Raw genomic sequence first — 61,417 nt, 5'->3', positions numbered from 1 at the left:
AACTCTATTATGACTTTTGGTCTTATTTGATTGACTTTTAATGTTTTGACTTTAGTCTTAATTGATTGACTTTTAATATCTTGACTTCAGTCTTGCTTAATTGACTTTAATTTTGACTTTAGTCTCACTTGATTGACTTTAAAACTTTGACTACAATCTTGCTTGATTGACTTTAAATTTTGGAGAACCCCCTTCCATTATTTCTTTAATTCTTTGGACCCCCAAATGGAGGGGTCCTTAAAGAAATATCCCACGAACCCTCAACAATTTTACCCGAAAGTCCAATTGATCGATTTTTTAGGTTCAAATTTTTAAATTAATTTCATTAATGTTTCACTTTAATTATTTAATGTTTCATTTATTAATTTCGAATTTTTTAATTATGAAAATTGTGAAATTACCGTTTTGCCCCCAGAGAGGACTTTTCACGTTTTAAGTCAGTTTTTAATGTTCTAGGATGTTTTAGAATCGATTTTTCGTAAGGAATTCAATGGAAATATTATTTTGTGTCATTTATGAAGTTTTTTGTGTGAAATGGTTGTGAACTTTATGAGGGGCATTTTCGTAATTTTGTCGAATTCTTTTAAAATTGGTGAAATGATTTATTTGGTTTCGATTTGTTATTTTATGTATTCGAGAGAGTTTTCCTAAGCGTAATGTAGGCTCTAGGGTTGTTTTGAGGTTAGGGGTATTTTGGTAATTTGGTAATTTTTTAGTGATTTTTATCGTGAAGTTTCTTTTTGGTCTGCAAGATGATGATTTCTATGTTTCTGGGGTCGTATTTTCCTAGCGTAGCGTGGTTTCTAAGGTTTTGTCAATTCGAGATACCTTATCTGGATTTCTGAAACACATCTGGTAACAAAATAAAGCAATGGAATACACATCCATCATTGGGAATCATTGCAATTGGATTGACGAGTTGATTAATAGGGCGAGTGCAAAAATGGGGTGTCTACAGTGCCAGTTACGATTTTCACCAGACCCGATTTCCACATTGTTACGCATCGACGCCCTTTTTTGTAGTTTTCATCGTGCCGGTAGTTTTAATCTTGTCATAGACTAATTTTTTTACTCACAGCGCCCTTGCGGGTTTTCACTATGCCCTTTCAGTCTATGCTTACTCTATAGAATTCTTTGTTTTGAATGTCTTCTCGATTTCTTTATGCCCTTCGTGGCTTGGTGACTCAAGTTGAGCTGCGAGGTCGAATACTCTACTCTTCTAGTGGCACTCTTTCTTGAGTAATAGATCTGGACTCCCCTTTCGAGTTCCTCTAACGATTTTCATGGTGCAGTGATTCAAGTTGAGCTTCGAGATCAGTGACTCTACACTTCGAGTCACTCTTTTTTTTCAAATATTTGACCTGACCTCCCCTCTCGAGTCTTCCAACGACTTTAGCGGCTTGAAATCCGAGTTAAGTAGCAAAATCAACTATACCCTGACGATGTTTTCCATAACATGCTTCCACCATGATCAAGTTACCTTAAGCCATTCCTTGATTTGAGAGGACTTTAAATAGGACGAAACGTAGGCTTAGGTTAGGGTTGTGAAAGGATGTAAGGAAGGCTGAGTCTGGATTTATGAGGGGTAGATTGGACACGGGGTTTGCCTGTTTTTGTTTCGAAAATATGATTTATGTCTCCTCCCATCATCACACGAACTTGTTAGGTAGGAGATTTGGGTCGAGCTTGAAATCAAACATTCGAGATTTTTGACTTTTTGAGTTTTTTGTACTTTTAGTCGTTCATAGTTTATCCTCATGCGAGCCAGGAGTATACTTTGGTACTTTTGTTTTGACTTTTGATTGTTTTTATTTTTATTTTTTTTATTCGATTTCCTTAATAGCGATGACTTGCCCCAGTCCCGGGTTAAGAAATGAATGTGATGGCTCAAAAAGGGTTAACTAAGGGTAGATAGTTGTTCAAGTAGTAGAAAGATGGCCTCTCTTCATTTCAAATGATGACTTCAGGCGTAATATTTTTTAACGGTGTCAGCATTGATCGACTACGAAAAGACTTTCCCGTCCATCTCTATGAGAATCAACGCTCCTCTGGATAGTACCTTTTGGACGACGAATGGCCCCTCAAAATTTGGACGAAACTTTCCTCTCGCATCTTTTTGTATTGGTAGAATCTTTTTCAGAACTAAGTCTCCGGGTACAAACTCCCGAGGTTGAACCTTCTTTTTATAAGCAAATGCTATTCTTCGTTGATACGTTTGACCATGACAAATTGCTGAAAGACGTTTCTCTTCTATTAAGTTTAACTGATCAAATCGGGCTTGGACCCATTATGCCTCATCCAATTCAACTTCTTTTAAGATCCGAAGGGAGGGAATCTCTACCTCAATGGGCAAGACCGCTTCCATTCCGTAGACCAGTGAATAAGGCGTTGCCCCAGTTGAAGTTCGGATTGACGTTTGATAAGCATGTAGAGCAAATAGTAACATCTCGTGCCAATCCTTATAAGTAATAGCCATTTTCTCGATGATCTTTTTGATATTTTTGTTAGCAGGTTCGACTGCTCCATTCACCTTTGGTCTGTAAATGACTGAGTTGTGATGGGTGATCTGAAAATTCTTGCACATCTTAGACATGTCTTTGTTATTGAGATTTTTGGCGTTATCAGTTACTAGTCCGCTTGGGAGGCCGTATCGACATATGATGTTGTTCTTCACAAACTTCAAGACATTGCCCCTTGTAACATTGGCGTAAGATGCTGCTTCTACCCATTTTGTAAAGTAGTCGATCGCGACTAAGATGAAGCGATACCCATTGTAAGCTTGAGGATTGATCTGCCCGATGACATCCATGCCCCAGAGTGAAAAGGGCCAAGGAGAAGTCATATTGTGTAATTCTGAAGGTGGTACATTGATTTTGTTGGCATAGATTTGACACAAATGACACTTCAGTAGTAACCCATTCTCATATCTTCTTTGCGAGCATATGTCCATTCATGTGAGGTCCACAGACTCCTCCATGCACTGTCTCGATTAAGCGTTGAGCTTCTGTCTTGTTACATACCTGAGGAGGACCTCGTGATACGAGTTTTTGTACAAAACTCCGCTACTCAAGAAGAACTGTCCTACCAATCTCTGAATAGTCTTTCGGTCCATCATTGTGGCATCGGGTGGAAAAGTTCGATCCTCTAAGAATGCCTTGATGTTTGCATACCATGATTTTTCCTCAGGTTCTTCACCCCCACAGATAAGCAATACACAGGCTCGTCTTGAATACCAATCTCAAGAGGGTCGACTATGGTATTTTCGGAGATGCTGATCATGGAGGCTAGAGTAGCCAATGCGTCTGCAAACTGATTCTTAGCCCTCGACATATAAGTGAATGAGATTCGAGCAAATTTTGAGCTTAGATCTTCAAGATACTCATGAGACAGAACCAGTCTCTGCTCTCGGGTTTTCCATTCTCCCGTTGTCTGGTAGACTACCAGACTTGAGTCTCCAAATACATCTAATTCATCCACTTCGAGGTCGATCGCTGCTTTCAACCCCATAATGCATGCTTCATACTCGGTTTTATTGTTCGAATATTGGAACCTCAGTCTAACTGCAATAGGGATATGAGTCCCGTCTGGCTTAATCATAACTGCCCCAATTCCGTTTCCCTTTTGATTTACTACTCCATCGAAGTACATTTTCCAAGTAAATTCTTCATTGTCGCTCTCGATTTCAGCAAATCAGATGGCTTTATCAAGAAAATTTGTCTTTAGTGGCTCATAGTCGGGCAAAGGGTGTTTTGCTAAGTGGTCAGCAATGGCTTGTCATTTGATGGTTTTTTGAGTAACATAGGTGATGTCGAACTCAGATAATAATAGTTGTCATTTTACGGTGCGTCCCATTAGTGTCGGCTTCTCGAAGAGGTACTTCAAGGGGTCCATCCGAGCAATAAGTATAGTCGAGTAACTGAGCAAGTAGTGGCGTAACCGTTGTGAGGTCCAGACAATAGCACAACATGTCTTTTCAAGAGTCGAATAGTTCACCTCGTAATTTGTAAACTTCTTTCTAAGATAATAGATGCCTTGCTCTTTTCGACCAATTTCATTAGGTTGCCCCAGTACACAGCCCATGGAGTTTTCTTGCACGAAAAGAAACATCAGCAGAGGTCGACCTGGTGCAGGTGGAACTAAGACTGGTGGATTAAGCAAGTATCTCTTAATCTTGTCGAAAGCTTCTTGACAGTCTTCATTCCATTTTTTCAGCTCATTCTTCTTCAATAGTTTGAATACTGGCTCACAAATCGGAGTTAGTTGTGCGATGAATCGACTAATGTACTAAATTCTTCCTAGGAATCTCCTGATCTCTTTCTCTGACTTAGGTGGTTTCATATTTATGATGTACTTCATTTTAGCTAGATCGATTTCGATGCCTCTTCTACTGACAATGAACCCCAATAGTTTTCCTAACGTGGCCCCAAATACATACTTTACTAGATTAAGTCTCAAACTGTACTTCCTTAATCGATCAAACAGCTTCTTTAAGTTTACCAGATGATCCTCATCGAGATTGGATTTAGCTATCATGTCGTCCACGTATACTTCTATCTCTTTGTAGATCATGTCATGAAATAAGGCAGTCATGGCTCGTTGGTAAGTTGCCCCAGCATTCTTGAGACCAAATGGCATGATCTTGTAGTGAAAGGTACCCCAATGTGTAATAAATGCAGTCTTCTCTTGATCTTCTACTGTAATTTTTATCTGGTTGTAACCTGATAAGCCATCCATGAACGAGAACATACCGTGCCACACTATGTTATCGACCAAAGTGTCGATGTGTGATAATGGAAAGTCATCTTTAGGACTGGCTTTGTTCAAATCTCGGTAGTCTACACACATGCGTACCTTTCCGTCTTTCTTTGGTACTGGGACAACATTTGCGGGCCACTCAGGATAAGTGGATACTGCAAGAAACCCTGCTTGGAACTGTTTCATTACTTCGTCTTTGACTTTAAGTGTCCACTCTGGTTTCAACCTTCATAATTTCTGCTTAACCGGCTTGCTTCCTGATTTGATAGGTAAGTTGTGGACGACTAGATCTGTGTCAAATCCGGGCATGTCTTGATAAGACCATGCAAAGACATCTTGGTACTGTTGTAAGAACTTTGTCATCTCATTTTTCTACTCAATCGTTAATAGGGCTCTGATTTTAACGATCTGTGGGTTATCTTCGGTGCCTAGGTTCGCTGAGTTTGTATCCTCTATATTTGGCTGAACACCCTTCTCGTGACGTTCTATGAGTTCTCTGATTTCTTTTGGAGGATATTCAACCTCTTCCTCTAACTCTTCTTCAATCCCAATGAGATCAAAGCTGAGCTCGAGGTCAAAGTTGTATTCATCTCTTTCATACTCTGTTCTGTCACAAGATTCGTTCAACTGAGGAAATTCTTTGAAAACCTTAGGTATTTTGAAGATTTTTGATTTTTTTGAATTTTTGAAAATATTTGATTTTTTTGAATTTTGTAGAGTTTTTAATTTTTTTGAATTTTGAAAGATTTTTTATTTTTTTGAGTTTTGTGGATTATCTATGCTCCTGAAAGAAGATAACGAAAAACCATGCAAATTCGTTAGCAACGAAAATGAGCCCCCAAAATAGTCTTGCTCCGAGGACGAGGGCTCATTATGGTCCTCGGGCAGGCGAGATTTTGCTAATGGCATTTTTTTTGAGGCCGTAGGGATTCTGGACCCCATGCCGGTCTCGTAAGTGATTGAGTACTCCTCCCAATTTTTGAAGACTTGCCCTTCCTCTACAGGGTAGATAGGTTGGGAGAGTAGCTCCCTTGATGGTTCAGATATGACCATCACTTCCGGGTGACTGTCGTCAAGTCCGGGTACAAGCATTTCTAGGGTGGGTGAAATTACGACAGATCCCCAATCGATTTGAAAGGAGAACAATGATTTCTCTCCTTCGCATATTGTGGCTTCCGCTTTGGCGGGCTCTTTTTTTTCTTTTTGACTTCCTTCGGAATCTCCTCCGAACAAGATATCCATACCGTCCATGAAGGACTGTGGGGACTCGACGAATGAGTCTTCTTGCGATTGAACAGGCTCAATACTTACAACACTTAATTCTCCTGTGTAGTTTGTTGACAATGGCTCTGACAAATCATCTGGCCTCTTCAAGGATTGTGGGAAACTAACGTTGATGTGTGGTACTTTGCCCAAGTTCCACACATTAGACTCTTGATTTTGTCTTCGTTCAAGTCGAAGTTCACTCTTCTTATCATTCATGTCAGAGATGTCTTTCTTCGTAGGCTTGAACCCAAGACCAAAGTAGGGAGTGTGTTTTTGGGCATTGATTAGAGTGGTCATGCCTTTTCCTTTAGGCCCTAACCCTTGTTTCAGACGATATCCTGCATTCTTCATCACTCGTCCGATCATCAGATTTGTTTTTGACAACTATGGATTTGTCTTCTCCTTCCCTCTTGGGATATGATTGACGGATGTTAACTGAAAGGAATGGTACCCCTCATTTTCCCCAATCATTTCTATGTCAATATATGGCACATCTAGTACTAGATCGACTGGTATGAATTTTTTTGTGAGAACCGATATCACCCTCTGCCCCATGATAAATTTTACCCGTTGGTGCAAGGAAGAAGGGACTGCCCCTACGATGTGTATCCAAGGTCTTCCTAAAAGGAGATTGAATGCCGAAGGTATATCTAAGATCTCGAATGTTACTTCAAAGGTGTATGATCCGATGGTAATAGGGAGGTCTAATTCTCCTAACGACTCAGTTTTCCTACTATCAAAAGCCCTTACGGTCCTTCTAGTTGGCCTGAGGTGAGACAAATCTGTATTTAACTTGTGCAAAGTTTGTAGAGGACAGACATTAAAGGCCGAACCGTTGTCGATCAGTACCCTTGCTACCATCATAACTTTGCACATTACCATAATGTGCAATGGCTCAATGTGTCCACCCCCCCGCTGATAAATTCATCCTCTGTGAAGGTGATCGGATTGGGGGTTATGATCTATCCCACTATCTTTTCCAACTTTTCTAGCGAAGTGGTCTCAGGTACATGCGCGCTACTAAGGACTTTGAGCAATGTTTCCCGATGATGCTCTGAGTTTAATAGCAAGTCAAAGATATTGATTTGAGCTAGCATTTTGTTCAACTGCTCTACTATGTTGTACTCACTTTTTCGGATAAGTTTGAGAAGGTCTGCTGCCTCCTTGTCAGTTACTCTACTCTTCTTCTTCTCTGGTTCTTTTTGTGGTATTTGTTCCTCCTCTACAAACTTTCCTTTTCCTTTTTCATTTCTTCTATCTTCTTCCTCGTCCTGCTTTTTTTGTTCTCTTTCTAGTACTTTGTAGCACCTCCCTAATCTATTCATATGACCAATATCCGTGACCATAGCCTCTTTTGGCTTCTCAACTCATGCGGATGTCACAATCATTGTCTCGTAACTCCATGGAACAATTTGATTTAAACGGTATGGGAAAGATTTAGGGGATATGATGGTCATGGGTTGAGGATCTAATTTTAGATGAAGGATAAGAGGTGGTAGGTTAGGCTTGATGGTCGATGTAGTGATGTTAGGGATTTTTGGGTTAGCATAAGATAGGATGAGGGGTGGTCGGAAGGTGAAACTTGAAATTTGAGGGGTCGATGTAGTACAAGGTATGATAAGAGGTGGTCGAGAGGAAGAGCTTAAAATTGGTAATGTGTAGGGTATAATGAGAGGTGGTCGTGAAGGATTTGAGGTTTGAGAATTGGAGTGAATAGTGAGATTGGTCATTCTAATGGGGAGTTGAGATGGTGATTGATTGGTTACGTCTTGAGGTACAACATTGATGCTCGAGGATGTGGGTTCCTTTCTTAAGTTAACTCTAACCTTCGAGCCAACAGGTGCTATCAAGGTTGAAGGGTCGAAACTTGCTTTGTCTCTCTCCATAGCATTGATCGTAGGTCCATTGCCTCCCCGGTTGTGAGTTAATAATGGATTCCGGTTGATGTTTTGCTGAGGTGTTTGGGCCACCAGACCATCGAAGATGATCATTTTTCTATCGATCAGATTTTGAACGTGGTGCTTGAGTTGCCAACATTGGTCGGTGGCATGCACCAGTGCACCCATATGAAATTCACATAATTGATTGGGATTGTACCCTGGCCCCTTTATTGCTTCTGGTATTGGCTGTCTCTTAGTGAGATATTCTCCCTTGAGTAATGCTAGGAGCAGTTCTGATAGAGTCATAGGCAAGCGGGTGAAAATTCGAGGGGCCCTGTTGGGTCTACGTTGCTCAGTTTGATGATTTTGAGCGAATTGTGGGTTCTGACCAAATACTGGATTTTGCCCGAACTGGAATGCCTGCGGGACTGGTACAGCTTGAAGTAGGTTAACTTTGAAGGGGACCTGAGGTGTTGGCGACCTTAGGTTCAGTATTGAGATGAAGAAAGGACGAATAGGTTGCACATTGTTAACTTGGGCTTCATCTTTCTTCTTGTTTAAGACCGCTGATTTCCGTTGAGTAGATCCCCCTGTTGGTGCCCGTAGACTGGATAGGTCATAAATCAGTCCTGACCGAATACCATCTTCAATTCGGTCCGCTACTTGGACCAATGACGAGAAGCTTGCAGTTGTATGACCCACTAGATGCGTATAGAATGAGTGGCCCAAAGTTGAGATGAATATGGTGTTCATCTCTTGTTCAGTCATCGGTGGTTTTACTTTGGAGGCTGATTCCCGCCAACTTTGCGCATACTCTTTCACACTTTCTTTTAGCTTCCATGTCATTCCGGTCTAACCCCATATCTGTGTTGAACCTATATTCTTCTGAGAACATTGTAGCCAGATCATAACAGCTCTTAATCTGCAAATGATCTAACTGAGAGGATCGCCCCTGTAAAACTCCTTTGAAAAAGCTGAACCAACAACCTGTCATCGTCCCCAAACTGACATATAGATCCGCAATAAAGTTTTAAATGGGACAGAGGGCATCCAATGCCATTGTATTTCTCGAAGTCGGGACACTTAAACTTTGGCGGTAATGATGCATTAGGGTATAGGCACAGATCTCTAAACCTCATTCCATTTGCGGAGTCCTTGCCTTTCATCCTTCTGATCTCTTCATCGACTGCCTCAAGCTTGCTTGCAAGTTTTTCCTCTGTGGTACTCCTTACCTCAGCTATCTTGAATTCACATTTTTTCTCTTGAACAATCTCATGTCGTGGTGGATTTCAATAAATGTGAATTGGAGGTCCTTGGTTGGCAAGAACGGTGGGTGGTGAGGTATTCTGTGCTTGCGGAGGTTGTTGTTGTGGTTGCTCTGGCATGCCCTGATTTGAGCCAAAAACTTGATGTTAAACAGCCTGGATGATACTTTGGTTGGCCATCAGCAGATCAAGAATCTTATCGTGTTTTTCTAGTGCCTTCACTGCCAAATCAATCTTTGAGGCGAGATCTGTTACTATTTATGTCGCTGTCTACTGAGGTTGCTCTGAAGAGTTCATGGTTGGTTGCGAGCGTAGAAAATACGGAGGATTGTCGGGTGGTAAGTACTTCTTTCTGGGTCGTTTAGCCACCTGTGGATAAGAGGTTAGGCGTTAATATATCATTTACATAATAAATATGCATGATGATTTATTAAGTCAGATTGGATTAATTGGTAAAGTTGTATTAAGAAAATCCTGAATTTAGTTGAGGTTAGATTTTTTGTCAGCACAGAGTTGAGGTTCGTCGGCACGGAGCCAGATATTGATCAGCACGGAGCTGGGCTGGGGTTTGTCAGCACGGAGCTTAAGGTTTATTGACGCGGAGCCAGAGGTTTGTCAGCAAGGAGCTGGAGGTTCATTGGCATGGAACCGGAGGTTTATCAGCACGGAGTTGGAGGTTTGTCAGCACGAAAATGAAGGTTTGTCAGCACGAAGTCAAAGATTGGTCAACACGGAGCTGAAGGTTCATCGACACAGAGCTGAAGGTTTGTCAACATGGAGCTAGAGATTCGTCGGCACGGAGCCGAAGGTTTATCGGCACGGATCCGAAGGTTTGTCAGCATGGAGTTGGAGGTTTATCGGCACAGAACTGAAGGTTCATCAACATGGGAACTGGAGGTTTGTCAGCACAGAGCTAGAGGTTTATCTGCACGGAGTCGAAAGTTCATCAGCACGGAACTAGAGGTTTGTCAGCACGGAGCTAGAGGTTTATCGGCACGGAGCCGAAGGTTCATCAGCACAGAGCTGGAGATTTATCAGTACGGAGCCGAAGGTTTATCAACAAGGAGCCGAAGCTTTGTCAACATGGTGCTGGAGGTTTATCGGTACGGAGCAGAAGGTTCATCAGCACAGAGCCGGAGGTTTGTCAGTACGAAGCTGGAAGTTCATTACCACGGAGCCGGAGGTTTATCAGCACGGAGCTGGAGGTTTATCGACATGGAGCCGGAGGTTCATCAGCATGGAGCTGGAGTTTTGTCAGCACGAAGCTGGAGGTTTATCGGCATGGAGTCGAAGGTTCATCAGCACGGAGCCGGAGGTTTGTCAACATGGAGCTGGAGATTTATCGGTGCGGAGCCGGAGGTTTGTCAACATGGAGTTGGAGGTTTATTGGTGTAAAGTTAGAGGTTCATCAGCACGGAGCTGGAGGTTTATCAGCACGGAGTTGAAGATTTATTGACACGGAGCCGAAGGTTTGTCAGCACTGAACCAAATTTGTCAGCACGGAGCTGGATATTTATCGGCACGGAGTCGGAGGTTTATCAGTACGGAGCTGGAGGGTCATCAGCACGGAGCCGGAGGTTTGTCAGCACGGAGTTGGAGGTTCATCAGCACGAAGCTCAAGGTTTATCAGTTAGGAAAAATATTTTGTAAAAACGGATTATTGTAAAAAGATTGAGTCGAAAAACCATTTTGTTAGCCCCTCAATTCAATTTTCTGAAATCAAGATCGGTCAGTCAAATCTCCAAAGAAAAGGTGGCGCACAATGGCACTCTTAAATCACCTTATTTTCTTAAATGAACGTAGTTTATCCCCCTCGTATCAACAGGGTAAGATCGTTCTTAGGCACCGACTTTGATCAAGAATTGCAATTGGTGCTTAAATTTTTTTATTTTTTTATTTTTTTTTTCAAATCTAGTATGTTGGAAAATGATCGGATTTATTTGAATTGATCGACCAATTATTGATCTTGATGGTTCACACATAGATTATGGACATGATTGAGATTGAAGGATAGATCTGATTTGGGTTGGGTACGGGTTGTGGATCCGACTCAAAACGAATATGGGTCGTGAACCATTTTTAAGTGGGTATGGGTCGTGGACCCCGTTTGAAATGGATATAGGTTATGAGCCCATTTGGAAGTAAATATGGGTCGTGGACCTATTTGAAGTGGATATAGGTCATGGAACCATTTGTAAGTGGATATGGGTCGTGGACTCATTTGAAGCGGATATGAGTCGTGGACCCATTTGAAAGTGGATATGGGTCGTAGACCCAGTTTGAAGTGCGTACGGGTCGTGGAACCATTTGGAAGTAGATATGGGTCATGGACCCATTTGAAGTGGATATGGGTCATAAACCCATTTGGAAGTGAGTATGGTCGTGGACCCATTTGAAAGTGGATATGGGTCGTAGACCTAGTTTGAAGTGGGTATGGGTTGTGGACCCATTTGGAAATAGATATGGGTCGTGAACCCATTTGAAGCGGATATGGGTCGTGGACCCATTTGAAAGTGGATATGGGTCGTAGACCCAATTTGAAGAGGGTATGGGTTGTGGACCCATTTGAAAATGGATATGGGTCGCGGACCCATTTTGGTGTGGATACGGGTCACGGACTTGATTCGGAGTGGTTTGGGTTGTGGACCCGATTGAAGTTAATCCTCAATGATAGATGATAGTAAGGTTAATAGTACGCCACATTGGGTCAAGATCAATTTTGATAGGTAGATTGTAGGCGACCTCCGTTTGGATCAAACACAAAGTAGCGAGTGGTAGGCCCTAAGTTTAACGATAGAAATGATGTATTTAATAATTTTCAAACCTTAAAACTCAAAAGAAAAATAAAGTCCAAGAGAAAAGTTGTCAGGACTGATGTTAAGGACAAAATAAGTAAAATTTTTTTTTTTTTTTAGGGTCCGTTTTTAATGAACGGACCGAAGAGCTTTTGTACTAGTCCGCTTTTTAAAAATGGACAAGAACCTTAATTTTCGCAAAAAAAAAAAAAAAAAAAATTTGAGATTTTGAGGCACATAACCTCTGTTTTTTTGCTTAGGATACAAATTTTTTTTTTTTTTTTATGATGCAAAGCATAAAAAATAAAAAAAATAAAAAGATTTCCCCCTTTACCTAAGGGGACATGTAAAGAAACAAAGGAAAAAAAAATCCTAAAATCTATATAACTTTGCCTTCAAGGGCTAAAAAAAAAAAAAGATTACATGATATTCAAGGGTTGATACATCTTGACATTTGTATCCTATGTTTCTAATCGTATTTTGATGCATGCGACTATATGTGGTTTGAGGTTACTCAATCTTCAAACCACCATGCACATTAGAATGTACACTTCTTAGGTTGGTGATTGAGGTGGATGTTCTCCTCCACGTCTCCCCAAATGAACGATCTAGGGGACTTGAGAGTACCGACATCCAAGGTTAGATTTTAAAATAGGAAAAGGTGGTTTGTGCAATGAGTTATGAATCGAATGTGCACAAGTGCATTACAAATGTGTATCAACCCTTACAACTTTGAAGCACAACAAAATAAGAAAATAAATATTACATGCATTCTCACAAAGAAGAAAAAATCATAAACACAACAAAATGAATCAACCAAAAAAATATGTTAGTACCACACATAAAACTAAGAAAGAAAGTTGAATATTTTTTTTAAAAGAAAAAGAAAAGACAAACAAATGGCCAAGTAAAATCGGTTTGGACCCACTCTTCCCCAGTGGAGTCGCCAAGTGGTAGACATGAAATGTTCGCCATGAACCTCAATACTACATTGTTTGGAGTTGCCACCATTCTTTTTTGGAAATGGGTGTGAATAGGCACCCGAATCAATTTTTTGAAAAAAAAAATCATTTTTATGGTATTGTAGTGACTCTCATGTGTTGGAAAGGATAAGATCTACCTAAGATTTAGGTAAGGGGGTCTGGTTAGAGGATAGGGAAGGTGTTAGGCATCCCATCCTCTCCACCAAACGTGGTTACCTTGCTTGTCCATTTTATTTTGTAAAAATCTTAAGAAAATAAATACTAAAATGCATAAGAATGCATGATAAATGTGGTATGTGCATTGGAGTGAAATGTTCCCTTAACAAAGGGTTTTGATTTTCAACATGACATTAAGGGCATTCTATGGAAAAGAAAGACCCATTTAGTCACATTAAACTTATGAATATGAATATAGGTTTGAACTTTTAGAGAGACTCCATGATGGAGTTCCCTTGAGGCCACAACCTTGATGCATGTATGCATGGCTAAAAACTTAGTATTTCACCCCATCAAGAGGGTGACACATTTCTTCATCATTGCCATGCATAGGTGAGTGTGTGCATTGTGTACAATATGATGCATGATTTTAAGGTAAATATGGGCTTCAACTCCCATCCTTTCGATCGAACCTTAATCCAATTTACCGGGGATGGGAGAGGGTATACATTACATCTTAGGGATTTCTAAAAGTAAAAGAAAAAGAAAGAGTTAGAAGAAGAGAATGCAAACTTTGAAATAAATATACTACATGTTAAACCCCACCTTGTCCCTTGATGAACTTAAACATTTAAAAGTAGACTTGAGAGTTAAGTGAGATGGTTGAGGATTGAGTTCAAGTTTAGAAGATTAGAGAATGAGTATGAATTTTGATAGAGTTTTAGGTTGAGAGATGGGGGCTTGAGAGCATGAGTTGCTCATAGAAAATAAGGGTATTTATAGAGTTTTTGGAGAACTTTTAGGGATAAAGTGGTCCAACCCTAAAAATAAAGAAAATGGACATTGGGTTTAGGTTATTTATTTTTGAATTTTTAATTTGTATAAGGGTAAAGATGACATTTGTAAAGAAATCCTAAAAGTATTCTTTGATCTTTGATTTTTTGGTAAATAGAGGTGAGAGAACAAAAGTACTTTTTAGAGGGTGAATAAGGAAGTGATATATGTAAAGGTGGAGTGGTATGTAAAAAGTGGACTTTGGTTCATTTGTAAATAACTTATAAAGTAAGGGTGGAAGTATTTTTTTTAAATAGGCCAATGGGAGAACAAAGTGCTTTTTGGGAGGGTAAGTAGGAGAATGACATGTGTAAAGGTGAAGTGGTAGGTGAAAAGTAAATCTTGGTTCATTTGTAAATAACTCATAAAGGAAGGGTGGATGTATATTTTTGAAATGGACTAATGGGAGAACTCCATGTATGTACTTGAAGATTCCCACCTTTTGAGGGTATGATTGGAAATTTTCTCACCTTCATGGATTATTATCAAAGACCAAAGTTTCTTTTTGGTTTGACTAACCTTTTTGAGAATGGCATTCTTGAATTCTCACAAGGGGGAGTTGACTCTCCAATTAGATGATGCATTGGGTATTGAGGGCTTATGAGAGATCAACATGTATCACCTTTTGAGGGGATGTGAGAGAATGGGCTTGGTGTTGGGCTTAGAGTGAACTTGGGTTATGGACTTTGGGCTTTGAAAGCAGGCTAAAAGAATGGACCTGGATTTCGGTTAGAAGATGGACCTTGTCTTGGACTTAGATAGGGTTAGGAATTGGGCTTGGTTATGGTATGGGTAATGGAGCAATGAATAGGCGATGGACTCGGATTAGGGACAAGGTTGAGCATGCAAACTATGTGACAAGATACATGTATGCATGAAAATGATACCAAGTAGCAATGCGGGTCCGTGATAGGCCTGAGTTCTTTGTTGGAATCAATTCGAGAAAATTTAAATTTTCCTACGGGTTCGTGCAAATTGGGGTGTTTACAATGACCATTTATCCGGTTCAAGCGGGCCGTTTGACGTGATGGTAAGCAATGGGTCTATTTTCGATGTGTCAGAACGTTTGACTACTTCTAAATTATTAATGATCACTGACTAATCATCTTCGTATATGCATATCAAGCGTGCATGTGATTCCCAATTTATACAACTTCATTCATATATAACCACATTTACAATACAAGTTCACTAGTAAATATAGAAAGGAATGGACCCGGATTCCAATTGTGACTCCACTCTCATACGCGTCATATACCACGTATGAGTTTGGTGGTCCCTATCGTACATCCTAAGATAGTACATCACTCTGGATGATATGACGCACTATCCTTTTAGACATTCACATGTTATTTAACAACTCACAAAGTAGTTATATATATATATATATATATATATATATTGTTTTACTTTAAAAATAAAAGAGAAATTAACAATACAATGTTAAGATTGGACATCTAGTTTCCTACCATGCAATTATGGCCACGTGAGCTAAAATAAATAAGAGAAGTCAGTGCCTTGCACTAACAGAATTCAAATAAACATGCAACCAATCATTATCCCTAGATATCCCTTCACCAACCTTCACACAACACATCAACGTAAAATGCAGACATCACCCCTCGAGTGTAATTCTGGCATTTTACATTTTCATCCATTTTCTCATTTTTTAGTGTTTTCATTTCTCAACTTTTCAAACCAAAACTTTATTTCTCAAGCTTTTAAATTCACTTTGATCATTCAATCAAAAAACTATCAAATTTTTATTAAAATGGGATCACAATAGGTATGTAAAGTCAAACTACCAAAATTAAAAAAAACTAGTGAAAATTTGGTTAAGTTGATTTTTCAAAGTTCTTAAAATCAAAAATGGATTTCTAGAAATGAAACCTTAAATACGAGATTCGACACCATGTAATTTTTATAGCTTAATTCAAAGTAATGCGAAAGTTATTAACTTTTAAAAATTTGTTGAAAACGTCAAAATTTGTGTTTTGTTCTTGAAACCAAAATTCGGATTTTGATCCTTTGAGATTTGGATCTTGAAACCATTCACATTGTTCCGAAATGGGGGGTAAAACCTTAATTTCATTAAAGAACTTAAAGTAAATGGAAAGTAAAGGGTGGGGAATCATGTGCTTAAATATTTTTACTGAAATAAAGGGTGAAGAATCATGTACAAGCTATGGGAAGAGCAAGCCAAAAACCAAATTTCATTTTTGGCCAAAAAAAGTTATGATAGCGACGTCATTAGCTTCTGATGGCGACACCTTTAACAAGCTAACACTGCGTCAAAACAATAATATTTCGACGTCACTATAGCGGTAAATTCGGCAGCCCTAACCCGTCCTTTATATTTCGTCAGTTCAAAACCCACATTTAGGCCCATAAGATAATTCGACAAGCTTGGCCCACCGAATTTTTTCTATCATTTTTTCGACCCAGCTAACAGACTCTCTCTCTCTCTCTCTTTCTCTCCCTCTCCTGTTTTCATCAATTCTTTCTGTAAGTCTCACTCTTGAACTCTCTCACTTTCGATCTCTCGAACTCTCCTCTCATCTCTCCTCTCTCATCTCTCTTATCTCCTCTCTTCTCTCTCCTCTCTCCTCTCGATCTCTCGATTTCTCCTCTCTCTGTAAGTCTCTATCTCGATCTCTTGATCTATCCTCTTTCTGTCTCTCTCGATCTCTCTTTTCTCTGTATTTGATTTATTTTTCACCTATTCGATCGATCAATTTATAAAATTGTTGATCATCTTCTTCGACTTAAGCTCAAATCTTCTCAAATCCTAGTTTTTCTACTTCATTTAGGGACATCTTTTTGTAACCATCATTTGATGGGTAAGACAAGGTGCCTAACACCTTCTTTATCCCTCAACCAAACTTCCCTACCTAGTTTCTTAGGTAGACTATCTTTTTCCATTTATGTGAGCCACTATGAATCAAAAAAATTAGATTTTCTAAAATCACTTTTAGTGCCCATTCACACATTAAATCTTGAATGGGCCGACTCCTAAACCCCTTTGTGGATTGAGGTTTAACAACCTTAAATTCTCAAAAACCATATTTACACTTACTATATAACTTAAAAATAAATATAGTTTGGGATAATCTCGATTTTGGGTTGGTTCTGTGTCGGTTCTACATATACCTAGAATCAGAACCAAAGTAAAACATCAGTTTCAGTTCTTACCAATTTCAATTCCAAGTATAAGCTCATTGAAACCAGAAGCAACCCTTTAAATACTTGATACCCATAGCGTACCCATTAAAATAGATATAAAAAAAAAAAAAAAAATTGAATGAGAAAGAAAGATGAATGTCCGATAAAATGAACAATTATTTATAAATATAGCAATCTAACTTGTAATTCCTCGATTAAGAGTTGAGATCAACAATAATTTTTTCATGCAAATAAACTTCCGAGAATAAAATTTTAGAAAATTGTGATATGGGTCATTCATTTGTTGCTTAAATTGAATAATAATGTGGAAAATGATGGATGTTCATGTGGAGAAAAGGTAAAAATGAAAGACTCACATTCTCTTTTTATTTTAATTTTAGTCGGAGTACGTTTACTTCAAGAAATATCTTGGTTAGTATTTAATTAGATGACTAATTTTATTTATAATAAAATAAATTTATTAGTCGGCTGGCCATAACCTGAAGAAGACCTGATTCTTTTTGGGTCCTTAAGATGGCTACCAAGAACCAAAGTCTAACACGATCGGTCCATGACGGTAGACCCATAACCGATTAATTGGTTTCGGTTACATCGGATACTTGACACCCTTAGATACAACCCTTATGGCAAATCTTTGGGGACTCAAAAAATCAGTATGACTGATGATTTCTTAGAGAAGACATGAATCGAATACACGATCATGATTCCTTTAGCTAACCTAAATCTTAGAAATGACGAAAATAATGATTAAAAGGTAAAACCATGCCTTCAAATCCAAGGAGGAAGGATTAATTGGCTTAAGATATCATACAAATGACTAATCATATTCTTGAGTCTGATAATCACCATCCAATCTCATTTTCTCTGTTATATCTTTCAACATCAAATACATTTGTATTGTCTGAGGATGTGTTTTATCATGAGCAATGAACCTATGTAGGACCCCACCCACCTCTACAGAGCTAAACCCAGGAGACTTCTTAACCCCTCTCTTCTCCATGGCTTTTCTCATTGTCTTGGCTTCATCCCATCGTCTCGCAACTGCATATACGTTTGACAAACCAATGTATCTACCATCGTGATCGGGCTCCAACTCGATAAGTTTTTTGCCCACAATCTCTCCAAGATCTAATCTTCCATGGTTCCTACACCCACTAAGTAGAGCACCTAACATTGAAGCCGTTGGTTCCACCGGCATTTTGTTCAAGAACTCATAAGCTTCGTCCAAACAACCTGCACGACCTAAAACATCCACCATGCAAGCATAATGCTCAAGCATAGGTGTCATTCTGTGTGAACCAAGAGACTTGAAGAAGCGCCAAGCTTCTTCTACTAATCCTCCATGAGCACAAGCACTCAATAAGCACAAGTACGTGATCTCATCCGGCACAATCCTCGCACTCTGCATCTCTGTAAATAATGCAAGGGACTCTTTAACCAATCCATGTGTTGCGAGACCTCCAATCATCGCATTCCAAATCAACACATCCATCCGATCCACACTGACCCCACGGAACACATTTAGAGCCTCGTCTATCGACCCACATTTGGCATACATGTCCACTAGGGATGTTCGTAACACTAGAGTTAAGGGCAACCCATTGTCGTTCACGTACTCATGCATCTTCCTCCCTTGTTCGAGTGCACCAAGATGGGCACAAGCACACAACACGCTCACCATGGTAACCTCATTAGCTTTCGGCCCTTTGAGCCGCATCATATTGAAGATGGATAAGGCCTCTCTATGGTAACCGCCTTTGACATACCCATCAATCAAAGAGCTCCAAGAAACAACATCCCTTTCCTTCATTGATTCAAACAATTCACGAGATGAAACCATGTCACCGCACTTTGCATACCCATCAACCATCGAATTCCATGAAACCAAGTTTCTTCGAGGCATTTCATCGAACAACTTCCTGGAAGAAATTATTTCCCCACAAGTAGCATACATGTGTATCAAAGAATTCCGAACGAATAGATCAAATTCGAACCCAGCCTTAGCAATGCAGCTATGTAGCGCTAACCCAAGCCGGAGAGAAGACAAGCGAGCACAAGCCTTGGCTAGAAAAGGGAAGGTTAGATGATCCGGCGAAATGCCAATTCGCAACATTTGATTGAAAACGGAGATGGAACGGTTTGGATTGTTACTTCTTGAGTAGCCCCTTATGATTGTGTTCCAATTGAAGATGGTAGGATTCGAGAGATGACGAAAGACTTGATAAGAGTAATCGATATCACCATTATTGGAGATGGCAGAGAAAGATAGAATTCGCAATGCAATAGAGTAGTCATCGGAGAGGCCCAAAGAGATGATTGAAGCGTGAATTTGCTTTAATTCTACCATTGATTTGCAGTGATCAAGCACATAGATTAAGGAGTTATATACATGATTTGGGTTTCTACTAAGAGATGGAAATTTCTGCATTCAGAATTTCAGATCAATCGATCGATCGAGTATTACTACAATAACAATAGGTTTGTTCTTGACTCTTAACGATATTCCCTCAACGGTTTTTTTTTTTTTTTTTTATACAAACAAACTTTCATCCTGACATATGTAGGGATAGCAATGGGTCGGATAATACCCGCTTACCCAACTCAATCGATCTGAGGTATTCGGGCATGGTACAATTTTTATTTTTTCTCCGAGTTAAATTTAACCATATTTATTTTATCTAGCGTCAAATATGGATACACAACTTATCAAGTCCGAATATCAGTTCATCTTAGTTTAATACAAAAATTTCACAATAAGATATATGTATAACCCAATTAAAGTCATTCCATCATCTTCACAATGAGTATATATATATTTGATTTGGCGTAATGGGCAAGGCCTCCCTCCAAAAAGGGAGAGGTCTTGAGTTCAAACACCATTGCCCACAATAATTTATCCCAACTTGAAATTTTAGTACAAGTTGGATACAGATGTCTTTTAAAAAATTACATAAATAGTCCAATATGAACATCCTTAACAAAAGTAAGTAAAAAATCAGATAATTATAACAGGATATGGAGTTGGACAAAGATACAAATATACACTTCATTTGACCCACATCCGATCCATTGCAGCACCACCTATATGGATAAAAAAAATTATTAATTTCCTTGTTTATTAGACAAAAAATTATTGATAAATTATTGAATTAATTTACAATTATTGATAATAATATTTTTAATATTTTCATTTTTTTTAAAATAAGGTCTTGTGCAGTCGCTAAAGTGTAATAAATACAATTTGAAAATTGAATTTTCTACCAAAAATGATCTTAAAAAATTAGTTTTTATCGAAGTACCCTCTCATTCCAATTTCCAAAATGTATTTATTGCACTTTAACGTGTGCCCTTGGGGAACACTCTAACAAAATCCTTTAAGGGTTTTGTTAGGACACACGTTAAAATGCAATAAATACACTTTGGAAATTGAATTTTGTATTGAAAATGCCCTTCAAAATTCATTTTTATAGAAAATATCCTTTTATTACAATCTTCAAAGAATATTTATTACACCTTTACCCTTAGGGAGGGCTTTGACAAAATCCTTAAAAAAAAAAAAAAAAGCAAAGGGACAACTGTTGGACTGTCCTTTGGAAACTGTCATTTAAAATGCAATTCTTCAAGATTATTTACAGAAAGAATCGTGACAATCTGACTATCCCATGTAGCGAACTCAATCGATTACCTGACGTGACAAGTTGGCAACCATGGATCTGTGTTCCACGAGATACACGACTGCACTTCCACATAAAAATGTGTATCTTAAGGGAAATGTGTACCTCAAGAAGCATAGATCTATGATTCCCGAACTTGTCACGTCAAGCAATGGATTGAGTATATCACGTCGAGTAGTCAAATTATCACTACTCTTTCAAAAAATCTATTTTTTATGACAAAATTACCTTCACCCAAATCGACACATGTATTGTTGCCTAGGTACCACTTTTCATGCCAACATGCCCTCCCCCCTCATTTGGTCTTGATCTTCATCCCTAGTCTAAAACCGCCTCTTCAAGCGCCACTTCTAAAATGGAGCACACTTTTAATTTTATTTATTATTTATTTGTTTGTTTATATTATTAATATTATGTTAAAATATTAATAAAATACTATTATTTTATGTTAATGTCATATATCACATTAAAATTTTCTTAATAAAAAATTAGTAACATTATACAACAAGATTAATAACAGAATTAAAGTAATAATAATTTAATATTATTTAATTATCAATTAATGATATTATAATATTATAATAACTAATATATTATAACAATTTTTATTTTTATTATTAATATTAAAATATTGTTAATAAGAAATTAGTAACATAATAAAATAATTTTACAATATATTTTAATCATTAATTATAGAATTAAGGAAAATTTATTATAAAAAAAAATAATCACTAATAGATAGAATTAAAGTAATAATTATGTGATAATTAAATATCTATTAGTTATTAAAAATAAGAGTAATATTATAATATATCATAATATAAAATCCCGAGTGGTTGGCTTAATGGCAATTCGGACCGATAAACGGAATATGAGCATTAATTTGGAGAAGACCATAATCTATCAATTTGATGAAGCCCAGATTAGGGCCCGGTCTACTGCCTATAGGTATAATTATCAAATATATATATATCATAATACATGTTCTTTTAAGGCCCTTCCCTTGCACGATAGAAATCTATCTTACACAACTACATGATAAATCATCCACAATAATTTTCATAAGTTCCTGTAGTTGCCATGGTTTAAAATTTCGTCTCATTTCGTGTTTTGTACGAATTTTTACTTGTCGGGATGAAACATGCAAGAATCTAATATTGATCGGTCAGTATTTCGATTTGTATTGAAATGTTTCGTCTAAAATAAATAGATACAAACTTGAGAATACAAAAAAAAAAAAAAAAAATTGAGAGTGACGAATCGAATTACAGATCCAAAGTGAGAGAGAGAAACCTAGATCAGCGGAGTTGTACCGCCGGAGTTCAGTTAAGCTCCTTCCCGTCTTCTTTTTCCTCTTCTTCTTCTGGTTTGATATTTGGGAGTTAAGAGCAACAAACCCGAGTTCTCAAGGTGATAAGTTCCCTTGATCTCGGTCTTCTCGTCAAGACTGACTCATTTATACAACTTCCCTTCACAATTTTTTTAATATTTAAGATACCTGTGTTTTTAAACGAATGTCATGCCCCTTGATTTAGGTCTCTTCTTAAAGACTTCTATATTTTTTTAAATTTATGTATTGGAATGTTTCAGAATACTTTGCTAATGTTTCGGCATTGTTTTGATTTTTGGAAAAAATGAAATGGAACGAAATGAGATTTTAAACCTTTGTATGGGTCTCCTAATCAGATGCCACACTATCTTCAAATATTGATCGACCTAAGTTAATCTAACTAGGTCACGTGTATTTTATTAATATATATTTTTCAATTTTCTCCTCATGAGTAAATATATATTTGTTGTGAATTTGTGACAATTTTTAGCTCATTGGTGGGATCATTTTGGATGTTCTCCAGAATTGATAACGTACGTAATTCAGATTTTTAAGCCTTACATGTAGTACTACAGCTTGTGAACGGAACTAGAACAAGTTTTGTCAATAATAATCTTCTTTTTTTTTTTTTTAATTGTGTATTGAATTTTATTTTATTTGTGCAAAAGACAAGTATATTTGAGTTTATATTGTAAATTTATGTCCAAAGATCTTTCTTTTTTATTATAGGTGCGTACAAAAAGATCTGAATGGACGTTGTTGATCCAGACCAAATTTGGGTGATTCTGAACAAATTCACATTGTCTGTAAGCTTTGCTGGGAAAACCCGATATAAATGGCCCATGTATTTCATACTTCACACAATGAACTGGGCAATAACAGCACCAATTATCTATAGGTACATGAGAAAGGCTTTTGGAATTAGTAGATTTATCTACGATTTGATGAGTAAAAATTAAGTGTTCACAACAAATAGCCATTGCTCTTAATTTCGATCCACAGATCACCGAATGATACGGTGCCGTGCCACACATGCCTTTGCAAGTAGTAGCCCAAATCTTCATGATTGAGAGGAGGAATAACCTTCGACGAGGAAAAGAATGAACAGGCCCAGCTGTGCAGGATAGTTAGGCCATGGCTAATACATATCTTCAAAAGTTGAAAGAATCATGTTGGAGTTACACCCCATCCACAGAATCTCCATGAACCATCATACTGTCTTTTCAGAACATATCGTATTTTGTAAGTGCTGCAATAACAATCAAAATCAAAATCAAAATCAAATAAATGAATAAGAGTTTTATAATATGCCTGAAAGAAATTTTTATTTTCAGAGTTACCTATAGTAGTTTGGGTTCTTGGGCTGTGATTCATCAACAAGCTCTGCTGCTTCTTCCATAAGAGCCTCGATTTCTGCCGTCTCCCCACCAATACCATCCGACATAATGTCAGCCCGCACCACAGACAATTGTAGCAGAACGAATCTCCAAAAACACGACCTGGCTTTTGCTGATCCAGCCAAAGCTTGCCACTGTCCACCAAACACACACACACACAAAGAGAAAACTCTCCCATGAATTTAAACAGAACATAAAAAAGTACTATTAGATAATGAAAAACACTTTCCTTAGATTTTAAGTCTTACTAAGGGTCGTTTTACTCAAATGGATTGCCACATTGGCAATCCAACACTACAGCCCTCTAGATTTCATGGAAAAACTCAGATGAAAAAATTGGGGCTTGATCCAAGGTTTTGAAAATTGACAGATACTGAACTTCCACGGAACTCCCAAATTTAAAATTAAAATTCAACAGTGAAAAATAATTTTTTTATTCAAAGTACATAGAATTTTGTCCTCTGCAACCCCCTGTGGGATCGGATCATGTTTTTGGACACCACAAGGTGAGGTTAACAACCCTTAGTAAGAGTTTAAATCTTACAAAATTAGTAAGGCTAATCGGACTCCTAGAGAATGTAGCTCCAATTGGACCTCCCCCACTTCCATGTGGTCAGAAGTCAGAATCATGCAATTGATTCTGACTTTAGACATTTTAAACTCAATTGGATGATTAAGACCATCTGATAAATTGATCTTGTTTTCTTCAATATCATTTATTGAAGGAGTCCATATTTTATCAGATATTTGGGTCATTTGCTTGATTCATTACCTTGCCTGTGTGCAGTACTGGAAGGTGTGGATCAGAAATGATGAAATTTAATGAAGAATTGATTGATTTTTCAAGGCAGCCCATAAGGTAAAATTAAAAATCTAATATGTCCAACGAATCTGTACATTTACCTGAGCAAGCATTGATTCAGAAAGGACCTCAGAAAGACTCTGGACTTGATGATCGGGTCCAAGAGCTTCAGATTTGATGGCTTGCCATTGTTGTACAAGGGCTTCAGCTTCTTCGACAGGCATTTGTCTCTTGACTAACGCATTATTATAAGGCAAGAGATTGTCGACAGGTAATGAACTTTGTATACTTCCTTCATCTGGGAAATGCCTGAGCTTCTTCTCAAACAATACGAATAGCTTCCTGAGTGTTCCACCAATGTTATTCCCACCAATACAAGCCTGACCAGCTTTGTGATCCAAAGAAGCATCCATGGTCCAAGCAAGTGAGCTATCGTCTGTCTTAGGTTTAGCAAAACGCAATCGAGACAACCTCCTAGTCTGCCCAAATTGCATGTCAAACAGCTTAAATGTAATGAACACAAAGCATCCTACTACTGTAACTAAAGTGATCTTCCCCATCACATCACCCGGGATTGACCAGGTTTCCCAAACCTTCTTATGGTGTGCTCCAAGGTTTCTCTTTAGTTGAACAGATGGCACAGCAGCACTGCTACCACTACTCATCTTGGCTGCAGTCAACGGACTCGGCAAATTAGCTGGAGCTAACTGCTTTACGGCCACCCCAAGATGTCTGGTGGAGTTCAAATGTGGAAGTGGTTCCATAGAACCTACATTGTTGGGTGGAAGAACAAAGGACGATGGTCTGTGGTTCACACTTGGGACAGTCTTCGGAGTTACTTTACTCTGTTTGGTACCCCTATTAAGAGTTCTCTTCTCGCCCATGAAAAAATTGGCCTGCAGAAATTGTGTATGATCTCAACTATAGTTTCCCATCAAAAGGTCTTTTTGATAAGTTTCAAACAGCATAAAAATACTCACCAAAGTTGGAGAACAGTCACATGTATCTGGAAACAGACCAAGCACGCTATCCTTAAGCCACATTTCCTGGTCAATTTCAGCAGGTCTTCTGGCATAAGACAATATCAACCTTGAGGCTAGTAAAAAACGAAGTCCAAGGAATAGCAGTCAAGTTTTTCATCAGAGGAAGAATAGTGTGAGATGGCACCATGGATGGTAACACAAGCACCCAACATCAAAACCATCACCACTGCGCAACCCTGATTATCCGAGCACTTTTATTTTTTGGAAATTTGGAAGAAAGAACGGATATAATTAGTTTGGATGGTTAGGAACTTGGGAAGTTTTGATCAGTCCAATTTTCAGAGTTACCCATCAAAGGGAAAGGCTGTTGATTGGAAATGATCAATGAGCACATGCACCAACTGATGATGATGCTGTGGGGTCCCACCATCAAGGGGTGCCTCTCATTATTATCCTCCTTTTATTATAAAAGATTCATGTCACTTATGCCACTAAAGCACATAAATCACAAATAATTCTTAGTGAATGCTAACTATCTAATATGTATCAAGAGTCAACCGGTAATAAAGGCGACAAGAGAATAGAAACATGATTTAGAAGCAGAAGTGAGAATCAATATTCTGAACTGAAAATTAGTTTTCTTGATAAAAAGAGATCATTGTATCCCAGTAGTGTGGTTCACAGGTCAAAATAGGCTACAATATCCAAATATGAAATGAAGACATGAATATTATATTACATACCAATGATGGATTTACACCAGAATCTCTATTGACTTCTTTTCCAGAAAAAGTCGATACAAAATTCTGTGAATTAATTTCAAGCTCTCGAAGCTTTTCAGCAGCTGCCACTTCAGCACCCTGAGAACCCAATACTTATTTTCTAAAGATTCTTATATAGGTAAAGAAAGAAAAAAAAAACAGTAAAATGTACCTGCCCAAGAAGAAAAGAGCAAAGAGCTTCCTCAAATTTCAAATCAATACCTTCCGAAGCTACCAAACACTCACAAATGATCTTAGCTCTGTTAATCTGTACAACACATACCAATAGTGCAACAAGTTACGTGAAATCAAGAATCAGAATCTCAGGAATTTATCAGTCAAAATTCTCACATGTTCTTTATTTTTAGGAAACCAAAGTTATTTTTCTCTAGCACTAGATAGTGTGTTGGGCGTGCTTAAGAGTGCCACATGGCATACTCTTCATGCCCACTGACCCCATAAATGCACGCCCAACTCTTTATTAGCACAACAAAACCAGCCTGATTGATGATTCCTAGTTGTTAAATTAGAGTATTTTTTTGTCGTGAACTTGATCAAATCTTTTACACCCATAGCCTGTTTACAAAGCCTGATTTATGGTATGCTCATTTCACCAAGAGATGACCAAAGAAATGGGACGAAAGAGTGTGCCACACAGCATTATTTAGAGCCACAACAAGTGAGACTGGTAAACTCTTTATTAGCACAACAAAACCAGCCTGATTGATGATTTCTAGTTGTTAAATTTGAGTATTTTTTCATCGTGAACTTGATCAAATCTTTTACACCCATAGCCTGTTTACAAAGCCTGATTTATGGTATGCTGGTTTCACCAAGAGACGACAAAGAAATGGGACAAAAGAGTGTGCCACACAGCATTATTTAGAGCCACAACAAGTGAGACAGGTAACCTCTCCTCCCCCCCCCCCCCCCAAAAAAATTTTAATAGGTCAGGTCTTCAGCTTTTCTCCTTTATTTTTATGCTTTTGGGTTCCTCCTTTTTTGGAGAAAAATAAATGCAGTTCAGGGAGGGACTTACACTTAACTTCATAAAAGAAATTAGGGTATGTTTGGAAATGGTAGTTGGTGGGAGTTGGGAATTACAACTTCCACACTAAAATTCTAATTGGTTGTTTGGTTCACCAATTCCATGGAATTGCAACTCCAAGAAGCCCCTCGACTCCCATTTTTAAAGGAGTCAACTCCCACTTATGTTGGTGGGATTTACAAATCCAAGCACAAATCCTTAATCTCAAAAATCGAGTTGACTCACCTGAGTCATCTAGTATATAAATCATTTAACTCACTTTACATTATTTACAATCTAGATTCCTATTCAAATAATTATATTTTTCTAATAAAATAAGATGATTAGAATAAGACATAAAATGGGGATCAGATTTTACCCGAAAACCAAGTGATGATATGAATCCAAATTTAGTGGGTTTAGACCCTAGGAGTAAATCCAAAAAAAAATATGGGTTGATGTCCCTTAACCTGAGTAGGATCCGGGTCAAATACGGATCCATCTCCATATCCGCCTAGATTCAAATGATATATTGCTTCGAAAATTATTTTTTTATTTTTCAAAATATATTTTATCTACTACTTTAATAGAACAAGAATTCTTATAAAATTAATAAATTATAATAGTAAAATAGAATAATATAGCAAACAGAAAATAAATATACCAAAAAAAGTGTTGAACAGTCCAAAACCATCCGACCCAAATCAAGTAATTAGGTCGGATCGGAATCTGGATTTAGTGTAATCAATATAGTTTGGATATGATTTTAGCTAATAAGATCCGAGTCGGATACGAATTCGGATATAGATCCGAATTAAAACTCTAGATCTGGATCTGGATATGGATATGGATATGGATATACTGAGATCCAGCCCAAACCCAACCCATTTTAAACCCTAGATTAGAATGTGTTTTGTAATAACCTGAAAATCTTAAAATGTATCTCGAGGAAAAAAATTTAGATCCATGCATTGATTTAAAAGTATGGATTCTTAATTTTTAATATTTGAGGAAAATTAACTTCACCAATAGATTTAGAAGGATCGAGAAACATATTTTAGCCTATAAGCATGCCTAAATCTGAAGTCGATTGAACAAGTTATCAAATCATCTAGTTTCGCATTAGATATTTTCCCAACAGGTAAACGACACTTTAGAGACGTAATCTGAGGAAACTGATCATACCATTAGATTTGTGTCGAAAAATCACCCGAAATAGAGTATACGTTTGTCTAATTCGACATTCGGGAAAAACAATTCTCAAAATGACAAGTATGTCCCAACTTAAGTTATATAAATATCTGAATTCTATTAGAAAAATCAGATTTTTTTTATTCTCCTCTCCAAACAAATCTCAACCATTTTCTCTCGATATTTGAAACTTAGATCTACACCAAACGAGAACAATCCGAGCTTAGCCGCAGGAAGGAAAGTTATTCCTCTCGCCGAGGGTTACGCGTGAACACAAAGAAATCCGATTTTCGCGAGAAGAAAAATTAAGAGATTGGCCGGAAGCAATTTTAAACTCCGTTCAACCGTTGAATATAGCTTGAAGTAGGTTACCTTCCCTTCTACCTTCTAGTTGTGCGATAATTTCATAGAAAATCCATGCGATTGTCGATAAATTGATCGTTTCATTAAGTTTATACATATTTGAACAATTTGAATCATGTTTGCATGCTTATTTATGATTAGTTTTAGTTCATTTGATGTAATATAAGCATTTTATAGTTGGTATAATATTTGGATCGATTTTGGTCGAGTTTCGACGAAAAATCAACAATTCGGAAAGTATATGAATGTTGAGTTTGGTTCTATTTTTTTTTTTTTTGTTACTTCCATATATAGTATGTATACCCATTTCCTACCTTTATTTCATTAAAAACAGTTAAGTATTACTTTAAGTTCTTTAATAAATAAATAAATAAATAACCCGTTTTAAATTTCGACTTTGAAAAATCATTTTTTCAACACTTAGTCAAATTTTCACAGATTTCCAGCTTTTACATCTAATGGTTTTATCTTTGTTTTCGAGTCGTTCGACTCAACCAAAACCATCGAATGGAATGGTTGATGCTCTATGGATTTCGAATTACTTAAAAGGTGAAATTACTTTGATAGATATGTAGGAAATTAGATGATAGATTGATCAATTTAATTGATGGATGGATAAAGAGAACGTATGTTCTCGACTGATTGATGGAACAGTGCCTCCATTTCTACGTAGTGGTCATGCCACATAAAACGTGATAGATAGATAGAGGGATGGGATGGTTGATGGATGGAAATGACAGATAACTGTCACTGGAGGACACTACCAGACTTTGTTTGTATTTTCGATTACAAGAAATGATATATTATATACAAAATAAATTATTTTGTTTACCAATAAAGATTTGTAGAAAACCCATAAAGAGTGACGCGTTGCTGTGTATCCGGAAGTGGCGAGTCAATCTAGGATAACGCTAGATGTCATATACTCTTCGGTAGTATGGGATACCTTAGAGCATATTACAGCTTATGAAATCCGGGAATTTCTCCTACTTATTTCCTAGGGAACGTTCTGTGTAAAGGCGGTCTCTGTATAGTGTAGAGCTAGGCGGGGTTCACATGCATTGCCTCTTGATAGGCTTAGACGCGAGGGGTCTCCTGGGCTAGTTAGTGATCACTTTTAGTTTGTAGTCGTCAAACGGTCGACCTCACCGTTAGTTGAACTCAGTACTGGGTTCTTGGTCAACGGCCAGTCTGAGCCGGATAAATGGTCATCCAACCGTTGTATGCTAGACCGGCCACAAAATCAGATTATAACGATGAGATTCCACATCAGAGGTTAAGTTTGGAATATCGTATTGCCATAGCCGAGGCGATTATATCGACGTGTTCCTCTGCTCTCTTATCGATTACACTGTCGTGTTCTTATTATGTATCTTTTCCCTATTTTGTAATGATTGATAGATGTTTTCATTTAAAATATGCATATGTTACTTTAAATGACTGAATATGATAGATTAAAGTTATTATAACTGTTTACTGAATATGCTTAGACATTTATCGTATGTTACATTATGAAAACTTGCATCATTTAATTATTATGATGATTACTCGTGCATGTATGACTCGATGTTAAAACGGCGTTCATCCTGCTGAGTAACATTCCCTTGTTACTCACCATATCCTTCACATTTCAGATTATTCAGCTCTTGAGGAGCCGTTATTTGAGGAGAATTTTGAGGAGGTCCCCGAGGATGATCAGATTAATGTCTTACCGCCATCATGTCTTTGAGGACTAGTAAAGGATCCTAACGGTTTTTAGTTGTAGATAAGAGACATGTTAGTCTTAGAAATTTTTGTAATTTCATATATTATGAGACTGAGGACTTGGATGATATCAGTGTTTGATGATTGTTTCCGCTTACTCTAGACTCTCGTATAGATGTTAGTTAAATGTTTATTCCGCTGCGTATATTTTCTTTCTATAAGTATTAGTAATTGTGAATGTTCTATCAGGTTGTGTGTTTGATTACCTCACACCTCGAGATTCTGACTGATGAATCATAGGGATTCATGTTGGGATTTCGGGGCGTGACAGTTTTATTACAAAATCATATTTATTTAAGATAATAATATTTAAATTATCAAAAATTAGTTATTTTATCAAAATGTAAAACCCCCAGCTGACTCGGTCGAATATATTGACTTCGACAAAATTTTCTAAGTAATAGAAGAGTCATATCAGATAAATCAAATGCGAACAATTCATCGACTGAATTCCTACAGGAACCCAAACACTGGAGTTCATTTAAGGAGTTAGAATGAACTCCAACTCCAATCAACTTCAAATCTAAATCCAACTAACTACCACTTCCAAACACACCCTTAAAGTATATATGTTTCAAAAACAAAGAAAAACATGGTCAGATTTTCAAAAGTTTCCTGCCAATAGAACTACAAGCTACAAGGGGGAAGGAAATACCAGGTCCATATGCTTGCTTGAAAATCCAAGAGCTATATGGGCAATCATTGCCATGTAAAAACAACTGAAATCAATTATAACCCTTTGATTCTGCGACTCAAGTGATTTCTTGTTCTTGCGAGCAACAGCTAAGTCATCCCATGGAAGAAGATCGATAATTTCAGTAGCCATGAGCTTATTCAGTGCCTGGCTCAAAAAGCATGGCCAGTCTTGGACTCGGCACGAGGTTTCCACATCAAGGCCCTGTCTGAGCAATTCACGCAGGGCAGCAATTGCCCCACGTCTCCGTTCAGCATTTTCAGGTGTGTGAGGCATGCCTAGTAGTTCCAGTGTGCAAGCAGGTGCAAGTTCCTCCAATGATTCTTCAATCTAAAACTCACCCCCAATCAAATTATTCTAAGAAATCAATGAAGGAGCAAATCTAAATAGTGATTAAGAATCAAGGACAGTTTGCCAACAGATCCTACATAGGAGATCTTTGGTTAAACAAAAGAGGATCACAAGATCCTAACCATTTGGCCTTATTTTTTCATCCATCCTAACCAATCGACCTTTCTTTCATCCTTCCTAACCATCTTTGGGATAATGCCTTGATGGTGATGATGATGATTGGAGAGAATGGTCTGAAACATCTGAGCAATCGATTTTCTTCCAATAATTGTTTCACAGATCAGATGATTACGATCACCTAAACTATCTTCTTTTTTTGTCCTTTTTTCTAGGGTGGAAGGTGCTTACATGTGAGACCCATCTAATAGTCACCCCCATCATGTACCATGTATACTACTGGGTAGATTAATCAAAGTCTTATTGACTGATGGTGAAATATGGTAAAAAAATTACCCTTCAACCTCTAGATTGTATTTTCTTCAACATTCATATCTCAAGAACAAGATCAGGTTTTTTGTGGGGGGTTGAGGACTATGAATTTTGGTAACAAATCTAAAATCGTTGTTTAATATTTCCCGATTTTTTTACGAATTTATCCGAATTGAAGCCCCACCGAATTATTACGGAATCCAAATTTTGTTACTAAGCCTCAGACGAATAAATTGGTGGAGAAAGTCTAGAGAATGATTATACCTGCGATAACAATGGCATTTTCCCTAATGAAATTTTGCTTCGGAGTAAATATTGAGCACGAGCAAGAGCTTCAAATCCTTGGGATACTTTGTTTCTCTCAAACCCGATCTTAGCAATCGCACACTTCAAAGAAATACCTATAGTGAGAAAGGAAGGAATAACAATACTGCCAAAAGAACTTATAAAAGAATTCTTTACCTCTTGCTTATTTGTCTTACCTCAGCTAGTGCCATGGAGAGAAGAAAATCATGAATGTATGGCTTAGCATCCAGATGTTGTAGAGCTGCTCGGCCAATTTCAAGAACCAATTTCTCTTCTCCAACCTGTATAGGCAAAACCCAATCATATTTCTTCGGGAAGAATAATGTACAACAAATAAATCACAATTCAGAAAAGTACCTCTTGAAGGAGACAGAGAGCACCAGGCAACCAAGACCATGGAATACGAAGAGAAGATTTAGGTGGAACCTTGTCCCTTACATTACCAGCATATTCTGGTTCAAAAAGGAGCTTATCCCTGACATCCATCAAAAGCTCCTTTATATAGGAGAACAAACAAAAAACCATCACCAACAACAAAGAATCAGCTCAGTGCTACATCTCCAGAAATGAACTGCATTAATCAGATGAAAATACTACAACATGCTTCTTACTACCTGGCGAGATACAACAGCATCCAAGGTGTACCCTTCTTCGACCTCTGCATTTTTCAAATCCATCACTGACTTGACAATCTCATCCTTCTCCGATTTATCAGGAACACCAATAATCTGCAAGACAGTAAATTTGACACACAATTTGGAATTAAAACCAGAAAAACACAGAAAAGTTTGTAACATCAGAAGGGGTGCACCAGTGCCTAAACTTCTATTTTATATTAAATCGACAATCTCCTTAAGCAAAAAACAAAACAAAAAAACAAAAAACCCATAGCATTCACCCAAAATTTCAATTTAATGGGGGTCAAGGTTCCAAAGATTAAAAAAAGCGACATATCCAAAAAGTCAGCTATCTTCTCTAATGAAAGTTGAACCAAATCTTGCCTGATGGAGAAACTCAAACCACCAAACAACTATGAACTGAGAAAGCAAGCTGCCTCAAAGCTCAGCAACAATACACTTCATCATTACTAATAAGCATTATCCAATATCCATAGCAAGAAGATTAGTTGCTTCTAATCATTATTGTCAAGTTTAGGCATAATAAACACCTCAGAACAGTGCTGAAATTGAAGTAATAACACAGGAAACAAATAAACTAATATAATAATAATTTACCAAAAATCAGATTCTAACACATTGGGGAAAAAAATAGAGGTAAAACAAAAAGGAAAGAAAAATGAACGTTTCTAACCTAACCTACAAGATGCTGAAATCCATTTAATTTGCAATAAAATAGAGAACCCAAATGACACTGTAATGAATCATAGTTATTCTGACATGGAAATGATAGCCCACACATTACTTCACACCTTACATATGATCTCCAACTTGGAAAGAAAATCTTGAAAGAAGACACCCTTAAATTCATCAAAGGCTTAGCACCAATAGAAAATGATGCCTACAATGATAATAATACCTCAAGAATAAAGTTCTCCTTCCCAAGAAAAATATGACTCTTTCGACCCTTCCAGATGCCCCAACAAACAACAAAAGAGACCAATGAACAAAAGATTCTTTTGCAGTAAATGTCAAAGACTGTCAACTTTGAGAAACAACTAAAATGCAACTACTGAAAGTCCATTGGACGTGGAGAAAGAAATAAAATGGATCCAAATGTCTTAGGTAAAAGACCAATGAATCCAAAGATGATTGAATCATTCACCATTGCCTTTGCATAAGAACTATAAGTAATGCGGAACGCAAATCAAGTCCACGATCAAGAGTTCAGATGAAAATTTTGTAACTATTTAGGTTTTCACTTAATTGAGTCTAGATTTATTGTTTTGTCATTTGAAATTATTTTAGATTAGTTATTTTTTTAGTTTTGAGTTGTTTTATTTTTTGTTTATTTCCATATTTTATTAGCCCATAGTCTTAGTATAATATTTAGGGACAGTTTAGTACCTTTAGTTTATCTTTCATTTAAATTTATGAAAGTTGAAAAATTAAGAAAGAGAAAATTATGAAAATTAGGTTATGTTATGTAGTATTTTAATTTTATTAGGACTCTTGGTTGATTTTTCTTATTTATAAAATGTATTAGGGTTTATTGAGAGAATGAATGGAATAAACAAAATTACAAATATCTTTGTTTTCTTTTGAATGTTGATACATTCAACATGGTTTATGTCATTGAAATCATTAGGGTGATTCCAAGGTAAATATCATTTTTTTCTTTAATTCTCTTCTTATCCTCTATCTTCTTTTGTTTATTTGTGAGAGATTAAGAAACCATCAAGAACCCTCTAATCATTTCAAACATCCAACCCACAAACTTTGTTTTCTTGATTTTTCAAGAAATCTTTAATTCTTAATACTTGACTTCTTTGAAGTCTTGGATTCTTGAATCTTTAAACCCCTTTCTTGATTCTTGAAACCTACAAACCCCATTTTATTCTACCCTTAATCCTTCCCCACTTTCTCTAATCCTTACTTCATTAATCTCTTTTCCAAATCTAATCCAAATACCCTAAATCTTCCCCTAATCGTAATTTCAAAATGTGATAATTAAAAAGCTTTGTGTTTTACGTTTATTGGGATTTTGAAAACCCCTGTCCTATTGTCGCCCAAATCCTAAATCAAATTCCCTAAATCCCATATTTTCTTTTCTCCCCTCATCGTCGTGCATTAGTAAGTCTACAAGAAAAATGCCCCCAAGCAATGACATCATCAGTGTTAAAATCCTATCAAGACCAATCGACTAAATGGAAAATGCCACTAGATGAAGCACTAGGGCCTAGAAGATCGCTTCAAGTATGTTGAATAACTCTATTCTATTAGTTTTGTTTGTTTTTTGCCCTTTTTAATCTTTTCCACTTGTTAGACCATGTAATCACCTTTAAAGCCTAATTAGGGATTTGTAATTAATTTAACTTTTCTCTCTATCTTTTTTAACTTGGTATCAAAGCCTACATCCATCGTCCTCCCCAATCTTTGCCTCCTTGTTGCTACTCCTTCGTCCTCTTCCTCCTTAAACCTATCTTCAACACCTCTCGCCTTCAATAATGACATCATCCCTACGGGGGTTTTTTGCTCCACACCCTAATTGCACCATGCGATAGGGTTTTGAGACTTTCTTGAAGCCTTATGGCAGCAGCGTAGCCACTCTAAAGAGCTGCAGCAACAGCAGGTGCTGTTTATTGGGCCGCGGCAACAGCAGGTGCTATTTTTTGTGATTGTCAGGCCATCTTAGTGGGCTGCTATAACAGCAGTGTGCTGTTTGGGGGACTACGGCAACAACAGTTGCTATTTTAAGGCTGTCAGGCCATTGTTAGTAGGCTACGGCAACATCAGGGTGCTATTTAGTGGATGTCAGACCAAATTGATGGTTGTTTGAGGGCTGCGATCACAGCAGACTTACTGTTTGAGGGTTGTGACAACAGCAAGCTGCTGTTTGGGAGTTTCTAGGGCACGTGACAACCACTGAACCCCTGGTTAAGGTTTACGGCAGCGGCAGAACTGCTCATTGGTGCCCTACGATTGAGTTGATGGTTGTTTGGGTCACCTACGGCAGTGTTTGATCACCTTCCATGTCTCTTACGATCGTGTATTGCCACCTTTAGGGTGTTGCGATTAGTTTCTTTTTTGAACTCTCTTCAAACGAAAGCACATCTACTCTTTGATGACCTCCGAGACATTTTTCTCAGTCACTGGTAATAGTGATAGATCGGGCGGTCTTCCCTCTCATTTGACCGACTTTCCACGCATTCAAATTACAACATTGACATTAGATAGTCCTAAGAAGTATGGTGGTAGAAAGTATTATTTGGTGAAGTGGAAGGTGGTTTGCACTCCTAAAAAGTATGGAGGTTTGGGGATTAGAGGGCTAAGAGTAACTAATAAAGCTCTCCTAGGCAAGTGGCTTTGGAGATTTTGAGAAGAAAGAGACAACTTGTGGAGGAGAGTGGTTCAGACAAAATATGGAGAAAAGAGATTTGGTTAGTATAGTGACGAGGCCAGAGGAACTTATGGGTGCAGTGTGTGGAGAGGTATTTTAAAGGGTGTTCATAAGTTTGATAGGGAAATTAGATTCAACGTGGGGTTGGGGGACAAGGTTAGATTTTGGGAGGACTTGTGGTGTGGAACTTCATCTTTGTCTATTCAATTCCCATCCGTGTCCGCTTGCTCTTTGAAAAAAAATAACTCAGTTAGACAGTGTCTAATTCGGGACGGGAACACAGACTCTTGGGATCTAGGATTTAGAAAGAACTTCAATGATTGGGAATTGACGGAGGTTACATCTCTTCTAGGTCTCCTTAACTCGATCCAATTCAGAGAGAATGAACAGGACAAGAGAGAATGGTTTAAGGCTAAGGATAAGAAATTTTCTGTCAAGTCTTTCTATAATTGTTTGCTCCCGTTATGTGAGGTTTCTTCATTTCCTTCTGTTATTTGGTCCGCTCTTATTCCTTCTAAGGTGTCTTTCTTTGTATGGCTTGCCTCTTTAGGTAGAATCCTCACCTTGGATAATTTGATCAGAAGGGGTTGGGTCACTCCAAATTTTTGTTTTCTTTGTTTGAGGGATGGGGAGTCTGTTAATCACATTCTTATACATTGTTCTTTCTCCCATACTATTTGGATGTTCTTTTTATCCCGGTTTTAGGTGGATTGGGTTCTTCCTTTATTTTTTTTTAATCTTTTAAAGGATCGGAGTTTGAATATCTTCTCTTCTAGAAAAAGGCATCTTTGGGCTATCCTTCCATTGGCCATTGCTTGGGGTCGTTGGAAAGAACGCAACAACAAGGTATTTCATAGCAAGGACAGCTCATCCCACACAGTGACGTTAGAGATTATTGGGTTTCTATTCCTTTGGTCAAAGATGAACAAAGCTTTTGAGGGAGTACGCTTCCAAGATTTCTTATTTAATTGGGATACCATTTGTGACAGTTAGCTCTCAGTCGTGTATTTTAATTTTCATCTTCTTTCGTTCTGTGCTGGTTCTCTCGTATTGTTTGGGGGCTATCTCAGCCTCCCTCTCATCTTTTCTTCATTTATTTAATTTTATACTTATCAAAAAAAAAAAAAATTAGATAGTCCTAATTATCTTTTTTGGGCACGATCGGTTGAAATGTTTGTTGGTAGAAAAGGAAAGATCGATTACCTAACAAGGCAGACAAACAACCTGCATCGAATGATACTACTTACCTAATGGTTTGCTAATGACTCGATGGTCCGTTCTTAGCTGGTTACATCTATACAACCACACATTGCTGCTGATTTTATGTTCTCCAAGACTACAAAACAGATATGGGATTCTGCGAAGAATATTTACTCGTAATGACAAAACAATGTCCAGATCTTTAACTTAGAGCGTGAGATTTCCCATCTTTCACAAAGTGACTCTCAATCACCACCTATATATCACATCTATGTACTCGATAAGAAGACTTGACCTTCTATTCCGCATCCTATGCTTGGAAGGACCCTCTTGATGAGGCATTATATGCGTCAATTTTGGATAAAAATCGAGTTTTTTAATTTCTAGCCAGTCTCCAGGATGAGTTTGAGTATGCGAAAGTTCATTTATTGGGTATAAATCCCTTTTCGTCCGTACAAACTGCGTATTCTTATGTCTTAGCTAATGAGAGTCGTCGTACAGCTGTCCTATCCCACTCTTCTAGAAACCACTCTACTATGTTTGCTCGCATACCTTCTCCACAGCGTCCTAGTAGGTCTCTGCCTATCCATCAACAACATAAGTATGATCATTGTGGAAAATTGGGTTAGGTGAAAGTTCGTTGTTATGCGCTTCATGGTCGTCTTAATTAGCAACGTCAACTGTATCAACAATCCTCAGCTCATATAGTCTTTCAGTAGACTTCTGATCAGGCAATCCCATCCGTTACTACTTCCTCATCGGATTCGATATCTATATTCTAAGTTGAGCTTGACAAGTTCAGGAAATTCTTCAATCATATCGAGACTTCATCTTAGCCGGTCTCTACTTTCACTCACTTAAGAACCTTTGCATCTGAACATAGTGTTTCCACCACCTCCTCACCATGGATCATTGATTCTGATGCCTTAGATAACATGACCGGTACATCCTCCCTGTTCAAAACCTATAGTTTTTGTTCTAGTCATCCCAAGGTTCACCTTGCTGATGGTTTTTTATTTACTATCGTTGGTCGATGTCATTTGTCTATTACACACTCTTTATTCTTAACTAATACATTGCATGTTCCTCAACTTACTATTAATCTTATTTTTGTTAGCAGTATTACCAAATATTTGAATTGTAGTGTAATCTTTTATCCCTCTTATTGTGTCTTTCAGAATCTGGAATCGAAGAGGACGATTAGTACTAGACATGAAATGCAGGGCGCACCTGTTTTAGGGGTGTCAATGGATAGTCGAAAATTTGAATCCGATTCGAATTCGAAAAATTAGATATTATTCGAAAATTTCGAATATCAGATTCAAATTTAGATAGTTTTATATATTCGAATCCTTATCGGATACAAATTCGGATATTAACATTTCAAATCCGATAATATCTGATTCGAAATAATATATAATATATATTGTTTTATTTGATTTATTTTTTATATAAATAATATAATATATTTTATTTATTTATTTATTTATTTATTATATACATAGTATAATATATAATAGGTTTTTTTTATAATAAAAAATCAATTGGATAAAGGAAAATTTGTGTTTTTTTAAAATACAAATTATTCGAATTCTATACGGATATTTTATCCGATATCCGATAGGATAATTGAATTCGAATTCAGATAAAGTTTTAGAACATCCACCGAATTCGAATTCGAATTTAAATATCAGATAAAAATTTCAGATTCAAATTCAGATATTGCTGTATCCGATCCGATAAGCATCTGTTGACAGCCCTAACCTGTTTTACCTAGCACTCATTCTGTATCTCAACTTAGTAGTTGCAGTCAATCAAATAAGGCACTTATATTGCGTTGGCACTTACACTTAGGCCATATTTCCTTTAGATATTTGAAACACATATTCCCTACTTTATTTAATAATGCCAATTTACTTCATTTTTCTTGTGAAACTTGTCAATTAGTTAAACATGTTCGTTCTCCTTATTCTATTAGTATGAATACTACTGCACCTGCTCTGTTGATCTAATACATTCTGATGTGTGCAGTTCTTCCCCCATCACATCCACTCTTAGTTTTCGCTACTTTGTCCTGTTCATCGATGACCACAGTCGTACCACTTGAGTCTATCTCATGAAACACAAGAGTGAAGTATATGGGATCTTCAAGATATTGACCAGTATCAGCATCTTGTGGGAAAATTGATCTACTTGTCTATAACTCGTCCCGACATTGCCTATGCTGTTAATGTTGTAAGTCAATTTATTTACTCTCCTCACACATCTCATCTTACTGTTGCCTATCGTATTCTTAGATATCTTGATCGAGGTATTTTATTCAATAATCATGGTCATCTTCACGTTGAGGCATGGACTAATGCAGATTATGCTGGTCCAATGACTGATAAACGGTTCACTTTTGGGCATTGTACTAAAGTTGATGGCAACTTGGTAACTTGATGCAATAAGAAGCAGGATGTGATTTCTCTCTTTAGTGTTGAGTCAGAGTACAGAGCTATGGCACTTGGAGTATGTGAGTTGTTGTGGCTCAAGACCTTTCTAGCTGATTTATGTCTTCCTGTGACAACCCATTTTTCATTATATTATGATATAAATCAGCTATCAACATAATAGCAAATCCGGTTCAACATGACAAAACAAAGCATGTTGATCGACATTTCATTAGAGAGAAGATTGTCTATGGGTAGATTTGTACTCCCTTGGTTCCTGCATCTCAACAACTTGTCGATATTCTTACTAAAGGTGTTAGCAAAACTGCCTTTGAAGGTGTCTTGTCCAAGTTAGGTGTTGCCGATATCCACGCACCAACTTGAGGGGGAGTGTTGAATAACTCTAATCTATTAGCTTTTTTTCTTTTGTCCTTTTTAGTCTTTTCTACTTGTTAGACTATGTAATCACCTTTAAAACCTAATTAGGGCTTTGTAATTAATTTAACTTTTCTCTCTATCTTTTTTAGCTAAGTATCTATGCTTCGTCAGACCTCTAGGTTAAGTAGGCAACCATTGGTGTTCCTTGTTGGAAATCCTTGATACGTCGGCTCTACTTTGCTCTTTACCTAGTTTTGTCTCTCGATTTCAAGTTGTGAATGATCTTACGAGTCGTCAATGCAACGAAAGCTTGCTTGAAGTATATACACTTTGTCAAAGCTCTAGTCGGCGATTATGATGGGGAAAAAAAGAATAAAGAGGAACATTAGTATTTCTTGACTCTTTTCTGAGTCAATTGTGTGTTTTGAGTAGGATTTTGGGTTCCTTTGGAGCAATTTTAGGTCTACCAATAAATTGTAAAAGAAAGGTGTTTGGGTGGGGGAGACCTCTTGCCTGGACTTGTTAGCGGCCTCATTTGGTTTTCAAGTGAGTTCTCTTCTAATCATGTATCTGCATTTTCCCTTGGGGACTATATTCAAGAGCAAAAGTATCTAGGATCCGGTGATTGAGTGAGTGAGAGAGTGAGGCAAAGTTCATGGAAAGTGTCATAATTATGCAAGGGAAGGAAAGTAACATTGATAAATGATATAGGGTAGAACACACAAACCTAGAGTTTATGTTAAAAATATGGTTCTATGGTGAAATCTCAAGAACTAGGAGTAACGAAGAATCTATATGTTGAGCAAAACAGACTAGAAACTTTAATTTAGATTTGAGATTGATGGAATCAATCGCAAACACTAAAATTGAGAACCAATATCGGACTCTTACGCCCAAAAAAATAAATAAAGAGAAGAAAAGTCTCTTCTTTTTTCTTTTATTAATCAATCTTCAAGAAAACTAACTCACTGAATTTGTTTATTGGAACTCCTTATATACATAACTCCATAACAACTTAGAAACCTTCTAAAATACTAAAAAATAACTTCCTTGTCTATCTATAACATTTTACTAACCTTCTAATCCTATTAGAACTCAATTTGAATATCTAAAAGGACTTTTAATTATAACTTAAAAAATACAAATGAATTTTAAATATAAAATGAATCAAAAACTAACCTAGAAAAGAAACTTTCTAAAATTAAAATAGAAACTAAGACTACTTAAACAATCTAAAAAAAAAAAAACTCAATAAAAGAAAGAGTCCTAAGAGAAGTTGGACTAGGTCTTGAGAACCGATCAAAGATTGGATCAAGTTGACTCAATCAAACCGAGTTGTCTCGATTTTGACTGATTTGACTCAATAAATGTTGTTAATTTCTTTCTTCGACGCATCTTAACTTGATCATAGGTATTGCGATAAGTGTCGACAAGCCTATCTACATCAATAAAGATTACTTCGGCGAGTATTCCGATCTATTTTCTCTCCTCATTCACAATTCCTCACAGTGTGGAGGTGAAGCTTGATAAGTTGTTTCGTGATTTTCTCTAGCATGACAAGGAAGGTAGAAAGACCATAAGGTTGGTTGGCAATGGATTTATATACCTAAAAACCAAGGCAGACTTGGATTTAGGAAGTTGGGGAGGATAAGCTCGGCATTGTTAGGAAAGTAGCTCTGGAGATTTGGGGTAGAAGAGGGTGATTGCCAAAAAAGTTCGGGGTGGAGTACCACGAGTGCAAAAGTAGAGGAGCCAATAGTTCGTATGGGTGTGGAGTGGGGAAAGAGGTGCTTAAAATCTTTCATTGCTTAAGGAAAAAGGTGCGTGTCAAGGTTGGAATAGGAAATAGGATCCATTATTGGGAGGACAATTGTTATAGGAAAGGCCATTAAAGGAGCAATTTCCAAGTTGTTTTGGTATTTTTCAGATGAAAGAACTTATGTCTTCATGTTTTATGACAGGGAAGGATGAGGTGGCATAGAAGTTTGGTTTCAAGAGATCTTTCAACAAGTGGGAGTTGGGTGATGTGAGTAGATTGTTAAGAACCATAGGGAACAGGTTGGAGAACTGTAAAGTATGGCATGGATCAAAGAATGGCATAATATTTCTTAGTGAGAGATTTTTATCATACTTTTACTGAGAGATTTTTTAGATAACTTCTAGGCATATCTCCATAGGCCAAAGATTATTTTGGATTATTAAGTTCATCCTCTATGTTTGTCTCCATGTTAGTCAATGGGAGCCCTTGTGGCTACTGACCTCTTCCAAAATTCTAGAGGTTTGAGGCAAAGGGATCCATATGGCTATGGAGGCGCCACACAAAATGATAGTGAGGGTTGTAGTCAATGCAAACTTGCCAGGTTTTATCTTGGGCAAGGGAAGCCTTATTTTATCCCATTTACAATTCATGAACGATATGTTAGTTTTCCTTAATGTGTCAAGTGAGCAATATACATCTATCGACGGCATTTTGTGTTGTTTTGAGGCGATGTATGGATTGGCTCTTAATTTTCAAAAAAATGCAAAGTTTTGGGTGTTGGGAATGTCACCTCTAATGAATCTAGTTTGCACCATGGATTGTCAAGTGTAATCCTTCCCAACATCACATTAGGGGCAACATACAAGAGTAAGCCCATCTGGGACCTCAATTATAGAGAAAGTAGGAAGGCTCTAAGCTCTTGGAAAATGAAATACCTATCAAAATGGGGGAAATTGGCTATGCACAAAAGGACCATTGACAGCATTACAACCCACATTTCTTTTTCTTTTTTTCTTTTTTTCTTTTTTTGATAAACAAGCAAGTTAGTAGTTAGTAATTAGTGCATGAAGGCGGGTTTTAATTTAGTTCATGGTATAAACACTCACAGACTTTAACCGACTTAACAAATTGGCACATTCTTCTAGCCTACTTTCTATCATTATTCACAACACTTACAAGTGTGGAAGCACAATTAGATAAGCTCTTTCACAAATTTCTACGACATGAAAAAGACGAAAAGAAGTTTTATCTGGTCAGTTGGAATAGTGTCTGCTTTCCAAAAAAATGTGGTTTGGGTCAGAACATAGCAACTTGTGGAGAAGCGTTGTTCAAGTTAAATATGAAAGCATTTTGGTTGGGAGAGGAAGGACACACAGCCCTCTTTTGGTTGTAGGGTTTGGATGGGTATCCATAGAATTTTGTAACAAGATCACGTTTACAGTGGGTAAAGGATCTAGAATTCATTACTGGAAAATCGTTAGTGTGGTAGAACACCTCTCAAAGAGCAATATCCTCATTTATTTGAAATTCTTCTAAAAAATCGATATTCATTGGAAAGTTCACGACAAGGCATGCTCCAGCAAAATCTTGGTACATGGGTTTAATGAGAGCTTCCAACGTTTGGGAGAATGAATATCTAGCTAGTCTCAATCTCACTAGCATTTTATCCCTTGTTCCTATTCATTTTGAGAACGAAAATTGTTGGGTGCGAAAAGATAAGGATGGGATGTTTTCGGTTAAGTCATTTTACAACTTGCTTTCTCCTACATCGTTATTGGAATTTCCCACATAAAGTTATTAGAAATCCCCAAAGTCTCGTCCAAAATCTAGTTTTCTCTTGGTCGGTTGCATTGAATAGATTTTAATGATGCATTGAATAGATTTTAATGATGAATCCTATTATCCTTCGATGTTTCATTTCCCCTAGTTGTTTGTTTCCCTTTGTGTACAAGTGATGAATTTGCAAATCATTTACTCCTCTACCGCAATATCACTCATGAGAAATGGCCCTACTTTTTTTTCCTATTCCAAACAGTCGTTTTTTTTTTTCAACCCAATCTCTTCTTTCTTTTAGGGGAAACAGTCACTTGAATCCTCCTTTGTCAACTCGAAAAGGATTTTGTGGTGTTTTAACAATAATTTCCCCGAAGTCTCATCCAAGATATTTTTTTTAATTTGATCAAATGCATTATATAAGATTTTATCAATGGACCGTATTATCCTATACGGTTTCATCTCCCATAGTTGTCGCCTGTTGTGCCGCAAATCATTTACTCCTCCATAGCAAATCACTTATAAGATATGCTCATATTTTTGTCAATTTTCCACACAGCCAGTTGTTTTTCCCACTCGGTCTCTTCTTTGTTGGAGGGTGGTGGTAGTCCCTTGGATCTTCCTTCCGTCAACTCAAAAAGGATTATTTTTTGTGCTTAATGCCTTTTTTCATGTGTTGGAGGATCTAAAAGGAGAGGAATTGTCAAGTCTTTGAGGGCCAAGACCACACACTCCAGTAAATCATTTTAAGCATAATAGGTTTAATGTTTTATAGGTGTAAAATCTTTGAAGATATTAAAGGAATTTTCTTTGAAGAGTTCATACTTAGATGGGAAGTGGTTTATAGAATGACATGGAGCAAACCTTTTTTTTTATAGGGAAAAAATGTGGAGCAGACTTCAATATTGTTTTGCTTTGTTCGCTTTTCTTTGCTGACTGTATTTTTTTTCTTGTTTTCTTGTTTTCTTGTTTTCTTGTTTTCTTGTTTTCTTGTTTTCTTGTTTTCTTGTTTTCTTGTCATGTAACCAATTGGTCATCTTGGCCACTATTCATTAGTTTAATCTATACCTATCAAGAAAAATAAATAAATAAATAGCTAAAGCCGAAAATTGGCCAAATGGTGCTTGAGATAAGGATTGATAGAACAATTTAACTGAGAAAGCCCATCTTGACTTTGGAATTGCACCCAAAGATATTCCTCCAGGAGAGAGATTGAAATAACAAATAAACAATAATAAGGTTAGAGAAAAACTCAATTTCCCAATCCTTTTCCTTTTTGATAATGCAGGATTTCCCCACAGCATTTTGGGATAAGACTAGTCCCTATGGTCAGTTGCCCCAACTCCATAGAAGTTTCTCAATGTGCAAATAGGAAGAAGTCAGGAAGCTATGAAATTTCAAGCACACCATTTTGGGATAAGACTAGTCCCTACGGTCAAATGCCTCAACCCCATGGAAGTTTCCCAACAAGCAAATAGAGCGAAGTCAGGAGGCTATGCAATTTCGAGCACAAGAAATTACGAACCAATTCCATGTGGGTAATCACTTAATCCTCAATATTTCTCCGGATTAAAGTCTCACAAGATTTCTCCCTAATCACAAACCATGTATTATTTTTAGAGGGAGTAGAGTACATTTAAAAACAAAGCTAAACTAAGCTTTGAGAGGAGAGTTGCCACACCAATGATCCTCCCCCAAATCAAAGCATGTTTCCCTCGCTACCTGAAGTACTAACACCCTATTTAATACATTTTTTTCACATTAGAAAAAAAAAACCTATCAGGGCACTGATTAGTCATAATAATGAAGGCAACTTCAGAATACGTTGTCTACATGCATGCCAGATATAATGTTTTTTGTTTTCTTTGATCAGCAAGCCTGTTTTTAATAAATTCAGTAACTTGTTGCTGGTAGGAATGTCTTGGTTTTATCACCCATTGACTTTAACAACTAAGCTAGCTGGCACCTGCACCTCATACAATGTAAAACCATACAAATCATAAATTCACTGAAACTCCCACAAGTTGAAAACCACTATAATGAAATTAAGATCCCAAATTAGGCACACACACTCTCATCCTGGGTTAATTATAGCCAGCACAAAGCTCTGCATCCAAGCACCCCTAAATTCCTTCGCCATTGCTGTCTAACTCAAAACTTACCTCTACAAGCAATTAAACTAAAAATGCATTTCAGCATATCAGAGTAAAATCTCAATTTATATCGATCTCATACAAGCTCTCTAACACTCGTGAGATAAAATTTGTTTTGACGGGATCATTTAAGACGCATTAATTGTAGCAAATCACAACCATTATTACAACATAAAAGAAGATTTAAAAAATAACAGACCTGGTAGCAAGTAACAGGAATCTCAACGCCAACGCCACTTCGAATCTGGCCGTTATTCTCAACAGTTGTCTGTAACTCCGTCACATTCAATCTTCCTCGACTTCCAACGAAGATCTCTCTCCATCGTCTCGATCGAAAACCTAGAGAGAAAAACCTTGACGAAACCCTAGAAAAAATGGGGTTTCTTGTGCTAGTGAGAGAAACCACAACCCTTAAACCTGAAATTTTGTGCTCATCGAGACAACAACAACGACACGCGGGAACGCTCGACATCAAATTAGCGAAAGCCATCTCGAAAACAAAACCCTAACTTATTCTATGAAACCATCGCCAGTTGAGGAAAGCTTCGTCTCATCAGATATCAGACCAAAAACGAAACAACCGTTGTGTCGTCAGTAGTGTTCCTTCTTGGAGGTTTTTAGTGCTTCAAAAGCAGGGAAAGCAAAAGACAGTTGATTACATTTCTCGTAAGGTGTGAGGCCCACTCAGATGATGATGAGGTAGTACAAGCCCAAACGCCGACCCGGCCCGATCTGGGCATGGATCTTGGACCTTTGATCACCCTGAGTGAAGCCCGAAAACTACTATCAATTGCACCAACAAGCCACCTACGGGTTACAATCTTGACACTACTCGCAATTAGTGGGTTTGAGTAAAGTCTAATTGGGTTTGAGTCATAATAGTATCGACCCATCTAACATGAGTATTAAATGGGTTAAGGATGTCAACCCACTTAACCTTTTTGACATGTTTTGTTTTTATATTTTCAATATCTCATTTTAAAGGAAAAATTACTTAAAAGACCTTGGTAGAGGGACTTTTTTTAAATATTCCCTAAGTTTTGGGCAGTAAACTTTTCTTTCCTTAACAATCTTTAGATCTCATCTTCGGCATTTCTCATGATTGAATGTCCTAACTATTCGAACTCATCATTTTCATCCAAAAAAATGGATTTTTGACATCTCAATCAAGTATCAGAGACTCCATTCTGTCGGAAAGGATTCAAGAAGGAAGAAGAAGTCATTTTCAAGGATTTTTTCAAATATTTAGAAGATATATGTAAAAAAAAAGTAAGGTTTTTGATGAAATACGATCAAGAATGGTTCTTTTGGGATAAAATCATATAAACAAGTCGTTATCTCAAGTTGTGAGTCAATATTTCCATCTATTGTAGTCGAAAAACTCAAAATTTGAAAATGGGTGGGGTTTACCAGTGTCAAGTTCACCACTTTCTGTTTAAAAAGCGGTGAACTCGACAATAAATAAAAAGTGTCAAGTTCGACAATAAATAAAAAGTGGTGACAATAAATTATGGTGAGTTTGACAATAAAAATTGTGAACTCGACACTACATATTAAAAAAAAACGTCAATTCAACAATAAATGAAAAGTGGTGAACACGACAATTAATAAAAAAACGGTGAATTTCCCAATAACGAGGGACCATTAAGAAATAAAAAGTTTACTAAATGTCCTATCAAGCTTGTAGACACCCCAATTTGAATGGACCCCCCACTCAAAAGGATTCAAAAATATAAACTTTTTAATAAAATTAGCCAACGGGCCTAAAAAACCCAAATCGTCTAAACATGATATTTTTATCAATTTGAGGGCTCATAAGAGCCCTAAAGGTCTAAGGGACCCACAATAAAGACTTGACATACCCATCATCTCCCTTACTTTTCACCGCTCCACTCTCAGAATCGAAACTACCCCAAGCCCGGTTAAAGCCCACCAACCCTTAATTCCTAAAAAACTCATTTTCACCTCATCCAACTTAGTCTAAACCTAATTCCATATTATCTAAATCTTAAAACTCACCTACCCTCAAAAATTCATTTTAAAATATATCTTAACCAATCCCAAACATAAAACCCAAGCCCAACACACCAAAATCCAAACCAATTCGATCCACAAACCATTATCCACATCAATCAATCACTCTTTGATCATCAAAAGGACACTTATCCACACTACAACTCACTTCCTAAAAAAATCATTCTACCCAACCTAACCCCTCACATTTCTCTAATACAACCAACCACCCACACTCTCATGTTATAAACCTAACCTCAAATTTCTCTAACACAACCAACCACCTACATCACAACCCATACCTCCTATATCCTAATCCATCATTTTTCTCTAACACATTATCAACCCCCATGTTATAAACCTAACCTCACCTGCTACCAACTCACATCACAACCCACACATCCCTTCGTCATTCACCCTCAACCTAGTCTCACAAGTCATTTTCATACCCATTCCCTCTAATCAACTCATCTAATCCTCTCACCTCCCCATTTTTTTGACACATGTCATCATCCCCTTAACCCCCCCAAAAACTTAAACACATAACTCCTTACACGACTCATTCTTCTAATCAAACACCTTACCTCTTCAGCCTAACTAACACTCAATCATATTCTTCCAACCAAATCCCTTATCATCTCATCTCACCAAACACTTAACCCAAATGAATTGGGAATGATCCTAACCATTTAGATCAAAAAACTATCCATTTACCTTCTATAAACACCCCAATTTGTACGAATCCCTTTCAAAAAATATGAATTTCCTCGAGATGACTTCAATTTAGAACTCAAGTATCTCAATGGGCCCGTATTGCCACTTGGCATCACCTTCATGCATACATGCATCATGTCATGCCCAACTTTGTCCCAAATCTATTCAAATTTCCTACTCACTCTCATGAACCAACTCGAGTCCATCACTCATTCACCATTCCATCACCCATACCATAACCAAGGTCCATTTCCTAACCCAACCTAAGCCCAAGACAAGGTCTACCTTCTAACCCAAATTCAAGTCCATTCTTTTACTTTACTCTCAAAACGCAAAATCCATAGCCCAAATTCATTATAAGCCCAACACCAATCCCACTCTCTCACATCCCCTCAAAAGGTGACACATGTTATCTCTTATAAACCCTCAATACCTAATGCATAATCTAATTGGAGAGTCAACTCCCCCTTGTGAAAATCCAAAAATGTCCTTTCCAAAAAGGTTGGTCAAACCAAAAATGTTCTTTGATCTTTTTGAACAATCCATAAAATTGATAGAACTTCCAATCATACCTTCAAAAGGTGAATACATACATGGTGCTCTCCCATTAGTCCATTTTAAAAATATACTTCCACCCTTGTTTTATGATTTATTTACAAATAAATCAAGGTCTACTTTTCACCTTTACACATGTCACTCTCCTACTCACCTTCCTATAAGTATTTTTGTTCTCCCATTAGTCCATTTCAAAAATATACTTCCACCCTTACTTTATGAGTTATTTACAAATGAACTAATGTCTACTTTTCACCTACCACTCTACATTTACATATGTCACTTCCTTATTCATCCTCTCAAAAGTATTTTTTGTTGTCTCACCTCTATTTACCAAAAAATCAAGGATCAAATAATATTTTTTGGGTTTCTTCACAAATGTCATCTTTACCCTCACACAAATGAAAAATCCAAAAGAAATAACCCAAATCACAAGTCCATTCTCTTTATTTTTAGGGTTGGACCATTTTACCCTTAAAAGTTCTCCAAAAACTCTATAAATACCCTTATTTTCTATGAACAATCCATGCTCTCAAGCCCCTATTTCTCAACTTAAAACTCTAACAAAATCCCTACTCATTCTCTTATCTTCCAAAGTCCAACTCACTCAATCTTCAAGTTCATTTCTCAATAATCAAGTTCATTCAAGACTACCAAGGGACAAGGTAGGGTTAAGATGTAATTTATTTATTTTAAAACTTGCATATTCTTCTTCTAACCCTCTACTTTATTTTCTTTTTAGAAATCCCTTAGGATGTAATGCACACCATCTCTCATCCCTAGTAGATTGGACTAAGGTTTTATCGAAAGGATGGGGGTTGAAGCCCTCTTTACCTTAAACTCATGCATCATGTTGTACACAATGCACATACTCACCTATGCATGGCAATGATAAAGAAATGTGCCACCTCTTTATAGGATGAAACACTAAGGGCGTGTTGGATACCAGGAGTAAAATTATTGTTCTAAAGAGTAGGAGTTGGAGTACATATATGGAGGAGCTGGAAAAGTAATTATATGTAGAAAGGGTGTTTGGCAATCAACTCTATGAAGTACTGATAGAAGTACTTTTGTGTTGGAAGTCTGTTTGGAAACCATACTTACTTCTCATGACTTTAGAAAAAAAAATTAGAATACCCTTATAATATACCAGTTACTATTTTTTATTTTTTAGTATCATAATATGCCTTCAAACTATACTATTTTTGACATTTTAACTTTAAATATTAATATAATATAATATAATATTTTAAATATTAAATATTAATATAATGTGTTTAAATCCATTATACTTAAATTTTAAAAAAAAATTGACAGCACCTCCCTTAAAAATTAAAAGGTTTAACTTATCACCGGTTGAATTACCATATATATAAAATATGTCTCAAACATACCAAGTCTTGATATATATCCACACTTAAAACAAATCTCATACATGCAATCGACATATATCTATTTAAGAAATAACATCATAACTAACACAGTTATTAAAATTAAAATTGTTATAAATTATAATATATTGCATCATATTGATGCATAAAAAAACAAATCCTTCATGGTCTTTTGTTGTTCATTTTTCTTTACATGTTTATCAGTTATATTAACTTCGTCAATAGATTCAACTTCATCAGCTCATAAAAATCATTCAATATGATTCTATAATTAAAGAATAAATAAATTTCATTATGTTGTAATATATATATATATATATTGTAAGAGAAATATGACAAATTCATATATGTCTTATTGATAATTATTACCTTCCAAGATAGACACCGATAAAATTTTCTACCTTTATTTTCTTTGGCTCTATCAATAATAATAACCAACTCCCGATCACACGAACAACAAAATGTCATCAAAACTACAATTAAAGATTTCAAATGCATAAAAAATCAAAATAGATAAATTTAAAACAACTTACAAGAATAACACGTCAAATGTTTAACAACATTTAAATTAAAGTATTGAATTTAAGACAAATCATCCTTATACATTAATATCAAGCCGATCATAAGCTTCTTTTATAGTTTCTGTAATAACTTCTCTTTTTTGGTCCATAGTTTTATTTGCTTAACGATGTGAATGCACAATTAGATTTCTATGATCTAAAGATGTGGATCCTACTTCTATAAAATCTTCTTGATCATATTGGACAAATTTCACATCTGATAAACCTTTTTTTCGAATAATATAGTGTAATCACATACTGTAAACACCCCGCTTTTGCACTCGCCTGATTAATCAACTCGTTAACCCGATTGCGACAGTTCCCAATGATTGATGATTATTCCAATATTTTCTTTATTACTAGATATATTTCAAAAATTCGGATGAGGTATCATAAACTAACAAATTTGTAGAAATCACGCTACGCTAAAAAAACATGACCCAAAAAACATAGAAATCATCATTTTTCAGATAAAAAGAAGCTTTACAATAAAAATCACTAAAAAATAATCAAATTATCAAAATACCCCTAACATCAAAACATCCTTAGAGCCCTTATGCTTAGGAAAATCCTTTCGAACACATAAAATAATAAAATCAAATCAAATAAATCATTTCACCAATTTTTGTCAAATTTAACAAAATTACGAAAATACCCCTCATAGGATTCACAATCGTTTCATGCAAAAAATTCATAAATGACACAAATCCATAATCTCATTGAATTCTTTACGAAAAATCGATTCCAAAATATCTCGAAACATCGAAAAATGACTTGAAACGCAAAAGTTCTCTTCAGGGGCAAAATGATAATTTTTCAATTCTAAAAAATTTTAAATTTTAAAATTAATAAATAAAACATTAATTAACGTAAAGTGAAACTTTAATAAAATTAATTTAAAAATCTAAATCAAGAAAATTAATCAATCAAGCCCTCAGGCAAAATTGTTGATGGTTACCCACTTATTTAAGTTTAGCCCCCTGATATTTATTAAAAGACCCTTCCATTTGGGGGTCCAAATAATTAAAGATATAATTAGGGGATTCTCCACAAAACTTAAAAATATATTATTTCATTGTACGTAAGAATTAAAACTTAATTTAAAAGACCAAGTCAATTTCATAAGACTTAAGTCAAAATTCTAATCTAAGGGAAACATAGTCAATCAAATAAGACTTAAGTCAAAACCTTAAAACAAGACCTAGTCAAACCCTAATTCTTCAAAAAAAAATCTATAAATAAGAACCTCCACAATCTAATTTCGTAGGTCAAAATAAAACCTAGAAAAAGTAGGTCAAAAAGTCCTCCTAGCCTTTCTCAAACCCTGATTTTGAAGTCCTAACTCCCTACTTATCATCCAAACCTTAAGTTTTGTAGGAAAAACTTCCAAAAACTCTCTAAAAAATACCTAGAAATCCCTTAAAAATTTTATGAATACTTAGATCTAAAAATGAGGTACTTCATCTTGAAGATCCGAAGCAAATCGAGTGATGAAAACAAAGCGAAGATTATTTTACGATGAGTCATTCTACCAATTATGAGGAAACAAATCGTTGCAATCATCGTATAGGTATATTTATTTATTTTATTTGTTTTATTTATTTATTTTAGATATGTTAGCAATGTAACCCCTTTTTGAGAAATAGTAGAGATCGGCGTTTGTCGGACGGGATTGGTGCCTAACACCTTCCAACCTCGTAACGTGATCCCCAGACTATAGTTTCTTTTTGTAGATTAGTTGTTTTTATCTGTTAGAGTCAATGCTCGATTCCTAAACTATAATAACTAGGTGGCGACTCCCAAACCTCGAAAATCAAAAGTAAACTCGCACACCTAGCGGATCGAGGGCGCTTATACATACAGGCAATCACAATATCCCATTACGTATCAAATGAATACAAATATACGTCACGTAAAATTGCCCATCGCGCCTTCAAAATACCAAAATACCTTTCAATGACATTGCATAAAGAAGAATGTAGATAATTGAACCATTCTTTCTTCCCTTTCTCCCATGCCCCTCTCCGAAAATCTTGTAAATGGTCACAAACACCTTTATATGGTGCCAAATAACCGTCCATCAATGGATATCCAGAGTCAACCAGATAATACTTACCTAATAATCAAAATGAACAACTACAATCATTATAAACTTATTTAAGTAAATAAAGTATCATCTCGATTAATACTTTAAATACCGACCTTCTGGTGGATGTGAAAATCTTGAATTGGGATCAGTGATGATTTTCAACAATAATTTTAGTCATTTGCTTGTCCCTCACAGCCAGTCATGACATACGTAAAAAACATATTGAAAGAGCATATAGCCAACACATTCTGTGTTATGCCCTTTCGACCTAAGAAATGAAGTTAGTCTGCTGTAAGAACACGTGCTCCTATATGAGTACCATCTATCACTCCCATGCAATCCTTCATATTGAAATAATAATATATAAGATAATGCATCAATTAATATATATATATATATATATATATATATATATATATATATATATATATATATATATATATTGGAGTTAATAAGAGTTCTACATAAATCTAGAACCGCCTCCAAAAATCTATGAAAATATCTGCTTACAAAAAAATGCGTCTCGTACTCTTTAGGTTTGCCTCATCACGAAGAGATGATAATAATTTGTGAAAAACATGTTTCATCATTCTAAATTATTCATGACATATAGAATTATTTTCTAATAAAACATATTTTATATAATCTTCCCTAGTAAAATCACAATTTGTCTTAAGTTATTTATTTAAAATATATTTTCGCTGAGGTAAAATCTGGGTTACTACCATACCAATTGCTAATAGTTCAAGATTATCATCCGAAAATGAATCCGAAATGTCATCAGCTGACGATAAACCCATCACCTCTTCATCTGACAATGAATCCATCACCTCTTCACTCGATGATGAAGACATCAAAAATGCATCCGACGATGAATCCATCAAATCTGTTAATTTTCAAATATGTTATAAAACATCAAAATCAAACTTATAAACAATCAAAATACCATGATTTAACGATAATCAATATTGATTTAAACGTAACATAAATATCTCTATTACATCTGATATAGATAAAAATAAAAAACATCCGACATAAGTAAAGATAAAAAACATCTAATAAAAAACATAAATATCTCCATTACATCCGACATAGATAAAGATAAAATATCTGACATAAATAAAGACAAAAAATATTGAACAAAAACTATAAATATTTTCACTATATCCGACATAGATAAAGACTAAAAACATCCGACATAGATAAATCCTACATATCGCTACGACCACCAGAACTACCACTAGTTGACATTTGCCTTCTACCCACCAACCACTGTAGACGCGCCTCTTTCGTCTTAAAATCACAGAACATATCTCTGATTTATTTCTTCTTTTCAAAGTTATCGCATGCCCAACCATATAATTCACTCATGAATGGAATATCATCTGATAATTCATCTAATAACACAACGCAATCTGCAATATTAGTTTTTGCCTTATCCTTAATAGCTTGAACAAGTTGACCAAATTGTTATTCAAATATATAATTATTTTTGGTTGCCTTCTTCTTTCTTAATTGGAACTCCCCACCAGATGATGTCCTTCTTAAAGGTGCACGAGTTATGTTCTCACTTTGGAAATTATCTGTATTTTGAGACATATTTAGTGGAAGTTGGGTCTCAGATTGCACTTCTGGTTAAGTTTCAGAGACCAAATTAGAACTATCATCATCATCATCATCCAGATTCTCTTCAACAAACTCATAATTCATTGCAGGAGATTGGGCATGAGAACCAGTGGATATAGTCCCACCGAATATAAGGTCCAGCTTATGAAAAAATTCGAGTCGAACGAAATTTACTCTCAGTTGAATGGGTCTATAAAAAAGAATAAATATTTGATAGAATAATTGTAATTGGATAAGCTAGGTTAGAGTATTACCTTCAACCTATCAGCCCACCAAGCATCGTCCATAATAATGACATTCCTTACTCTATCATATCCAACACCACTCATATTCATTAAACCATTCCAACTCTTCCAGTCAAGCTTGATTTTATTTCAATGGTTCTTAAGTTGTTTCAATTCAATGTGTACATTTGGTCTATTCTTAAGCTCCTGTCAAAGGTCTTTCCAACTTTATTTCTCCAAAGTAGGGTCATTTTTACTAGGGGTGCACATTGGATTGGGTAAATCCGAGAATCGAACCAATCCGAAGTCTTTTGGATTGGATTGGTTCGGATTAAGCATGATTTGGTTTAGGTGCGGATTGTATATAAAAAAAATCCGATTAATTTGGTTCGATTCTAGATTAGGGGTATAAAGAACCGAACTAATCCGAGAACTGAACTAATCCGAAGTATCTACTATATATATAAATATATATATAAATAAAACCATTTCTTAGTTTTGTTATTCTATTATCTATTTTTCTCTTCTTCAACTTTGTCTCTTTTATTTTTTTCTAACAAAAACTCATAAAAAAAATGTAAACAAATCTCTCCCTCAACTCTCAAATGGATCAACTCATTTATAGAAAAAAAATTCAAAAAGTTTGATTCCATATTTTTTTACGAGAACCTTTATGCCATGTTTATTAGATGAAATATACTAAACGGACCTAGACTTGATTCGTTAATCTACCATTTATGGATTAGTTTCCTCACTAATCCAACCAAAATACCAATTTTAAAATTGTAATATTTTTTTAATCTCATTGAGCTTCATCTAATTTTTAATTTATATAGATTTCAGTCAAAATTTAATCATAAAATCATTTTCATTTTAAAAATAGGCATTATTTATTATCTGATCCAAAAGGTTCCTCTTTTGAAAGAAAAAATACTAGTTTTTCTATTTTAAAAGTATGAGAACCGAGAACCAATCCGAACCAAGGTTGGTTTGGATTGGTTCGGTTCTATCGGATAATTGGATTGGTTCGATTCCAAATTTGTAGAATCGATCATGTTTGGTTCAGTTCCAATTTTGTAAAAATCCGAACCAATCCGAACCATGTGCACCCCTAATTTCTACGACCTTGTTGTACAAATTCTATACATATATCGATAAATGTCTTGTGAATTTCTCGAGTCTAGACACATTTTGTTTTGTTTGATTCAGAAGTCAACTCTTTTCTCTTACGTTGGTTTTCAGATATTTTCTGTTAACAATTAAAGTAAATGTACAAGACTTAGACGACAATAAATTCAAGGACACTTTTTTTCCTATTACAACAATGAGATTTTTAAGGACAAATCAAAAATCTATGAAGAGATATGACAGGAAAACAACCAGGAAGGCTATCAAAATAAATTTAAAGCATAAAAATTTGAAGAAAAAATGAAAAGAAAAACATAATTTGATTAGAATGTGATTTGAAGGATTAGTAAGCTCATTGGTATTATTACTAAGAATTGTGATAATCTGACTTGGGCATGTGGCATACTCAACCGAAAAATGCAGACCTACAGTCCTCGAGCCTGTCACGTCAAGGGTGCTGATTGAATATGCCACGTGTCTAAGTCAGATTATCACGACTCTTTTACTAAACGAGGATTGATCAAGTAATGTACGGTGAATGGTGATAAAATGAACAATGAAGTATCTTACATATCTTAATGAAGTAATATAGGGTGTTGTTGAAAAATGGAAAAACAGCTAAAGCTCTACAATCAAAATTCAAATATCTTAAATAGTGTTACCATATCAATCAAATATTAAAAGACAAATGAAGAGGTTTACCTCTAATTTTTCACTTACAGCTTTCACAAGGTCAGTAGATTGTCGCAAATCCTTCAATTTGGCTTCGACTCCAGAAAGCAAGGCTGTACCCACAAACAAACAAAAATTCAAGTATTTTTTACTTCAAAGTTTACACTTTACACTCATTGAATTACAAAGTAACAAGTCTTGTTTATGTAGATTTGTGACTGGTGATGGGTAACAAACCAATCATCCCATACTCTATGATGCTAGGCAATCATGGCATATCATATAGAAAATAAAGAGTACTCATATTAAGTTAATATGAAGCAAGACAACATATGATCTTTCATCAAGTTTTCTCACATGTAGTATGAGTGATAGCGAAGTACAATTGAATGCTAATAACAAACAATCTCATGAGGCTGCCCATGAGTGATTCAAGAAAGAAGGTTTCATCTAGTCTATTGTAAATCGCTGATTTATTATCAATGAAACCTGCATTTCTCGGTGCTGGTAGGATTTGAAACCAGGTCACTGATATAAAACCCAGAGAGTTACTGGATTAAGGCCATGCAAACTAGGCAACTAATTACCATTTTTCCTAGTAATAACAGTATGCATACAGAATGCATAGCAACAAATAACATGAACACCTTGTAAAAATTATATGATTAATATAGCCTTCTAAACGGTAAAGTAAATTACAACATATCCAATAAATCTATATATGATACTCCCTGCACTCAATATTGCATGCTTTCTAGAAAGTAATTTTCTATAAAAGGAACTATTGTATTTGATCACTTGCTGCCATTATCCTTCAGTTTTTTGTTGAGACCCACCAACTTATCAATTTGGATAGTTCGACCAGTGGACCATCTTTCGGAATGTGGATGATTTATGACATCTAACTGGTCATCCTAACATATGAACCTTTTACCAATTATTAATCTTATGTATAATTTTACATTTTACCAACCAAGTTTAGTGAAAAATCAGTTGGTTAAGACCATTCAACCAAGGTATTCCCATCCAACAGATGATTAACTTATTTCAAGTTTGAAAAGTCTATGGATTTCATCTTCTGTATAAAAAATGTAGCATAAGACATTTGTTAGTTGTGGCCCTAATCTCAAGTTACTTCAATGGAGGTATGTAGGACTTGGGTTTGTCATTTGTTACTTTTATCTATTTATTTTAAAAGAGATTCCATTACCACACCAACTTTTGCTAATACCACCCCAATTCATATGTAAATCACCAAAGAATTAACACATATACTGTGGTGGCATTAGCAAAAGTTGGTATAGCAATAGAAGCTGTCTATTTTAATAGCCCTTAAAAATCCAAGCCATCCAAAATTTCATAAAGAATCCAATACATTGAGCAACTATAAGCTAAAGTAAATCTATAAGTAACATCATTTATGCCTACCTCTTCATTCACGAAAAGGTGTAAGGTGTTGTTTGTTAAGAAACGCCTTGGCCATACATGTAGAAAAGACTAAAATCAAGAAACAAAATAGTTGAACAAATCATTTAGGATGGGTAATATTTCGTGGTTGTAACAATGCAAATTATATGGCATGTAAAACTACATTTATAACCAAAATTTTAATCGATAAGCATCATAAATTGCCGTCAATTCATGACTCTAAAGGCTAAACACATAATCATCAATTATCTCTTTTAGATGATTAATGCACCTTTTGCATCAAATGCACATGCAAAAAAACCGTGGTCCTTGAAAGGATTAGAAAATTTTCTTGTCCCATTGTGTGGATACTTTAGTCATGGAGGGCGACTCATGCAGTAATTTCTAATTCATTGCCCTTGTTCTTGGACTTTGTGAGATGATATTTTTTTTATATTTCAAGCTAGTTGAATTCTACCCTCTTCACTCCATGTACTATTTGTCTGTTGACACTCCAAGGTATTCAACAAGAAAGGCAATTTAATTTAGAAGCTAATTCCCCTTTTTTAATGTAAGTACATTGGGAATGAGGGGAATAGAAACTCTTTTTTATAAGGAATAGAAAGGTGTTTGACGATAAAGAAGACAACATAAAAAAATGTATTTTTCAAGCTAGGTTCTTTGTATTGTCATTTGTCTTTCTCCTCCTAATAAGTTATAACATCTCCTTTTTATGCCCATAAAAATAAATATTTTTTTTTAGAAGCATTTACTTACACCCATGAATCAGAAATAGGAAACTTTTTTAAATGGATTTGTGCCCATTCGATAAATGAATAGTACTAAAGAATAAGCTTCTAGATATGAGGGGGGGACAAATCCGTTTGAAATGGGTTTTAGTTTCCATTACATGTACTCTATATCTTTGTAGTTTATAATTTAAATTTACCTTGTTTTAAGGAATATAGTTGAAGTTGATTTCAGTTTTGAGACTACTTAGCGTGATTGAAAATTTTAATGGGTATGAGTTGATTAATTACTCAACTCACCAATAAATCATACCAATGAAATTTAAAAAAAAAAATTATAACCCCTTACATACTCGATGTCAACCATTTATTGAAGGAAATTTGTCCTCTGAAAAAGGCAAGTAATATACAAGCTGCCCTTTCAAACTTGAACAGGTGGTTCTTTGTGCCCCTTGATATGGAAAATCATCACCAAGCCAAGGTGTTCAAACAAATTACCACTATGTTTGTATGTGTGTTTATTTTGATTCTCATTTCTAATAGAAGTCTTCTTGAAATTTACTACATATATGTTTAATCAACTCAGGGAATGAAGGCAAGAACCATGGGCATAATGTACTTCTTACAATATATTTGTTTGCTAAGCTTGGTTCTATACTGAAAATCACTCATGATAGTTTCCAAAGTGAGTTGTCGATCAAACTAGATCCTTGAAACAAAATACATAATCTCATTTCAATTTGGATGGAAAAAAAATCATTTTCAACTCAAAGAGGGAGATATCGAATGAAGGTTCGTACCTTGGCTTTTTGTCTACGGAGAGAGGGAGAGAGATTAAAGAAAATCTGAAGAACACATCGGTGTTCTGGTTGGCCAAATGAGCGAAGCGTTTAATCTGCAATAAGGGCAAAAATATAAATATAAACCCTTTTGTATATGAATAGAGATCTCATTGTCTCACAAAAAAAATCAAATCAAGATCTGATAAACAAGCTTATTTCTCCCCAATTACTTTAATGGCGACGATAGAGGGAGGGTGAAGAGAACAAACGTGCCCTAGCTTCGTTTCTCTTCTCAGCTTCGCACACTGTAAGTTTTTCTAAAATGATAAAGAGACTAGAAAGGGAAATAATGGTGACAAGGGAGGGCGAAACACCACGAAGGTGTTCTACTGGCCGAACAATTGCAAGCGACAGAAAGATGAATAAGAAAGGGGTGAGTTTCCTTTCTTCGTCTGGTTTAGGAAGCAAATAAGGTTTGGATATTCTCGTGAAAAATTATAAAATTGAGGGTATTTCGATAAAATGAACCGTTAAAATTTTACTCCCCGCAAGATACGAAACTGAGAAGTAGGTTTTAGCGACTTTTTCATAAAGAACAATTTTTTACTCTTGTGCGGAGTAATTCTTCGAAAGAGTTGCTCATCTAAACTATCCAAACAACTTCTAACTCCCCACAAGAGTCAAAAGTTGTCAATGAGTCCTATCCAAACGCCATCTAAGTTTCTAGCCATAAATACATGCATCAAGGTTGTGATCTCAAGGGAACTCCATCATAGAGTCTCTCTAAAAGCTCAAACCTACATTCATATTCATAAATTTAATGTGACTACATGGGTCATTCGTTTCCATAGAATTCCCTTAATGTCACATTAAAATCAAAACCCTTTGTTAAGGGGACAATTCATTCCAATGCACACACCACCCTTATCATTCATTCTCATGCATTTTAGTATTTTTTTTCCTTAAGTTTTAAAAAAATAATGACCAAGCAAGGTAATCACTTTTGGAAATGGGTGCCTTACACCTTCTCTATCATCTAACCGGACCTCATTACCTAAATCTTAGGTAGACATTGCCATGTCCAACACATAAGAGTCATTACAATGCCATAAAAAATAATTTTCAAAAAATCGATTCAAATGCTCATTCACACCCATTTCCAAAAAGGAATGGTGGCGACTCCAAACAATGTAAAATTGAAGTTCATGGAAAACATTTCATGTTTACATCTTCCTTCCAAAAATACCATCATCCCAACTCTAAATTTCGCACCCCTCACCCATGTCATTCTCTACTCTTCTATCTTTTCACACTATTTTACCCTCAAAGTAATTTTCCACACCTATAAATGCCCCCCTCACTTTTCAAAATGGACATCAAGTCTAAGTCTAAAAAATTTATCAAAAACTTGCTACTATCTTCACTTCATCTACTTTAAAAAAAATTGTTATTCTCACAACTCTACTAACGACTCAAAAAGAAGAAGAAGAAGGAAGGAAAAGAAAATCAAGCTCAGGTCTCAAGGTGGGTCAAAGAAAACATTTTACGCCCATCTCTATCTCTTCTTCATTTCCTTCTTCTACCTCCCCCCTCACCTCTTTAATTT

At 36.1% G+C, this 61,417-nt stretch overlaps 2 protein-coding genes across 2 annotated transcripts; both read right to left on the bottom strand.

Annotated features, from left to right (window-relative positions):
* Positions 1–17,880: 17,880 nt before the first annotated feature.
* Positions 17,881–19,655, bottom strand: LOC147401641 (pentatricopeptide repeat-containing protein At5g08305-like). Its single transcript, XM_086442991.1, has one exon. It carries the CDS (start codon positions 19,543–19,545, stop codon positions 17,935–17,937), a length of 1,611 nt encoding a protein of 536 aa, XP_086299117.1. The 5' UTR covers positions 19,546–19,655; the 3' UTR covers positions 17,881–17,934.
* Positions 19,656–22,921: 3,266 nt separating this feature from the next.
* LOC147401640 (plastid division protein CDP1, chloroplastic-like) lies at positions 22,922–46,543 on the bottom strand. Its single transcript, XM_086442989.1, has 12 exons — positions 46,101–46,543; positions 32,804–32,917; positions 32,547–32,684; positions 32,366–32,470; positions 32,148–32,270; positions 31,065–31,433; positions 26,237–26,332; positions 26,047–26,163; positions 25,301–25,366; positions 24,422–25,216; positions 23,462–23,652; positions 22,922–23,370 (listed from the first exon to the last, which is right to left on the bottom strand). Exons 1-12 carry the CDS (start codon positions 46,389–46,391, stop codon positions 23,289–23,291), a joined length of 2,487 nt encoding a protein of 828 aa, XP_086299115.1. The 5' UTR covers positions 46,392–46,543; the 3' UTR covers positions 22,922–23,288.
* Between the last annotated feature and the right edge of the window lie 14,874 nt (positions 46,544–61,417).

Source organism: Akebia trifoliata, chromosome 5, assembly GCF_017979445.1.
Source record: "Akebia trifoliata isolate Shusen 1 chromosome 5, ASM1797944v1, whole genome shotgun sequence".
In the NCBI taxonomy this organism is placed as follows: Eukaryota; Viridiplantae; Streptophyta; class Magnoliopsida; order Ranunculales; family Lardizabalaceae; genus Akebia; species Akebia trifoliata.
This window is presented reverse-complemented; position numbering and strand designations above follow the sequence as displayed.

Bases quoted from the DNA above. Each gene is read 5' to 3' on its own strand.
- LOC147401641 (XM_086442991.1), bottom strand. From the start codon at position 19,545: ATGCAGAAATTTCCATCTCTTAGTAGAAACCCAAATCATGTATATAAC.
- LOC147401640 (XM_086442989.1), bottom strand. From the start codon at position 46,391: ATGGCTTTCGCTAATTTGATGTCGAGCGTTCCCGCGTGTCGTTGTTGT. The intron at 26,333-31,064 runs GTATTTCCTTCC...TGTGTTGTACAG, and splicing joins CAAGCAAGCATATGGACCTG to ATTAACAGAGCTAAGATCAT. The intron at 26,164-26,236 runs GTACATTTTACT...TTGGGTTCTCAG, and splicing joins GCTCTTTTCTTCTTGGGCAG to GGTGCTGAAGTGGCAGCTGC.